Genomic DNA, 72,089 nt, shown 5'->3' on the forward strand with positions numbered 1-72,089 from the left:
AAATCTGTGCGTCCTGAATTTTCATGAGGAATTCCATGACACGAGCCAATTTGTGAGGCTCCCAAAAGGTTTAAGTACAAGAGCAAAGTGCACCATTTGGGGAGGCAATTATTTAACACTAGGAGAGGCTTTGTTATGGTGCATTTCTTAGTGTCAATATATGACAGCACTTGCTGCCTAAATTACTCTTTGTGGGTCAATTGGTCACTTGGGGAGTGTCAGTAGGAGAAATCAGGGTGCAGTTAAGGGATGTCCAGTGCACCTATTAACCCTTCTAACAGCATAGGGGCTACATGTGCATCTTTAACCCTTCGAGTTATGGAAGGGCCAGGTGGTGTATGGAAGATCTCCCCAGCAGTGAAGCAGCAACTCTAACCACACAATGATGCCCTGTGACCGTCTACCACCCATGAACTTCTTCATGACTGATGGATCAATACAGGCTTTGCTTCATTGTTCTTGAACTGTACAGTTTAGTGTCATAGCAACCCAGGCATTCATCGGCATGTGCGCAGCAAGAGACCTTAAAGCAGCAGCCAAAGCTGACAGATTTTTATTTTATTTTTTCCACCTTTTATATGTGCATCACAATCCACACAATGATAAGTAATTAGCTAAGTTAGGAAGCATATGAGTAGCTCTATGGCTGATAATTAACACCTCAAACATTAACCGTGGCCCCCTGCAGACGCACTTAACAGAACGCCCTCCTACTGTCTGTGCGTTCTTCCTACCAACATATTAGATTGAAAGCTCTTCGGATCGGGGACTCCTTTTCCTAAGTGTTACTTTTATGTCCCCTTTGTGCTATTTATATTATTTATCATTTATATGATGTCACGTATATTACTGGTGTGAAGCGCTATGTACATTAATGGCGCTGTATAAATAAAGACATACAAGTTGCCGATCGATCGGCAAAGATTCGGATTGGGGGTTCACTAAATGGCTGTCAGTGCAGCAGAAGAGGACCAACTATGCAAAGTACTGAGGGGAAAATCATGTGACCAGGCAGTCACTAGATACAATTTGTGCACTGCTAGAGTGAGGGCAGGGTTCAAATAGGGGCGTGCCAGAGCCTGTTTCAGAAGAGGAAGGGGATGTGACTTTGTAAATGGTTGCTATAGAAACAACAAATGCTTGTTACTTTATAATACATTAAAAATGTCACTCAGAGTTGTTTTTTAAAAAAATGCTACAAGTATTTTGTCGTAGTACAGAACAGATTAAAAAAAAGAAACACATGTAGGATATTTCCTTGTCTGCAGCTTTAAAGCAGATTTATTCTTCTCCTTGCTCACAGGAATTCACTAACTACTTCCCCATTAACACTTCTACAGAGCTGGACAATTCAAGGCTTTTACCACCTCTCTGCCAGGGGGCATGCTAAAGATTGCATGGGGAAGGAGATGCATTAATAACTCTTCTTCAGCGGCACAAACTTGTGGATAACTAGGTTATCAAGTGCATTAGGTGTTGCGATGCAAACATGTTGCAGGCTTAAATGGAAACACACTGCAGGCTAAAATGGAAACAGTTGTCCTGTAACAGCTGCTTTGTAACATAGTGTGTCTAAGAGGTTATCAAATCAAATGCGACACTGCTGTATGTCAAGCACAATAAAAATATCACTCGATTGAAACAATGGTTACTGCACACATACAATGCACACATACAATGCACACATACAATGCACACATACAATGCACACATACAATGTACACTCCATGTGTTAGTAGTTGGTTAAAGGGAGTAGAGGAGACCTCATCCTTGCAAGCCCAGAGATGTCTCTGATTCAATTGAATAATAGCCCTCTGTGTAAAAAGCAAAAGGATATCTGAGCCAGGAGGTCACTCCAGAGGTGAATAGAAAAGTCCCCAAATAGCATGCACTCGCGAATCTGATGGAGTAGTTGTGGTTAAAGTCCTTGTAGGGTGTATGGAGGTACCTAGTGTAGGGATGCAACTATACACTAGCATTGCTGAGGTGAAAGTCCTAGACTGAGAGGTAATGAGGTACCAGTACGGCTTATGAATGGTTAAAGTAAATGTAATATGGGCCTATGGACTATGATAAAATAAAGGGAACACAGTGTATACCGACGCTGCCCAAGTGTGAAAGGTTTGGAGAGGTAACTAGGGTTGGCAGAGAGGAACCGCAATAATCAAATTACCCCTAGTGCACCCTATATTTGCTTTCTGAGGCAGAGCGAGTGTCCCCCTCTTGCCACCCTTAATGTATTATCAACACTAAAAAACACACAACCTCTTAAAGGAGCAGCACCTTTAATAAAACCAAAATGTATTTCCCAATCAGGGGGTCCCCGGAGCGGAACCACGTTAATTCCAGCTCCGGGAACCCCCTGCATCTCGAGATACTTACATGCAATGATGCTGCCGGTATCTCTGTGTCAGGAAGCAGGGCTCACGCAACACCTCCTTACCTGCCTCGGAGGTCGTTGCTGCCGCCCCTCGCTCCCCGCTGACGTGTCCTCAGCGTGGGACTTGGCAATCTCGCCCCGACGCCGGTTCTTGCGTCCGCCATCTTGTCGGGGCGCGCGCAGGAGGATCTTTCACAGCGCGCGCCTCCGGCAGTAATTTATTCACTCCTCCGGCCTTCTAGCCACGCTCCCCGTATACAGCTGCAGCCCCGCTCCTGCTCTCACACTCCATGGCTGATCACAGGCAAGGATCACAGCCTGCACCAGTCGCAAGGCGCTCCACGGCACCCCCCGCTCCGCCTTTTTCCCTGATTGGTCCCTCCACGTATATTACCCCTGCTCTCCCTGGGAATCATTGCTCTGCATAGCTTCTGCTAGTTGGGCTGGTATTCGTGTGTGCTCTTGTTCTTCGTATTCTTCAGGTTTGACCCGGCTTGGCTTTCTACTCCTCCTCTGGCTCTGGACCCCGGCTTACTCCTCACGACGCAGTCTCTCTCCGCTCTTCGGCTCGCGCCTCTACCTCCCAGACCTCTGGCACCCACGACCCCCGGCTACGGCAATCACCACGATTCTTCTACCTCCGGACACGGCAAGTACCTTTGGTTCCCTTACTAAAGACTCCTGGCCTGGCAACTACTACCACACTCCGGACACGCCTCTCTGCTGCGGGTGCGGGGTATTATACTTTGCACTTCAGTTGTGGGACGGGTCTGGTCTGCGGGCAGCACTACCGTGACACTCTGAAGTTTAAAACCCCCATGTCACACGGATCAATTGGAATCCAGAGGGGATGATGTTACTATTGGATGTGACAGCTGCCATATTGGGTGCTCAGCCAGAGTTTCTACCTTCTCAGGTAAGTATCGCGGGAAACAGAGGGTCCCCAGGGCTGAAATCAATGTGGTCCAGTGGCGTTAAATGTGAATGATTCATATCTTCCATATAACCAGTATCTCGTGAATGCAGGTCCTCATATGGCCACTAGAGGGAGGTACAGACATGGAATTCCAGAGCCCGTTATTCTAGAAACCTATTCCAGCTTCACCTTGCAGAGCCAGAATAACCAATCTGACACTGAAGAGACCCAAAAGGTAGAAACAGCTGTCTGTGAGTAGGGTTACTGGCTCCGCACTTCTGTAACCCATGCTGTGCTGAAAAGCTGTGTAATGCGGCAGGCATAAGCTTATAGGGCTCAGTGTCAAAATGGACATGATGTTAAAAGTTGACAGTGAGTGCTCATTTGCATGTAATTACCCAGAATCCCTGGCTGCAGTGAAAGCATTGTATGCTAAGAGATAATGGGGAAGGGCAGGGTTGCAGACCTGTCTGAGACGTGAATGTGCTCACAAGGGGTATTTGTCGAGCCCGGTACAATTTTATCAGGGACAGCAATTGCCCCCATGTGAAATGCACCCATTACCCCCAGATTCACCAAGCGAAGGCATGGCAATAATTACATTTTGGGGGGATACAGTATGTATGATACTTAAAAAAGGGGATACAAATCTTAGAAATCTGACTCAAAATCGTAGATAAACTTTCTGCGTCTGCCGGTCAGCGTTTCAGAAAGTGATTACTATGCACTTACTTCTGCGTTAGCGCACCGTGCATCAGCGAATGCTCCTAGCAACAGAAAGCTATTTACATCACGGAAAGGGAGCGTGTCTATAGCTTAAAAAAACAAACCTATCCCTTAGTTACATTGACACCTATTTTTCTGCCAGTTTTGCCTCGGCGATGGCGGTACTGGGTCAATAGTCTACAATTAGATTAGTACTGATCTTGGTAAACAGCTGAATTGTCAGGCACTGCCTACCCATTTTCAGACCAGCCTTTGATTTAAATGTAAACTACATATTTAACAGAATATACACACACACACACACACACACACACACACACACACACACACACACACACACACACACACACACACACACACACACACACACACTCACTCCACCCTCCTCAACACACACACACACAAACACACACACCTTATGTGGCGCTGCCGTCTGCCCGGGCTCTTGATGACACTGTCTTTTAGGGTAAACAAAGCGAGCACGTACTATATCACAATATTGTAACATTCAGGCTTCTGCCGGCTTAATTCCGTCCCAGCGGGGGACTGCAACTTTAACTGAAATACATTTGTGGTACTCAGGCTTGTGCCAGTAAGATTAATTCCAAGCAGTGGGACTGCAACCCTTTGACATACATTTCAGTTACATCCCAGCAGGGGACTGCAACACGCATAGAAATACACTGTAAGAGATGTGTACATATAGGTACATGTAATGGAGACCGTTTAGGGTGAAATGATATCTTGGCTTTATTGAGCCTGTTCCTTTATCCAGGCAAAACCATACAAAAACAACAAAATAACAAACCCCTATCCCTTTCTAAGGGTTAACTTACTTCCCCAGGCCCTATCTGCAGGTCTGGAGGGATATTCCCATTACCAGCCTATCGCCCCAAAGTCTCAGGAGGTACCTTAAGCAGGTGGCCCTCCATGTCAGTCTCTGGCAGGTTCCTGGGTCCTCTGTATCCAGGAAATATAGGTCTCTGGGTGTCTGGATGTCTTGTTCTCAGCACAGCCTTTGTGCTCAACACACTGCTCTCCTTCTGTCAGCCCAAATGTGTGCAAAGGAATCTCTCTCCTGTGTCTCACATGAGGCTTTTTACAGAGCTCTCATTAGTCCAGGTGGAGACTAGTTAATTGATTGGCTGCAATTAACTATCTCTCTGCTGGAATCTCAGAGCTCTGGGGCTGCTTTATTTAAACAGGGATAAGTCCCTGTTACACACACCAAAAATAAACCCTGCTCAATCAGCGCGCTTACTTAAGGAGAGATTTCCCTCTCTAGGGTTGGGGGCGAAAGGCAGGGAGAGGGGGGCAAAGGGCAGGGGGAGGGGGGCAAAGAGGAGGGGGAGGGGGCGGGGGGCGAAGGGCAGGGGGCGAAGGGCAGGGGGAGGGGTAGGGGCGAAGGGCAGGGGGAGGGGTAGGGGCGAATGGCAGGGGGAGGGGGCGAAGGGCAGGGGGTGAGGGGCGAAGGGCAGGGGTAGGTGAAGGGCAGGAATAGGTGAAGGGCAGGGGTAGGGGGGGAGAAGGGCAGGTGTTGGGGGGGTGAAGGGCAGGGGTAGGGGGGGCGAAGGGCAGGGGTAGGGGGGGTGAAGGGCAGGGGTAGGGTGAAGGGCAGGGAAGGGTAGGTGAAAGGCAGGGGTAGGGGGGATGAGGGGCAGGGGTAGGGGGGGTGAGGGGCAGGGGTAGGGGGGTGAAAGGCAGGGGTAGGGGGTGGTGAAGGGCAGGGGTAGGGGGGTGAAGGGTAGGGGTAGGGGGGGTGAAGGGCAAGGGTAGGGGGTGGTGAAGGGCAGGGGTAGGGGGTTGAAGGGTAGGGGTAGGGGGGGTGAAGGGCAGGGGTAGGGGGTGGTGAAGGGCAGGGGTAGGGGGGTGAAGGGTAGGGGGTGTGAAGGGTAGGGGGGCTGAAGGGCATGGGTAGGTGAAGGGCAGGGGTAGGGGTAGGTGAAGGGCAGGGGTAGGGGGGTAAAGGGCAGGGGTAGGGGGGGGTGAAGGGCAGGGGTAGGGGGGTGAAGGGCAGGGGTAGGGGGGTGAAGGGCAGGGGTAGGGGGGGGGTAGGTGAAGGGCAGGGGTGGGGTGAAGGGCAGGAGTGTGGTGAAGGGCAGGGGTGGGGTGAAGGGCAGGGGTAGGGGTGTGAAGGGCAGGGGTAGGGGGGGTGAAGGGCAGGGGTGGGGTGAAGGGCAGGGGTAGGGGTGAAGGGCAGGGGTAGGGGGGGTGAAGGGCAGGGGTAGGGGGCGGTGAAGGGCAGGGGCAGGGGGGGTTAAGGGCAGGGGTAGGGGGGTGAAGGGCAGGGGGCGAAGGGCAGGGGTAGGGGGTGGTGAAGGGCAGGGGTAGGGGGGTGAAGGGTAGGGGGGGTGAAGGTTAGGGGGGCTGAAGGGCAGGGGTAGGCGAAGGGCAGGGGTAGGTGAAGGGCAGGGGTAGGAGGGGTGAAGGGCAGGGGTAGGGGGGTGTGAAGGGCAGGGGTAGGGGGTGGTGAAGGGCAGGGGGTTGAAGGGTAGGGGTAGGGGGTGGTGAAGGGCAGGGGTAGGGGGGGTGAAGGGTAGGGGGGGGTGAAGGGTAGGAGGGCTGAAGGGCAGGGGTAGGTGAAGGGCAGGGGTAGGGGTAGGTGAAGGGCAGGGGTAGGGGGGGTGAAGGGCAGGGGTAGGGGGGGGTGAAGGGCAGGGGTAGGGGGGGGTGAAGGGCTGGGGTAGGGGGGGTGAAGGGCAGGGGTAGGGGGGGGTAGGTGAAGGGCAGGGGTTGGGTGAAGGGCAGGAGTGTGGTGAAGGGCAGGGGTGGGGTGAAGGGCAGGGGTAGGGGTGTGAAGGGCAGGGGTAGGGGGGGTGAAGGGCAGGGGTGGGGTGAAGGGCAGGGGTAGGGGTGAAGGGCAGGGGTAGGGGGGGTGAAGGGCAGGGGTAGGGGGCGGTGAAGGGCAGGGGCAGGGGGGGTTAAGGGCAGGGGTAGGGGGGGTGAAGGGCAGGGGTACGGGGGGTGAAGGGCAGGGGTAGGGGTGAAAGTGAGGCACAAATTGTTGGCAGGAGTAAAATGTCCCTCTCCACACACACACGACGGGAGTGAGAGGTGGTGGAGAGTGGGACTGGCGCAGATCCGAGGAGGCAGCTTGGCCCCCCAGCGGCCGGGGAGGTAGCGCCGGGGAGGTAAGGGAGTGCCGGGGAGGTAAGGGAGCGCCGGGGAGGTAAGGGAGCGCCGGGGAGGTAGCGCCGGGGAGGTAAGGTAGCGCCGGGGAGGTAAGGGAGAGCGCCGGGGAGGTAAGTGAGTGCCGGGGAGGTAGCGCCGGGGAGGTAAGTTGGCGCCGGGGAGGTAAGGGAGCGCCGGGAAGGTAGCGCCGGGGAGGTAAGTGAGCATTGGCGGCTGGGTTAGGAGGGCCGCGCCGCCCTGCACCGGTTCCCGGACGGAGGGGAAGCGCATGTGATGGGGTGTGTGTGTGTGTGTCCCTTTGGCCCGTCACTCCGCCTCAGGCCAATGAGAGGTGTGCGGGGGCGGGCGGGCCAAGGGAGCCATCTCATTGGCCTGAGGCCGAGTGACGGGCCAAAGGTCCAATGTGATTGTCCCTAGGGATAGGGAGACACATACAGACAGGGAGACACATACAGACACGCAAACACACATACGACGGTTTGAGAAATATATAGATAGATACACATACATACATACAATACAGTATGGAACCTTCATCAGGGCTGTATATGTAAATGTATATGTATATGTATATACATATACATATACATCCATACAGCCCTGATGAAGGTTCCATACTGAATCTAAACATTGATTATTGCTGTATGGAGGCGAATACAATCTTTTGATCACATTTGCTGCTGTGTCCCATTCATCGAACCTGATTTTGATTGAAGTATTTCTCTCTCTCTTCCTAAAGAACACAAAATATACATCTAATATAGATTTTTGAGCTAGAGAGCGAGAGAGATGTTTATAGAAGAAATAAAACATTTCACTATTTATTTCAGCCATTGACATCTACACACATTCATCATTTATTCAGTATAAATATATGTTTTGCTCATTATTGTTTGCATATGAAAATACTTTTATTATACATGAGTAATAAGTATTGCCATTGTCAATATTGTTCTTTATATTTTGTAATGTAATGTTCACGCTAATTAACCCCAATGCACAGGGCAATTCGCAGGTCTCTTCCATTTCATTGGAACGGATTCGCTCCACAGCCTAATAATTGGGATTGCGCACGTTCACCCTACATTTGGGCAAAGAATTAAAGGTGAGATCGCATTTATAAAGTCCATGATAAATTAGGGACCAGCGTCCTCATTAGTCTATTTAACTAAAAAGCCTGCGTCAGCATGTAGGTGGGAACGGAGTCGGACACGTGGTCTTGCCGATCTCGCTGCAACCAAGCCTTTGCCGACGGACCCTTCGCTGCGGCTGCTCCGCCACTGGACACTGAGCCGCCGGCCGTTTCACTACTAAGAGGGCCATTTTATTGTGAATTGGACATTAACAGTGGACAAGCAGTATAAGCTCTGAGTGCAGTGGCTGAAAGTTAGAGGGACAAGGAGGCGCGGATTGCCATTTCCATTCGGCTTCGTTGAAGATTGCCAGGCCTTGACGCCACGTCCGGTGACGTCACTACCGGTTCCGGCACACGACGGAGACGTCATTTCCGGTTCCTGCCAGCTAGGAGATACGGAGGAATACACGGCTTCCAGGACACTCTGTGGACCCACTACACGTGGCCAACAGCCTATACCAGTCTACTGCGATATACTATCTGCCGTCTTGTGAGTGTTATCTAGATTTTAACCGACCGGAGCGGCGTTCCAGATTTCTGTTCTACTATTTTATTTATTTAGTTTTATTAAATTAACTTTTATCATTAGCTTTGCTTTGTGTTGTCTGTCTTGGTGTGTCTGTTTGTCTTGTCCCCTAGTGTCAGCCAGTTTGCAATTTTATGTCTGTGTAATTTGTTTTAACTGTTTTGCACTAAGTATCTCTTTTTTTCATTTCATGTTCCACTTCCCATGCATGAAGTCCCATCTGAGCACCCAAAGATTTAGAGACTGCTGATCATCTTGGGACTTGAACTATTTCTACTGGATATCCAGGATTCCACCATTTGGACTCACTAGGCGCCGGTATCTCTTTTTGTTTTACATTAATGTAAGGGGTTTTTAGCGGTTCGGGTAGAGGGTTAAGGATAGGGGTTTGAGGGTATGGTGTAGGGGATAGCGTTAGTTTTAGGGGTTACAAGTAGGGTTTATTAGGGTAAGGGCTAAGGTTAGGGACTTACCTTACTGGCGGAGAGATGTCCGTGCGGCGAGGTGATAAGCGGCTAAACTCTGGTGGAGATTTGATCTCGGCAAAATGGCCATGATCAAAAGTCCTAGACCAGGTGTGAAAACTATAAAACCCTTGGAGTAAATAGTCCTCCTTCCGCCCTTACGTGTCAGAGGAACGTTTTAACAGTGGTACGGTATCAAGTTTATTATATGTGATACAATTTCTTTGCATTGGTAAATGTAACAAACATAGGGGACTGACCATTTTTTAAACCAAAATTTGACACCTACAGTATAATTATTTTTAAATCCTGATGATATGGAATTCTGGACTATAAGGGTCTTTTTGTTGATAGAGGGGGTCACAGTTGCTTGTAATGTAATGTAATAATTACATGTAATAAATGTAATAATTACATGTGGTGAATGGGTTAAATGTGTCTATATGTATATCAGGGTGACATACATGACTAATGGTCCTGCTCTCAGTTAAAAAAAACTGTTAGGCCGCGTGTATATTAAGCGCGACAGCGACAATGCAACGGAGCGGCGTCGCGAATTTTGGTAGCTAGCAATACTTCATTTTTCAAGGGCTGTCGCCTCATGTGACAGCCCCTGAACCAATCAAATGCCAGAACGCCCGCGCCGCCGCCGCCGCAAAGCGAAATATAACTTTCGCTTGCGGCGACGGGTGACGTGGGCACTTTACAATCAACAGCAGGGTTGGTCAATCTTCCAGAGTGTGAGATAGACTGTATTCTGTTGTGGTCTCTTTTTACAAGATACAAACAGATATATAATTGCGGAGAAAATACAAGTCACCCTTTTAATATAGAATTGCCTAGGAATGACAAGTCAGTTTTTGTAATCTGCTTGGTAATGCAACATGTGATGTGGAGCAAAACTGTCTGAAAACTGAACAAAGAGAGAGTGCCTTTCTTCAGAATCAGAGGTCTTGCATGACCGATTGATTGTCCCTGAACGTACTTTGTCTTTCAAAGAGCCCGGACTGCAATTATCGATAATCAGAGGGTCCCTAACACTGTGGGGCTTATGCAGAGAGGTACTTACAGGAAAGGCTTAAATCCGCCACAGGATTGGCAATTAATTTTTTCCTATGCAGGGTACCCCGGTAGCGCGGTGTGCATTAAATTGTTAATTAGGCGAGTTTCACTTGGCGTGAAACTCGCCATTCTGAGGCTCGCGTTATCTGGCCACAATACAGCCGACTTTAGTTGGCGAGCAAAATTTCACCCGAATGCGCCATATAGTAGCTCCGATTGGCGCGTACATGCGCATCGGAGCTACTGGAGTCGTGCGTGTTTTTGCAATGGCAAAATCACGCTTCTCGCCACCCGTCTGGCGAATTTGACTTGGCCCGCCAAGTTCTCGCCACTAGCTCTTTAAATGCGGACATTTTTGCCACAAACCTGGCGAGATTATCCTTACCGTTCCTCTCTGCATAAGCCCCTGTGTTTATAGTGAGTTTGTAAACATGGTAAGCTGAGTCTTGGGAGAGGTTTGATTTCATCTGGCTGCTCCTTTTTGTCTGATGCGTTCGACAAGAGATTGTACAGGCAACGCCGCCATCCCTTATACTAATTGTCTCTCTGATGAGGACAGTGTTGGTAAGGGGAGAGGAAACATTTGATTGCCAAAAATTTACAGGCCCCATAAGAAAGGGAATCGGCACTTTATTTCCTAAGAAATAAAAGCAGACAAGTACTTGCTTTTTGCATGGTTACATGTGCTTATATAACCTTATAAGATTGTTAAACTGCTTACAAGAATTGCACCTTTAGGAAAAAAAATAATTGTACATGCTAATTACAAGAACTAGATGAGTTCTAATTTAAAATTGATTCCTTTTTTTTTCTTTGTCTCTGTGTTGCCTATGAAAGCGTATTCATTAAGACCTCTTCTGCGTGTAACCAAATTAAATGTAATTAACTGGCTGTAATTATGAAGGCATTTAGCCAAACATGGCAGTCTCTATTTGAGGAATGCTTGTTGTGCTAATCTTTTCCTTGTGGGTTCGGTAGCACTTTGTCAATCCTTCTTAATAATGCTAAACTAGATAGTAAATAACATCGCCCCTGGCTGTTTCCTAATGTACCAGAAACCTGCGTCTAAATATTCATTGCCAAAGAGTCTTGTCTTCTAGACACATATTGGTTTTTATTTCATTCTTGAGCGCAAGTCCCTGACAGCAAATTACAGCAGGGTAACTAAGGGTACAATTCGAGACCTGTAGAGGAATGAACACATAAATAATTAGGTATTCTTTCTCATGTCACATTCTGTTTGCACTTGTGTTCAGAATCCAGCGGTTTTGTGAATCAACGCTAAGCAAAGTCTGCTTTGAAGAACCACAGTTTTGGTTTCAACATACTGAGGGGGAGAGGGGAGGGGTGGGGGGGGGGGTCCTTAATGAAGGTTTTTATATCTGGTGCAGCCCCACCAGGCTTATTATTGTGAGTAAAAAGAAGGGGGAGGAATTTGATACAACGTATTGATACCACTTGTGAGCACCTTTTCATGTCTCAGACTTGGCCTGCAACCTTGCCTACATTAGCATACACTGCTTCCACTGCAGCTAGGGATTCTGGGTAATGACATGCAAATGAGCACTCACCACACTCATTCTACTTCTTCTCCATTTTAAGTTGGACCCCTGGGGAAGGGCAGGGTTGCAGACCTGTCTGAGGCACGCGAATGTACCCACAAGGGGTATTTTTATTTAATATAGCCTGTACGGTGCAGGGTTTTTATCACTTTTTTACCCACCATAACTTATATAATGTCTGGATAGATTATATTATAATCCATACGCCATTTAAGGCCTACATCCCTTCTACATTTAAGGCCTACATCCCTATTCACATTCCCAGTTTGGGTTAAGCACCTTCAAACATTACAGACTCTCCAACATTTTGTGGGTATCAAGTACGTAGCACTCTTGTTCCTCTAATTGTGCTGGATGAGGTACTTCCAAGCAATCCCGATGGAAATCCCGTAATCTACAGCAGGGGTAGCCAACTCCAGTCCTAAGGAGATACCAACGGTCAAGTTTTCAGGCTATCCCTAATAACAGAACCACAAACTAAAACCATATGACAAGCGCTAATCTAAACCAATAAAGTGACCCTGTGCCCGACGCACAATAAATAGCGAATAAACAATAATCAAATATATATCCTGCCCCCATTGAGGAATGGCTGCCAAGGGGACTCTCATACACAAGGTCTCTCAAGGAACGTGCTACAAAATGATAAATACAGAAGGAAATGCAATCCCCGGCGCAAGAAAAACAATTCCCAATTGGGAATTGGTATTTATATTGTCTTTCTTGCGCCAGGGATTGCATTTCCTTCTGTATTCTTCAGGCTGTCCCTGCTTCAGCACAGGTGGGTCAATCAGTGGCTCAGTCGAAGCAGTGATATCCTGAAGACCTGATGATGGCCCTTGAGGACAGGAGTTAGCCACCCCTGATCTACACTTTACCTCACACCCTAAAACCTCTCTGTGTAAGAGGTACAGTTGAAGGGTATGACATTGACTCGATGAGACAGAATTTAAATGTCTCGATTTGATGGCAGCGAAAACAGACTTTACTAAACCATGGAATTAATTACATTGTAAGTTCTTTCGTGTCAGAAGTTTTATCAGTTGTTCCAAGTTTATTGTATTTGACGTGATTTCGGGGCATTAAAGAGGCAATCCAAGCTTGCAATTTATTTTTGTGATTGTTTTTAATTTTAACATAGGATTGAAGCTGAACCCCCTTAATTTCTGTGCTGGGGACCCCATGCTTCTGGAGATACTTACCTCCATATGGAGTGCCAATAGCAGCTTGTCTTCCAGGGTTCATGTAATGGTGATGAGTTTCAAAGCGCCCACGTCCTGTTGGCCAATAGGAAGCTGTGATGTCATCAGGTGCGGCTTCCTATTGGCCCGCGTGACGCTGGAGCATTAAACTTTTTTTCAGGATACCGGCACCCCTTTGTTGATCGGTATCTCGGGAAGCAGTGGGGTGCCGGAGCTGAAATTAATGGGTTTTCGTTTCAGAGACCCTCTGCTTCAACCCTATGTTAAAAAAAACCCAATAATTATAAAAGGGTAGGAATTTCTCCTTTAAGAAGGATGCAAAAGATGCATAGAAAAGCCCAAACATACCATTTTTTTTTATAGAAGCAACTTGAAAATGTAACTTCTCCTTAACCCCAAATAAGAGGGGAAACACTTGACACAGAGTGAGGCAGTCCTCGTTAGTGGCAATATGTTGCCATTTGCAGAAAATAATTCTGCTGGACTGCTTAATGGTATAATGCACCCAAGTGTCAGTAGTCTGCACATCACCCTCCATTGAAGAGTAGGTGAATATATAAGGCTATGTTCAAACAATCCAGGAGGAGCATATAAGGGGAAATCCTCCTGGATTGTTTGAACATTGTCATACTCCTTGGATCCCGTGAAACAGGTCCCACCAGAGGGTCAGAGCTGGGTTATTAAGATTAACACGTATTATTTTATATTATTATCACTATTTTTATTTGTATTTTTTTGATTAATTTTATTCATACCTCTATTATTATATTATTACTTTTAAGTTGTTTGCGCCTTTGTATTCACTTCTTCACAATGTATAAGGCTGACAGAGAGAAATATGTGTACGTTTTATTATATTCATACCAGGGAATTTGTGCACCCACAGTTTACCTCTATAGTAAGGTAACTATGATACTGGCTTTGGCCACATTTTAATAGCACTACACACAAAAGCATATGCTTTATTTAACCCATTCAGGTCTTTCTCACATATTTCACTAGTCCATGGGACAATAATTACATATATTCAGTGTAGGTACCTGCAAATTTGGTTATGCCTTGACGTAGCTTGCAGGCTTATAACGCTTTGGCCAAAGGGTTTAACTAAATAACCCTTATTCATGAGATCACTATTTTATTATAGCCTAATTGGTAGGAGCGCAGGAACTGTTTTTGGACTGCTTAATGCTGAGTATCTTTGTTCTCTTCCAGACACCCACACACCTTCCACCTTAAAGAAAACAGTTCCCCAATCTGAGTTCTCATTACACTGTATTCCACCCTGCTGACCTCAGTCAGGGAAGGGGTTAACCGTTTCTTTATCAGCGGGGTATAATAATAATGGCTTTTTTTTATTGTATAGCACTGAGAGTATATGCAGTGCTGTACATAGGGTTTTTGCAGGCACAAGTCCTTGCAGAGCTTGCAATCTATGCTTTTGGTACCCGAGGCACAGGGAGATAAGGTGATTTACCCAAGGTCACAAGGAGCTGATACTGGGGATTGAACCAGGTCCCCCTGCTTCACACTCTGTCCTTATCTTCAGTGTCAGTGTCTTTCCCCTTCAGCCCTTAGGTACGGCAGACAATGGAAGGAAGTGTTTGCTCAGCCTCCAAGTTGATGTTCAGAGATGCCAAGGAATTGATTTTGATCTTTTGCACACACACAATATATATATATATCTTATACTATATTAGTGAAAGCACTGTATGTTTGCCTGCCTGCCTGCCTGCCTGGATGTCCGGTGTCCCTAGCGGCAATCTCATTGGTCCCTTGGGCCGCCCACCCCCGCACACCTCTCATTGGCCTCACACACTCACACCACCCCCTTGGCCCGCCCCCCACACCTCGCATTGGCCTGAGGCGGAGTGACGGGCCAAAGGTCCACAAAAAAAAAAAAACACACACACACACACACACACACACACCCTCTCTGTCCTCTCCCCCCCCCCCATCACACTCACCTCCCTCCCACTCCATTCCCTCCCGCTCCACTCCCTCCCCGGCGGCGCCCGGAAGCCGCTCCACTCCCTCCCGCTCCACTCACCTCCCTCTCACTCCATTCCCTCCCGCTCCACTCACCTCCCACTCCATTCCCTCCCAGTCCCTCCCCGGCGGGGGGACACGCACCCACCTAAGAGGCGCCCGGAAGCCGCTCCACTCCCTCCCGCTCCACTCACCTCCCTCTCACTCCATTCCCTCCCGCTCCACTCACCTCCCACTCCATTCCCTCCCAGCCCCTCCCCGGCGGGGGGACACGCGCCCACCTAAGAGGCGCCCGGAAGCCGCTCCATTCCCTCCCGCTCCACTCCCTCCCTGGCGGGGGTTGGCACACGCGGCACCTAAGAGGCGGCCGGAAGCCGCTCCACTCCCTCCCGCACTCACCTCCCTCCCGCTCTACTCCCTCCCGCACTCACCTCCCTCCCCGGCGGGGGGACACGCGGCACCTAAGATGGCGGCGCCCCGAAGGAGAGGTGACGTGTGTGTGTCACTGTGTGTGTGTGTCACTGTGTGTGTGTGTCACTGTGTGTGTGTGTCACTGTGTGTGTGTGTGTGTGTCACTGTGTGTGTGTGTGTGTGTGTGTGTGTGTGTGTGTGTGTCACTGTGTGTGTGTGTGTGTGTCTCACTGTGTGTGTGTCTCACTGTGTGTGTGTCTGTGACACTGTGTGTGTGTCTCTCACTGTGTGTGTGTCTCTCACTGTGTGTGTCACTGTGTGTGTGTGTGTCTGTGTCACATGGGGGGGGCAGGAGGGGAGAGAGAGGGGGGGAGCGGAGAAACATACAGGGGGAGTGGAGAGGAGAGACCCGGAAATTTTAACCAACCCACCCCCCTCCTGTCCACTCTCCCCCCCTCCTCCTCCCATCCGCTCTCCCCCCCCTCCTCCTCCCGTCCGCTCTCCCCCCCCTCCTCCTCCTCCCGTCCGCTCTCCCCCCCCTCCTCCTCCTCCCGTCCGCTCTCCCCCCCCCTCCTCCTCCTCCCGTCCGCTCTCCCCCCCTCCTTCTCCCGTCCGCTCTCCCCCCCCTCCTTCTCCCGTCCGCTCTCCCCCCTCCTCCCGTCCGCTCTCCCCCCCCCTCCTCCTCCCGTCCGCTCTCCCCCCCTCCTCCTCCTCCCGTCCACTCTCCCCCCCCTCCTCCTCCTCCCGTCCGCTCTCCCCCCCCTCCTCCTCCTCCCGTCCGCTCTCCCCCCCTCCTCCTCCTCCCGTCCGCTGTCCCTCCCGTCCGCTCTCCCCCCCCTCCTCCTCCTCCCGTCCGCTCTCCGTCCGCCCTCCCGTCCGCTCTCCGTCCGCCCTCCCGCCCGCTCTCCGTCCGCTCTCCGTCCGCCCTTCCGTCCGTCCGCCCTCCCGTCCGCTCTCCGTCCGCCCTCCCGTCCGCTCTCCGTCCGCCCTCCCGTCCGCTCTCCGTCCGCCCTCCCGTCCGCCCTCCCGCCAGCTCTCCGTCCGCCCTCCCGTCCGCTCTCCCGTCCGCCCTCCCGTCCGCTCTCCGTCCGCTCTTCGTCCGCCCTCCCGTCCGCCCTCCCGTCCGCTATCAGTCCGCTCTCCGTCCGCCCTCCCGTCCGCCCTCCCGTCCGCTCTCCCTCTCCTTCCGTCCGCTCTCCCTCTCCTTCCGTCCGCTCTCCCCCTCCTCCTAGCGGGAAATTTAACTCACGGGCAACGCCGGGTCTCTCAGCTACACACACACACACACACACACACACACACACACACACACACACACACACACACACACATGTAGGCACACACACACACACACACACACACACACACATGTAGGCACACACACACACACATGTAGGCACACACACATGTAGGCACACACACACACGTCGACAGACACACACACATGTCTACAGACACACACACATGTAGACACACACACATGTAGACACACACACATGTAGACACACACACATGTAGACAGACACACACACACACACACACACACATGTAGACAGACACACACACGTAGACAGACACACACACATACACGTAGACACACACACACACCTATACATACACACACCTATACACACACACACACACACACACACACACACACACACACATACACACAGACACACGTATACACACAGACACACGTAGATACACAGACACACGTAGACACACAGACACATGTAGACACACAGACACGTAGACACACGTACACACGTACACACGTACACACGTACACACGTACACACGTACACACACAGACACACGTACACACACAGACACACGTACACACACAGACACACGTACACACACAGACACACGTACACACACAGACACACGTACACACACATACACGTATACACACATACACGTATACACACACACACCTATACACACACACACCTATACACACACACACCTATACACACAGACACACGTATACACACAGACACACGTATACACACAGACACACGTATATACACACACACGTATACACACGTATATACACACACGTATACACACGTACACACACACACGTATACACACACACACGTAGGCGCACGCATACACACACACGTAGACACACGTATACACACACACATGTAGACACAAGTACAAACACACACGTGTACACACACGTATTCACACACGTATACACACAGGCACACACACACGTACACACACACACACGTACACACACACACACACACACACACACGTACACACACACACACACACACACACACGTATACACACACACACACACACACACATAGACACACACACACACGTAGACACACACACACGTAGACACACACGCACGTAGACACACACACATGTACACGTAGACACGTACACACACATATGTACACGTATACTCACACACATGTACACGTACACACACACATGGAGACATACACACACACACACATGTAGACATACACACACACGTATACACACACACGTATACATACACATAATGTATACACACACACACACATGTATACACACACGTGTATACACACACGTATACACACACACACACACACGTGTATACACACACATGTATACACACACACACACACACACGTGTATACACACACACACTATCCCCAGCACCACCACATCAGCACACCGCTATCCCATGCCCCCCCAGCACACTGGCATTCTCGGCTCCCCGCCATTCTCAGCCCCCATCAACACCATCAGCACCCACACATCGCCACCTTTGCACCTCCCCCATCGGCACACCCACATCCGCACCCCCACATCAGCACCAAACCCTCCCAAATCAGCACACCAATACAATCACCATCAGTACAGCCACAGCAGCACTACCACCGCACATGGGCCGCGTTGACCACTCCTCACCCAAATGCCACACCCACACCACAAACATCCCGGGCAACGCCGGGGCTCTCAGCTAGTATATATATATATATATATATATATTTTTTTTTTTAACGATTAACCCTTTCACTTCCTGATGTGAGAGGGAGAAGTTACCTTCTGGTAATCCAACCTCTTACAGCTCCAAAAGTGATCTCAGAATTATTATTATTTTTTAATCGCAGCTGATAATTAGATAGCAAGCTCTTGGGGACAGTGAACGCTCTCTTCCCTCTGCTCTCATCCCTGTTTTAGTAACAAAGACGTGCATACTGCTGGGATTCACTTAGCCTCAACATCCTGTGCTATTTTCTGAGCTCCGTTATAGTTACCGCAGGGTTTAATGCTACGTTAGTTATGTCAGAGCTGAAGGTGGAGTCACTCACACCCATACCCTGAAATAGGTCTGTTACAGGGTAAGTGTAAGACCGCAGGTAAGCATAGGGTTGCCAGGTGGCTTCTCCAAAAATACTGGACACAATGGTGCGACGTGCTTGAGAGACGCTCAAACATACACCTCCCCTCTCCATGCTGTTTCCTCCTCTCCTTGGCTCCACCCCCAGGCACCTGACACCTCCACTTTCCCTGCTGTAACTGATCTGATTCTGGAGAAATAAATAGGTGCACTCACAGGATTTATGCAACTGCCTCAGGTGCACAGCGATCGTCGCCCGCTGGGGAGACCTATAATACAGGTCTGATCTGACACATTTCTCCCTGCACCAAGTTATAAAGTGAGTGGATTTCTCTCCTTCCTCAGGCTGGATACTGTTTGCACATTTGCATTTACACCTAATGGAAGAAGAGCATTGTGTGTCAGAGTTCAGCTGTCTGTCTGGTGGAACATGTTACATGTTTTAGGGGGGGGGGGGTTGCCAGAAAAGTCTGAAAAATATCTTAGCACTCAGCCATGTAACGCCGTCTCTGCCATTTAAACCATTTCGCCCCCCCCCGCCCCGAATTTATGGTTAGCTTAACCCTTTCACTGCATGAGAGTTCTGCAAAGCAGTGGCTTCTACCCCCAAGCCCCCCAAAATGACTGACTAGAAAACCTCAGAATATACCACGCAAAAGATGGAGGACCAAGAAGATCATTGGGAAGGTCTTCATCCAGCAGTGGGGAGACAAGGGCTGAAGATTATGATATATATATATACACACATCTTAGGCTGGGGCCATAGAGGCTTCAGGAGAGCGGATGCGCGCTAACGCTGAGGCTCGCCTGCTTAAGTCAGCGCGATTCCACGGACTTGCAGGCGAGCCAGCGTGCGCGAAGGGAGCCGGGGGGAGGTGGTTGGAGGCGGGGCAGTGACGTCGCTGGCCAATTGCCCGCGACGCACTGACGTCAACGTCATGGCGCCGACGTCACGGCGCCGTCGTCACGGCGCCGTCGTCACGGCACCGTGACGTTGACGCTGCTTCAGCCTTAGCCTTAGGCCGAGTCCATAGAAGGACAGGCCGCGCTGAGCTGTGCGGACGCTCCGCGCTGAGCCCCTGCATCCTCAATGAGGATGCCTTGAGAGGGGGCTCACGCGAGCGTCCGCAGGCGTGCGGAGGCTTTGGAATTTTCAGCCAACAGCCAAGCTGTTTTTCAGCGCACTGTCTGCTGAAAACATCCAATCAGCCTGAAGCAGCATCAAAGTTTCGGCGCCGTGACGTCGGCGCCGTGACGTTGACGTCAGTGCGTCGCGGGCGATTGGGCCAGCGACGTCACTGCCCCGCATCCAACCACCTCCCCCCGGCTCCCTTCAAGCACGCTGGCTTGCCTGCAAGTCCGTGCAATCGCGTTGACTAATGCAGGCGAGCCTCAGCGTTAGCGCGCCTCTGCTCTGATCAAGCCTCTATGGCCCCGGCCTTAGACTAGAATAAAAATAAAAAATATAAATACATAAACACACACACATAACCGATATTATATTAGTGAACGGCTACAGTTGAATAAAGAAGTGCGAAATTGACTCTTCAAGCAAAAATTGGAGACATTCAAATTTTGTAGAATAGTCATTGACTACTATTACCTGCTAAAAATTCTCCTCTCCAACACGTGGAGAGATTCATGTGAGCACACTAGAGATACCTGGGAAATATGCTGATCTGAATATTTCAATGAGCTTAGTTGCGTGAAGCTTTTTAGGTTTTTTAGAAAATCAGCAAAAAAAGGTCGCAAATGCAATTGGTGGTTTTGCACATCGGTATTGTTGAGCAGTGGGGATTGGGGAATAAGTACAGACATAAGGATATCATATTTGTATCAAAGGCAGGACAATTTCATCCACTAGTACTTTCCTTAACACACTCTTCCTCAATGTTCACTCATTGGTCAATACAGGGGGTTCTCAACTCCTCAAGATCCAACAGGTCAGATTTTCAGGATATCCCTGCTTCAGCACAGGTTGCTCAATCAGTGGCTCAGTCGAAGACTACACCACCTGTGCTGAACCAGGGATAGTCTGTAAACCTGACCTGTAGTGGGGTTCTTGAGGACTGGAGTTGAGAGCCACCTGGGTCAATATGTGATTTTGTTCCCAGCGACTTTAGTTAGGGCAATTTGGAAAATCTCTTTTTATGATCTATTGATTTCCATTGGGTTATTTTCTCATTTTCTGGTCTCCATTTATTATTTTGATTCCCTTCTCCCTTTCTCCGTGGAGTGAATGGGTTAACAAAGGTTTGATAAAACACCTCTAATTTAATTTATCTCTCTGGTGTCACAATGGAAATCTCCAACACACCTCCCTGTGCTAAGTTATCTACATACAGTAGTTGAATCAATCACACACTTGAGTTGACAAAGCAGTGATGTGGGCCAGGCTGATGAGGGGATGTTCAGACTCTGCTGTGTGTGCCTGCAGCTCACAGCCTGGTCGTGCACCAGGAGAATAGCACATTTGCTTTTCAGATCACACACAGAGCAACAAAGGCTAATATATATTAGCATCAGCAACAGCAACTAATCACACCAACCTTAGCTAGTGTGAATCCAATGCAGAAACTACAGAAGCTCAGTGTAGCAACAAGAGAAAGCTGCACTTGTGTTCCACAGGGGAGAAAGGAATAACATGACAAAGACCCAATTAAACATCTACCTGGATCATCAGTGAAGAAAGAAGAGTCTCCTGTTGCATTGATTTGTTTTACTCTTACATGACTGTTCACAAGATACAATGTGGGAGTGAATACTGCTTACAGGTGCTATGAAAGGACACGTATTCACTTCATGGGTTTAGCTTATTTACCAACCACAATGACCTGAAAGGGATCATTCTGCTCCAGGTAGACACAGAAGAGCTGCTGAGCTGTCTGGCAGGTGGACAGTGCACCCGAAGACACAACACAGAAGGGATCTTGTAGAGACTGCAGGACAGATCTGACTTACTGGGGCAAACTCCAAACGTGATCTTAGACGAGTTAAGTGTAACCAATGATGTGGTGAAGTTATATGGAGATGCAGATAAGGAAAAAGCACGGACAGGTAAGAGAAGCTTTGGTTTGTATGCAGAATTTTCCATGCTCTTCTATTTCAGCTCCATCATATTGCAAATTAAGTGATCGAAGTGGTGCACTTTTAACTGACTTGGGAATTAGGAGTGCAAACAAATGCTAACTTGTTTATCTGTTTTATCCTGTAATTGTGTGGCAGACCTAGATTACAGGTGTGTTATTACAATAGGTGCATTCACAGACAGTACAAGGTGACAGTTTGCTGCGTTGCCCCCATGACCCCAAAATTAAGCACAATGTGATGGAAGGATCCTGATGCCTGGATTATTTTAAGAAGAGTAACAGGAAGCATTTTGGATACTTATTAGCAGGGTCAGTGCTGAGAGTTACACAGCTGTCAGTGGTATGAATTCCTCTCTATCCAAAACATCCACACCTGCACCCAAACCTTTATGCCCATACCCCATAGTCTTGGGTAATGCCAACAGGTCAACGTGTGATTTATTTCCAGTGAGGTTTGGGAGGAACAGAAGGAGATCTTTTTATGTTCCATTGACTTGCATTGGGTTAGGGAACTTTTTTCATGGAGAAAGTGGAAGAATTTTTTTTTTTCGCAATGTATGGGAAGGTCCCTCATACATATGGAGAACTGGTCAGTGATCAATATACTATCCATCCCTCTCTGTGTTCTTTTTCTGATCCATTTATTTATATTTCCATCCTCCCACATCTCTCTCCCCCTCATATATCTCATCCATATGTTTGATTCTTCTCTCTAAAGACCCCTCTTATTTACTTATTTCTCTCTCCCCTACAGTATAGCATTCCTGTATTTAGCTCACACTTTCACTTACATTGTATATTTAGCTAGTTATTTGGGTAGTTACACATTTCTGGCATTTGTAACACATACTTAGCAGTAGCTACTGTATCCCACATATCCATCTCAGCATCTATATTGTGAATCTGTATTATAAAGTGTCACGTACACATTATGTAACAGCCTGGAATACTGTAGCCTAGTCTAAATCTCACACAGCTCTGTCCATGCTCAGCTCTTAACTGATAGTGATGTGCTAAGCCTAAAATAGATAGAGGCTCGCATCTTTCACCTCCATAACCACATTAATTCCACGGGGGAATGCAATGCATTGCAGTATCCTACAGCACCAAGGTGGTTAGATACTCACTTGGATCTTTTTTTGAATAGTTGAAAATATAGAAAAAGAAGAAATAACTAATGCAGTAGTTTTCAACCTTCTTTTGGTTAAGGAAACCTATACTTATATTGTGAAATTCTGAAGAACCCCAACTCTAATAGAGTCTGAGATCCAATGCATTGTAAGGAACCCCAACCATCTCTAATAGCAAGTCTGAGATCAGATGCATTGTAAGGAACCCCAACCCTCTCTAATAGTGTGTCTGAGATCAGATGCTTTGTAAGGAACCCCAACTCTCTCTAATAGCGTGTCTGAGATCAGATGCATTGTAAGGAACCCCAACCCTCTCTAATAGCGCGTCTGAGATCAGATGCATTGTAAGGAACCCCAACCCTCTCTAATAGCGTCTGAGATCTGATGCATTGTAAGGAACCCCAACTCTCTCTAATAGCGCGTCTGAGATCAGATGCATTCTAAATTCTTCTGTATTTGGTACAATTTTCAAATGACCTGAAAATCGCAGGGAACCCTTCCGAGATGTCCGAGATATCCGGTGGAACCCCTGTTGAAAAACATTGACCTAATGATAATCTGTCAGCACATATTTGGCTGTTTTTTTAAACACCCTAAACAATCTATTCATTTTTATGAAACCACTATTTATTAAACATATCTGCTCATAGAAACAACTTTGTTCAAAAAAGCCCCTAAAATAATAACTGATTATTGCAATATTGACAACATACTTATTAATTTGATCATGTCACTGTTTATGTTTAATTTACTTACATTCATCTTTCCACAATTTCTACCTGAACACAAATATATATAAAGTTCTCAGTTTTTTCCTACAGTATTTAGTTTAGAATGAAATAAAGACAAGAAAAGCACTCCGCGTCTTTAGACTTCTGAGTTAGGGAAATTTGAAGATTTTGGATCCAACAAATAACAATTGAATAGAAAAGTACTGATTTGACTTATTGCATATGAGACTAGATTTTGTGCCCGGCTTCGCCCTGGGAATGTAATATAGAATACATGGCCCCGCCCCCCCTCCCCCCCCCTGCTGCCGGAACATCTCCCCGCCCCCCCCCCTCACCCCGCACTGCTGCTCGATGTAGTGCGGGGTGAGATTTGTCTCGGTCTGTGTGTGTATATGTGTGTGTGCCTCCCACCGCTACCGGAACATGTCTTTGTCCCCCCCCCCGGCGGTCTCTCTACGCCGCTGTGGCATGTCCCCTCGCTGCCGGCACATCTCCCCGGCCCCCCCTCCATTGGTACATCTCCCCTCGCTGCCGGCAAATGTTTCCCCCCTGCCCCTGCTTCTCCCCCCGCTAGCTAGCACATCTCCACCGCACACCTCACATCACACACACAGCCCCGATCCAGGCAAGGATACGCCCCCTCCCTTAGTAGCCACGCCCCCACCCCCGCTTTAGCCAAGGGAAATTTAGAATGTCCATAATTTGGGAGGTGAGTCATATTGGAAGCTCAAAATAGTTGCGTTGACCTACAAATCCACCGCAGAATGTACAGTCCACGTTTCGTTGTGCTACGTGGTGCCATTTGTGGGATATCGATGCTTCGGACATACAAACAAACGGAAAACGGAATCCAACTTAGATTTATAGTATACAGTAGATTACTGGGGCTGAAAATGAATGAGACTGACTTAAAATACATAAGACTTAATAAAAATCAGTGAGAGTTGGCAGGTCTGGACATGCAGGTTAGAATCACTAGTTTACACCCCTTAAAATTCTTAGTCCTTGAATGTAAAGGGGGTGGGGATGGGGGGGGGGGGCGGAGGGAGGTGGGGTGTGGTGGAGAGGCGTCCCATGGCTGTGCAAGAGTTAACAAGAAACACAAACCGTCACAATGTTTTTTTTAAGGTTAATAATTGATGGTGCGTTGGATGGTACAACTGGACTTTCTCTGAGAGCAAAACAAATAGCATGAACCTGATGAAGCTGGGTCATCAGATGAGTGCTAAATAATGTGCTTTTGACATATAAAGGAGAAGCCTTGAGAGGGGATGCTGGCACAATGTGTATCACAAAGTCCTTAATGCACGTAACTCCTGAAAAGATCCAGCCAGATCCCTGTTATCTAAATCCAGCATTTGAACAGTAACTTAGTAACATGGAAACTCAGGGACTCTTGGAACCTGCTGTTCTTTTTGAGTCAGACCCTCCAGCACCAAGGAATGTTCTGCTCCATCTAAACCGTCCACCCCTTCACTGCCAGAGACAGGAGGAGAGGTGCCACAGCAGAGGGAGGAGATGAAGATGTGCTCTATGTCACCTATTAGTACATGGCACTAGGAGAGGTGTGTGTGTATGTGTGTGTGTATATATATATATATATACTAGCTGATATACCCGGCGTTGCCCGGGCGTGGAAGGGCAGGGAGCATGGAGTGGAAGGGTGGGGGGGGGAGGGGCATCGAAGGGCGGGGGGGGGGAGGTCGAAGGGTGGGGGGGAGGGGCTTCGAAGGGTGGGGGAGGGGCGTCGAAGGGCGGGGGGTTGGGGCAAGGGGCGTAGAAGGGTGGGGAGGGCAAAGGGAGGGGGGCAAACGGCAGGGTAGGGAGGGGGGCAAACGGCAGGGTGGGGCGGGGGGGGGCAAACGGCAGGGAGGGGCGAGGGGGGGGCAAACGGCAGGGAGTGGTGGGGGGGGTCAAACTGCAGGGAGGGGCGGGGGGGCAAAAGGCAGGGAGGGGCAGGGGGGGCAAAGGGCAGGGAGGGGCGGGGGGGGGCAAAGGGCAGGGGAGGGAGGGGAGGGCAGGGAGCAAAGGGCAGGGGGAGAGGGGAGGGGAGGGCAGAGGGAGGGAGGGCAAAGGGCAGGGGGCAAAGGGCATGTGGGTAGGGGGGCGGGGGGCAAAGGGCAGGGGGGGCAGGGGGCAAAGGGCTGCGGAGGCAGGGGGCAAAGGGCTGGGGGGACCGGGGGCAAAGGGCTGGGGGAGGGAGGGCAGGGGGCAAAGGCCAGGGGGAGGGAGGGCAGGGGGCAAAGGGCAGGGGGAGGGAGGGCAGGGGGCAAAGGCCAGGGGGAGGGAGGGCAGGGGGCAAAGGTCAGGGGGAGGGAGGGCAGGGGGCAAAGGGCAGGTGGGTAGGGGGGGCAGGGGGCAAAGGGCAGGGGGCAAAGGGATGGGGGGGCAGGGGGCAAAGGGCTGGGGGAGGGAGGGCAGGGGGAAAAGGCCAGGGGGCAAAGGGCAGGGGGAGGGGGGTTAAAGGGCAGGGGGAGGGAGGGCAGTGGGCAATGGGAAGGGAGGGCAGTGGGCAAGGGGCAGGGGGGTAGGGAGGGTAGGGGGGGGCAAAGGGCAGGCGGAGTCAGGGACGCGTTAAATAACCCATTCCCCTGCTTGTACTCACCTTGCACACGGCTGCGCTCCTCTTCCTCCGGGTCACGGCCGCCCTCCTCCTCCACCTCGGGCTCCTCCGCGGCGAGCCTGACACGCTCCGGTGAGGAGGCGCTGTGCCTCTCGCGGGGAGAGGCGGAGACAGTCGGAGGAGCGCCCTCGGGGACGGGGAGCGGCCTATGTGAGGGGAGAGCCGCAGAGAGCGTGCTGAGTGTGTGTGTGGGGGGGTGAGCGGGGGGGGTGAGCGGGGGGGGTGAGCGGGGGGAGGGTTGAGCGGGGGGTGAGCGGGTGAGGGAGAGCGCCGGGTGAGGGAGTGGCCTATGGGTGATGAGAGCCGTTGGGAGCGCTCTAGGGCATGGTCAGTTGGGGGAGCGGTCTATGTGAGGGGAGAGCCGCAGAGAGCGAGGGGGGGTGGTGTGTGTGTGTGTGTGTGTATTTTGGGCCGTCACTCCGCCTCAGGCCAATGAGAGGTGTGCGGGGGCGGGCGGCCCAAGGGACCAATGAGATTTCCCCTAGGGACACAGGCCATGCAGACAAACATACAGTGCTTTCACAAATATATAGTATATATATATATATATATATATATATATATATATCAAATGGAAATATTACTGTATGCTCATTTGCATGTCTTAGACAGGTCTGCAACTCCGCGTTTCACCATTATCACCCAGCACACAGCACTTCCACTGCAGCAAGGGATTCTGGGGAATGACATGCAAATGAGCAGTTTGTATATATATAAAAAAAATATAAATATATATCACATTTTTAGTTATGGTGGTGAAAAAGGCTACCACATACCTCCACCGTATAGCATTGCTAAGCCAGTACAACCAACCTCACACTCAATTGAGATTTAGCCCTCAAGGTTCTAACATATACCTCTCCTATTTAGGATAGCAGCATCCACCAAGTTCTATTATTATCGTTTCATCTCTGCTTTTTATTTATATGTTTAACCACATGTGGTATTTACTTGTCAGATTTCTTATTAAATATACATTCATTAACTGCATATCCAGGATTGTGCGCTCATCATTTTCTTGTTTCACATGTGTGTTATAGGAATTGGTTATTCCTTGGGGAGCAGCCTGTCCTCCCTGCACTAAGGCTAAGGCCCCGGTCTCTCCGCTGTAACGCGCGCCCGCGCTTTTGGCTGCGCGTTCAGCCGATTCCCCGGTCTGCAGCTCACTGCAGGAGCAGAGACCGGGGGGGGCGTGGCGGAGGAGTGACGGGGGCGCGGCCATGACATCACCCGGCAGGTTTGCCCTCATTGGCTGAACCGCCGGGGGGCGTGCCTAGCCGCTCGACGCGAGTCCTGCTCTCAATTCTATTGAGAGCAGGAGTAGCTCTCGAGCGAGCGCTGCGGCCCCCCCTCGCAGCGGGCCCGGCGCCATTGCGGGGAGGGCTCTCGTGCGCGCAGCGTCCGCCACAGCAAACACTGTAGTAGGCAGCGGGGGCAAGTTATATGTAGGATATTGCCTGGATTGCTTTTAACTCCTTTTCTCTTCCACACCTAGTTTTGCACAGGGTTCTATTATTATACATTACACTACGGTCAAAGTGCCTTAAAAAAGTACCTGTTTTAGCACAAGAGTATATAGTACTTTTAAACCCGTTGGTAAATTAATTTATACAGTATTGTTAGAAAGGTTTCTGCGGTGCTTACGGTTTCCTCAATGGTGCTAGTCCTATTGATCACAGAAAGAGTACTTTGTGGGTTGTGATACTTTTGAATGGACTAACATTCCACATTGAATGGACTAACAGTGTACAAGGTTCTCTTGTGCGTCAGCTTTCCAGACTGCAGAGGTCTGTCCATAAACTCACATCCGATCAATAGACCTCAGCAGCAGCGTGGAAAGCTTTGGCACAAGACGGCCTTGTACAATGTATATGGCGAACCATTAAACAAATATAATTCACAGTCCATAATGTTTTTATATTTATGGTTTAAAAACTGAAAAATAGTAGGTTTTCTAAAACATTTATATATATATATATATATATATATATATATATATTGTGACAAACGCCCCTCTTTTGTAGTGCTGACGTCTGTCTGGGTTCTTCCTGACACAGTCTTCTAGGGTTATTTAATACAAAAACAGGATCATGCAAAGTATTAAGCTGCTTAACTCAGGCTTCTGCCTGCTTTATTTTCATCCAAGTAAGGTACTGCAGCTTTAACATGTGTAGGTTAGAGGTACTCAGATACTTTCATTCAGCAGTTCACTCATTTCATTGTTACAGTATTTCCCACACTGTTATTTCAAGTAAAAAGAAACCAAATTATATAAACAAAATCCTATCCCTTTCAGGGATCTAACTACACATCAAAATCAGTCTCTCTAACAGCTGCTGGCCAACTAAACTGGTTCCCCAGCTTAAAACAATGCTCTCTCATTTAGGGTCACAAGATACAGCACAGTCTTTTAGCAACAGCAGTAACCATTTGTTTATCTTATCTGTTTGGGGTGTCCAGGCAAATCCTCTGGTACTGTGATACGTGGAGAGGCCGTCAACCTCGATACTGGATGCAGGAGAGTAGCGACACCCCCAGCCCCCAGGCTCCAAGGAGAGAGAGTGAAATGCAAAACCTCTCTGCTCTAAATACCTGTGCATGTGATTAGAAGAGCAGGTGAGGGAGAACTAGAGCCATTGTAATCTGTGGTCTGGATTTTCCATCCAGCTGCCTGAGTTAATGTGAAGCTGTGGAACGGATCATTTTTAGCTATTCCTGCACTTTCTGCTCTAAAATGGGGCAGAAAGCTGCCTAACATCTTTGGACTATGTCACATATCCCCCTCCCCAGCTCACACCTACTGGGGTGAGCGGCCATGGACCTCACTGGGGTGAGCGTCCTACCTGAAATACTTGAGCTAACTCCTCAGTACAACATTAAGTATTCACATGATACGAATATGAACTTCATTATAAATTTACCAACCGAAAAGGGCATTTTTTTTTTTTTCCATATTGTAAGCTACCAATATTTTTTCTCTTATACTACAGCCTTGTAATCTTAAGGGCCATCAACCCTGTATATTAATTTGTAGTTTAGCTACATTTTCAACACAGAGAACCAATATAACATTGTAATATTGACAAAATGCTTATTTGCATAGTTAAGTGTCCGTGACATAGTCCACACGTGTAATAAAAAAAAAAAATCGGTCAGTTCCCCCAAACATTTTTTTTTTTTTTTTTTGACTTCCAGTCTATTGCATCCTTTGACTTTATTTCATAGCCCGCTGCAACCTGCAAATGACTGGACTGTTTCTTTAGCTTCTGATGAGACCCTTGGACCAGATTCTCCTTGGCTCCACAGTGTGGTCCAGATTGGTGAGATATGGAACTATTCAGGCGCCGTGTTAACCTTCGTTGTTTTTCCTTTTCAATCTTTGATTTCCCTTTTGTGGCCATTACCAGGCCTTTGGGTTTTGGAGACCTAGTTGCCTCTGTACAAACGTAGTCCATATTAACCATGTCATCAGGATCTGTCAACAAGTTTGTGTTTTCAGGAACTGCCACCCACTTGGCTAAAACATCTTCTGTGTTGTCCTGGGTGTGTCCACTAGTTTGATAATCTTCTGGACAACGTAAATGAAATTGAGGATCTGGATTTTTGAATTCCAGATCAGGGAGTATATTCTCAGGAGGGTGCCTATCTGTTTCTGGAATAACAGCAGCACAATCAAAGTCAATTCTTTCTCCTTCCTCTTTGTCATCAGTGAGGGCATTGAGTTTACTTTCCCTGGTCTCCTTTTGTGACCGTGTCTCTTTTAGCCTTGGAATCTCTTTCTCCAACTTCATCTTTATAGCAAATCGTAATATTGCAACAGCATTGAAGATACACGTATAGGAACGTACCGCTTGCTTGGTTAGGAGGTAGGATTGATAGCCCGACTGAACCACTTTAGCCGCTTCTCCCATGTCCGTCATCTGTTTCAGAGCGAGGTTTAACTCTGTTTCATTTTCTCTATTCTTGACCTGCAGCTGCAGGTGCTCCTCCCGGGTCTTGTCCAGCTCCAGCTGCAGCCGGGCCCCCTCATTTGCCGTGTGGTCCAGCTGCTTGTAGATATCGGCCATCTCGCTTTTATAGCGCAGTGTCAGGCAAACCACCTGACGGACGGACACCTCCTCTCTCTTGGCGCACTGTATCTCGCGCTCAGCCATCTGCTTCTGCAGCTCTCCAACCTGATCGTGCCAGACCTCCCTCAGGGTCTTCACCTCTTTCTGGTGCTTGCTCTGGGTTTGCATCAGCGCCTCCATTTTTTGGAGCTCTGCAGATTGTGTCGCCTGGATCGCCGCTGATTCTGTATTCTGCAGTGCTTCCTGCATTTCTAACTTTTCCTGGATCAATTGCTTCTCCACTTTTTCTGCTTGGTGAAGCTTCTCATCACCTTCACTGATCTGGTCAGTCAAGTCTGAATTTTTCTGTGTCAGACTTACATTCTCTCTTTTTACAGTCTCTAAATTACTCAGGGTATTCTCATAGGTTTCCTTCAATGTACACAGCTCTGTGCTGCGAGCGTAGACCTCATGGCGTGAGAGTTCCAGCTCTGCTTTAAGCGCGCTAGCCTCTTGCCGAGAAACCCCCAACTCTGTGATGAAGTTTTGCACATCTTTCTGGGACATCTCATAGCATAGTTTCCAGTCAGTTCTTGTTTTCTTTGATTCGCTTGGCTCTCTGCCTATGATGGTAGCAGTAGCCTTTGTCATCTCTAGGCGTGTCGTCATTCCTGGGACGATTGCGCCAGGCCCTATGGGCTGTTGCTCATCTCGGCGCCTTTCTGACGCATGTCCTGACAGTGCAGGTTCAAGTGGCTCGGTCACTTCCCCTGTGACTTGAGGAACAGTTTTCTTTCTTTTTGCTTTATTAGCTCCAGAGATATCAGTGGTCCTGGGCACACACTCACTGTTATCAGCTTCCACATCTTGCTTGCACTCACAGGGCGTTGCTTGCTTTTGCAGCTGTTTGTCTTTGAAAATTTTGGGGCACACATCTTCCATGTGACCTACTTCACGACAGGCCCAGCATACTAAATTCATCTGTGGGTACGGCTCTCCTCCAGGGTCGTGATCATAGTATGGCCTGAAGGGACACTGTTTTGTATGGTTACGTACATTACACAACAAACATTTCACGTCGGCCATTTTAGAAACCCGGCAGGGACAATTGCTAGCTGCAATTTCACTCACTTCAGCAACTTACATACAGCACTTGCTAGCTGCAAATTCACTCACTTCAGCAAAAGGCATTAGCTTTACAAACAGCACTTGCTAGATGCAAAAAATTTTTTTTTTCTTCAGCAAAACATTTTGGTTTTCTGTTTGGGTTCAGGGTGCTATTGCATCCACACTTCGCACATTCTCTGTGTATGCTAGAAGCACAACTGATATACACAGTGGAACAGACTTCACTCATAGCATCTGTATTTTACTTCAGCTGGGCGGCCATTTTAAACCCCCGCATTTATTTGCAAACCCACAGACTTTAGTGTCTGCCCGCATTCTCCACCATATGTGACAAACGCCCCTCTTTTGTAGTGCTGACGTCTGTCTGGGTTCTTCCTGACACAGTCTTCTAGGGTTATTTAATACAAAAACAGGATCATGCAAAGTATTAAGCTGCTTAACTCAGGCTTCTGCCTGCTTTATTTTCATCCAAGTAAGGTACTGCAGCTTTAACATGTGTAGGTTAGAGGTACTCAGATACTTTCATTCAGCAGTTCACTTATTTCATTGTTACAGTATTTCCCACACTGTTATTTCAAGTAAAAAGAAACCAAATTATATAAACAAAATCCTATCCCTTTCAGGGATCTAACTACACATCAAAATCAGTCTCTCTAACAGCTGCTGGCCAACTAAACTGGTTCCCCAGCTTAAAACAATGCTCTCTCATTTAGGGTCACAAGATACAGCACAGTCTTTTAGCAACAGCAGTAACCATTTGTTTATCTTATCTGTTTGGGGTGTCCAGGCAAATCCTCTGGTACTGTGATACGTGGAGAGGCCGTCAACCTCGATACTGGATGCAGGAGAGTAGCGACACCCCCAGCCCCCAGGCTCCAAGGAGAGAGAGTGAAATGCAAAACCTCTCTGCTCTAAATACCTGTGCATGTGATTAGAAGAGCAGGTGAGGGAGAACTAGAGCCATTGTAATCTGTGGTCTGGATTTTCCATCCAGCTGCCTGAGTTAATGTGAAGCTGTGGAACGGATCATTTTTAGCTATTCCTGCACTTTCTGCTCTAAAATGGGGCAGAAAGCTGCCTAACATCTTTGGACTATGTCACAATATATATATATATATATATATATATATATACACAGTGGTTGACAAATCACCAAAAAATCTACTCGCCACACAAAAAAAATCTACTCGCCACCTAGTACCAAACATGTGCTGCTTGGGCCAATATTTACTCGCCCGGGGGTTAAATCCACTCGCCCGGGGCGAGCAAATGTATAGGTTTGTCGAACACTGTATATATATATATATATATATATATATATATATATATATATATATTCTCATTCTCTCTCTCTCTCTCTCTCTCTCATTCTCTCTCTCGCTCTCTCATTCTCTCTTTCGCTCTCTCATTCTCTCTCTCGCTCTCTCTCATTCTCTCTCTCCCTCTCTCATTCTCTCTCTCCCTCTCATTCTCTCTCTCTCTCTCTCTCTCTATTACTCACTCACTCACTCTCACTCACTCTCACTCTCATTCTCACTCACTCTCTTTCTGTTTTTAAACCATAAATACAAAACTTTATACTGTATGTCGTGTGACCGTGTGTGTGTGTGTGTGTGTGTGTGTGTGTGTCTGTCTGTGTATTATAAACAGTGCTTAATTGATATCGTACACACTAATAAACATAAATAGTTGTATATATCTATATATTGAATCAAAGGATAAGTTAAAGATAAATGATATCTTGTGTAAACATAACCATATTATCTATTCTAGACAATATAAACAATATTATTAGGGACAATTAATGCTGCACGCAGTCATATAAATGTAAATTAACCCTGTGATTATGCCAATTGTTAAGACGTGTACTTTAAAAACATGTAAACAGAACATATATTAAACTACATATATTAAACATGTAAAAAAACAATATATTAAACTAATAAAACAATGTAAAATGTCCAAAATTGAGGAATAGGATTCACATCACAAATATTAACACATTAGAATCACAGTATAATTATACAATTTATATATACACACAGTTATTTCACAAATATTATTTATATTATAAACAAACACCACATGTAAATACATTAATATTATATAAATAAATGGTACTGTATATCATTCACAGCCACAAAATATAATTAGTATGACATAATCAACACACAATTATTGTTGTTATTATTATTAATATTTAAATATTTAATTCATTTTCACCAAATAGTTTATTTCATGGGTCATTGTAATGGTAGCAATCAAAGCCCACTATTTAGTCGTTAGCCTTCATTGTATAGTCAATTAGAATATGACTATACTTTATCATTATTCAATATGAATTATTAAGCCCAATATCTATTGGAAGTACTGGGCTCCACAAGTGAATTAATAAATTAATATATTATCTAAGATAGTTAGAATTAATCAATTCAACTATCCAGTTAGTATTAATCAATTCAATTATCCAGTTAGTATTAATCAATTCAATTATCCAGTTAGTATTAATCAATTCAATTATCCAGTTAGTATTAATCAATTCAATTATCCAGTTAGTATTATCACATATATGTATATATATATATATATATATAAATAAATAAGGACCATACAATCCCTAATTGATGAGGAATAATACATTAAATGGAATATAGATTCAACTTTCCATAAGTGAGGGGAACACCATGTGATATGAATACACTTAAACACCCATAAAAAATATATACAAGGATTATTGAATAATTGCATTATATGAAAAATAATAAAAAAAACTGTCCAACAAATGGTGTCAAAGTTCAAAGGTAAATATGAATGGGTATAAAACCCACAGATAATATCCTCCGGAGATCCAGGCTGCTTTCATCGAGGATTTAACCACTTCCTGTAATGGAACAAACACCGGATGGTAATAGGCATGTATGAGATAAATCTCAAACTCCATCACTGCAGCCGTGATGGTATACGTGTCCGCCGTACTCCGCTCGTCCTCCGGCGACTGGCAACACTTGTATTGGGTTGGGACTCCTTGCAATGCATCTGATCTCAGACGCGCTATTAGAGAAGGTTGGGGTTCCTTGCAATGCATCTGATCTTCAACACACTATTAGAGAGGGTGATGGGACTCCTTACAATGCATCTGATCTCAGACGCGCTATTAGAGAGGGTTGGGGTTCCTTACAATGCATCTGATCTCAGACACGCTATTAGAGAAGGTTGGGGTTTCTTTGCATCTGATCTCAGACGCGCTATTAGAGAGGGTTGGGGATCCTTACAATGCATCTGATCTCAGATGCACTATTAGAGAGGGTTGGGGATCCTTACAATGCATCTGATCTCAGACGCGCTATTAGAGAGGGTTGGGGATCCTTACAATGCATCTGATCTCAGACGCGCTATTAGAGAGGGTTGGGGTTCCTTACAATGCATCTGATCTCAGACGCGCTATAAGAGAGGGTTGGGGTTCCTTACAATGCATCTGATCTCAGACGCGCTATTAGAGAGGGTTGGGGTTCCTTGCAATGCATCTGATCTTCAACACACTATTAGAGAGGGTGATGGGGTTCCTTACAATGCATCTGAGCTCAGATGTGCTATTAGAGGGGGTTGGGGTTCCTTACAATGCATCTGATTTCAGACGCTATTAGAGAGGATTGAGGTCCCTCAGAATTTCCCAATATAATTATATTGTTCCTTCACCAAAAAAAAGGTTTTAAAAAACACCGCCTTATGGATACTTACTTGAATGGGCTTCAAGGTGTCTTCCTGTGCCAGGAGTCTTGCGGCATAGCATTATGTAGTAGACATGGGCCTGAGGTTTCTGGTTTCTACAGAAATTAAGATAAATGTTTCTTTTAATCTGAAACCCCTACAAAAGGCAGTGTATTTAATGAAGTAATTCCCCCCTCCCTATGTCCGCATGCGGCTTGGAGCACTGCTTGAATAAGTTCCCATACCGGGACATGAACCTTACTATCACTCAGCCACTGATTGAGCCACCCGTGCTGAAGCAGGGATATCCTAAAATTCTGACCTGTTTGGGGAAGTGGGGGGTCTTGAGGCTTGATATTGGTCACCCCTGAACTACACCATATGAAAGACTGAGCCACTGATTGAGCCACCTCTGCTGAAGCAGGAATATCCTGAAAACCTGACCTGTTGGCGGCCCTTGAGGACTGGAGTTTCCCAGCCCTGATGTAGATGCGATAATTAGATAATGTTGAAATAATACATAGTTCACTTTCCCTCTGCCGGGGCCACCATGCTTACCAAGGCACGAGAAGTGTGCTCCCAGGATCCCGCGGGCGCCTGTAACTAAACTCCCCAGACAGTTTCATTTTACCTGCTATAAAAAAGAGAGGGTGGGGGGGGGGGGGATAAATAAAACGCAGTCCTAGAAGCTGACAACATTTCGATTTGCAGACATTCTTATCTACGCCTTGGATTATGCTGAGACACAGGTGTCATGGTCCTCATGACTTATCTCAAGTTAATATGGCACCTTATCTCATGCTGACACTCATGGAGATGCTCAGCCACTTCAGAGCATTTTCATGGACCAGCTGAATGTCCAGCACTGAGCTGCATTGCAGAGAATGGACAATACAACCTGGTGCCAGCTCACCTTGCCCTTAATGCCGACTGGCGCCAACTACTTACAAACAGCGGAGAAGGTGTGCTGGTATTTCTTCCTGTTTTCCAACCTATCCGTCTACCGCCCTAGTCTGTAATGTTGCCTTTTGGACATAATACCCATAGAAAAAAAATATATACCATTGGAGAACAGATCAACTATTTCATTGTCAATAGCTAATTCACAGCTTTGAGAACAGGGATTTATACGTAAATACTGGAGACTGATTTCCAGTCTCTTATTTTCCAGTGTGATGGCATACACCTTGAAAGTGAGGTTCAAAGAGGTGTTACCCCTTGTTGAGCTGGATCATATCCTCCTGCCTTTATGTTCAGTGTCAATTAACTTTGACCAATGCTCAGAACCAGACTCGTGATGACCTGAGACCTTTGGCTAACACCATAATTCATCTTGCCAATTCGAAGTAGAGCACATTGGATGTTGTAACTATAATTGTTTAAGTATAAGGTGCTGACAAATTCCATAGCGCTGTACAATGCGGCCTCTGGAATGAGAACACTGTACGTAAACAATACACAATTGTGAACCAGAGTCAGAGCTTGGGGACAAGATTACTGTTGCTGGCGCTACAACTCTTCACACACACTGCAAACAATAAAATACAATCATGGTTGCTAATGGGCTCTCCTAGTGTTGGGTGAGAAAAATAACATGATAGTAACTTGACAACAAAGCTATGGCTTTCTGTCCATGTCAACAGGACTCCACACATGGGAGGTTAAGCACCAAGCTCAATAAACTGCTGTAATGTTCTGTAACTGGTTTGAAGGGGTTTATGTGTCATGCGTCATTTATTGCCAAGGAATGCACCTCTGATCCACTCTTCAATACGATGGTGTCTGTGTCTTATTGATAACACCAGCTCAGACAGGGAATACCAGTCGGGGTGCGGGGCGGGGGGATGGTTTAGGGGTCTTGAAACACAAGTAAAAGGAGTAAAGTATGTAAAGTATGTCAGGGAGAAAAATATAGATCCATCTCATCAAAATATGTGCATTAACTCAGGGGTGTGCAAACTTTTCCCCCTGCACCCTGCTGCCTGCTCTCCCCCCCTGGTCGCACCCCCTACTGCCCCCCCCCCACTATCTTGGCTCCGGAGTAAAATGACGCTGCAGTGTCATGTGACGGCATGGCGACACGACATCACGTGACCCGCGGCGTCATTTGTAGCTGGGTTGCCATGGTGACGCATCACCCGAAGCCAAGGTAAGGGAAGTCACAAAGGCCTCGCGCGGTCCCCCGCATTTCATTTAAATGCCTTTGGGGAAGCGCAGGCCTTTGTAACCGCCACGCCCCCCCTGTTTGCGCACCCCTGCATTAACTGACTCCTCCTGTTGCTAAATCTGCTTGAAACATGGTCTTCCAACTGTGTTCAGATCCAACACTCACCATATGGTGTCAATGTACTAAGCGTCGCAAACAGATTTTTAGGTGCAAAATTGGAGCGTGTCAAACGCAATGTATATTTTGTGCACGTATGTAATAACCTCAATGGACTGCACTTGGCACACAGATGTAAATGTACAAAAAAAAAAATATATCATAAAATCAATTAAAAGTGCGTCAAAATCTTCAAGCCAAGTTCAACTTGGTGTAAACCCGAAAAAGACTGTGAATAGTTTTAGCGCAGAATAAGGCTGCGTCCATACTCTAGCCTCGCGTGCTGAGGCGCGCTCACGCTGTGAGCTCGCTTGTGTGGCGGGAGGCGGTACTTTGGGCCACTTCCCCCCCCCCAAGCACCATATTGTCCCCTTGGGCCATCCCCCCCCCCCCCCCGAGCAGCAACTCACCCCGCTGGCAGGCAATCTCTCCCCCATTCACTCACCTCGTCTTCATTGGCTGCTTCACGAGAGCGGACTCAGTGCTCAAACTAAAATCCGACTGTCGGATGAAAGTCAGCACGCTTCCACTCGCCTGAGGAAGCGTGCGCGAGCCCCTGCTAAAGCCACTCTCATTGCGGCTGCAGGGGCTCACTGACAAGCATGATCGCGGCTCAGCGGCTAAGCGCTGACCATGCCCGCGGCCTTAAGTTACTATGTATCAGCCACTCCAAAAATTGTACATAGTACAGGTATTTTAGTATATAGGGTGACAAAATGTATTATTTTCACAGTAAGGCTATTACAAATAATATTACACTAATAATTATCAGTTACCAATGCTAGTCATAAATACAATATACAGGCATACCCCGCTTTAAGGACACTCACTTTAAGTACACTCGCGAGTAAGTACATATCGCCCAATAGGTAAACGGCAGCTCACGCATGCACCTGTCATCACGTCCTGAACAGCAATACCGGCTCCCTACCTGTACCGAAGCTGTGCACAAGCTGGGAGACTATAGAGCCTGTTACACATGCGTTATTTACATCAGTTATACACGTATATGACGATTGCAGTACTGTACATGCATCGATAAGTGGGGAAAAGGTAGTGCTTCACTTTAAGTACATTTTCACTTTACATACATGCTCCGGTCCCATTGCGTACGTTAATGCGGGGTATGCCTGTACACATAATTGTGTTTGCATTTAAATGATAACACTCAGGTATTTAACATGAGGACATGTAAAAATTCATTTCAAACTAATTCTGCCTCATACAGTACGTGTGAAGTGATCATACAAACCTTTCAAAAAAAGTGCGTTGTGTGTATTACTTTTTGGCACTGAAATGGTGACCCCCAAAATGTCAGTGCACAGACCCCTGTATCTGCCTTTTCTTTGTTCCCTTGATTTTGTTAGTCGCAGCTGACTCACGTCTCTCACCGACTGCCCACTCTGTTTCACTTCATCTCACTAAGAATGTTCACCGAAGCGTCTTTTCACATCAGCGAGTATTAATAATTTGTAATTGCAGGACTCTTTTATTATCAGAGCACTTCACAGTTATACGTTATGCAGTCAGTCCTCTGGTTAACACCTTTGCTGGTGTTCAGGCCTGCGTTGCAGACCACTCTATCAGTGAAGCGTAGGAGGAGAGTGAAAAGACCGTCATACTGTCTTTTCGGTTACCTTAAAGCCTAGAAGTAGCCAGATCCACCCTCACTGGTGGAATTACCTCAATCCCCAGAACGGTATAGTATGGTCCCCGTTTTCTTTTCAGCAGAATTGAATGCCGATAAAGGGGGAGCTGTATCAACGTACAGAAAGTGCGACTAGAAGTTTGTTCTGACGCGCTTGCGTCAAATGTAATAAAGTGTTTCCTTTTTGAGGCAAACACAAGATGCAAAAGTGATGCAGAGTTTGCTACATTTTTACTCACTGTAACTTTTTTTTTGTGTCTGGTTGTAGACACTTCCAGCTTCAATGCATGGCCAGGACCAACCTCACATTAGAAGGCCCAATAGATCAAAACAGCTGTCTGTGTGTAGGGTTGCAGGCCATACACTTCTGTAACCCAGGCGGTGTTGAGAAGCTGTGCAATGTGGCAGGCATAAACTTATAGGGGACCATGCAAAAATAGACATAAAGCAAAAGGTGACACTGTTCTCATTTGCATGTCATTACCCAGAATCCCTGGCTGCAGTGGATGCTAAGAGATAATGGGGAAAGGCGGGGCTTTGGATGTGAATGTGCTACCAAGTGGGATTTTTATTTGCTGCCACATCTCATTATAATATATGCATTATGCAACTCCTCCTACGGTCACTCCCCAAAATCGCATGGTGACGCACTCAGCGCACAGCTTGGAACCAAAACCTTGGAACGTTGATGCAACGAGACGCAAGAAGAAAATGATGCCATTTGCGTCCATATCGCTTCATATTTGCCTTGAGACCACCCCAAAAAGATCCCGTTTATTAATGTAACAGATACAGTAGTTGTTCATCGGTGACTGTGTCCGACCATGATGCACTTTGCAGAACTTCACAGCGCAGAAGGAAGGGTTCCCTTAACCCAGAGGTTCTTAACTTCAGTCCTCATAGATGCCCCAACAGGTCAGGTTTTCAGGATATCCCTGCTTCAGCACAGGTGACTCAATCTGTGGCTCGGTCAAAGACTGAGCCACTGATTGAGCCACCTGTGATGAAGCAAGGAGCCTCCAATTGAGCCACCTCTGCTGAGGCCAAGTCCGCAGACAGTTTTCCAGAGGCCCAGGACTAGAGTTAGGATTGGGGCCCCCACCCTCCCCGTGTTGACGTTCTTGCGAGCTCCCCCGTTTCAGACCTTACGAGCCCCCCTCTATTTCCCTCCCTCTCCCCATGTTTGTTTCTCCCCTGCATCTCACCTCTCACTGTTCCCCCCTCCATACATGTATTTCTCTCCCCTGCGTCTCACTCTTACTCTCTCCCTCCCTCACCCCATCGCTCCTCTCACTCTCCCACCACCAATTACCCCACTCTCTCAATCCCCCTCCTCACACAATCCTCCCCACAAAATACATACCAAAATACCCCACCCTTCCTAATACATACAAAAAAAATCCTCACCCCCCCCCCCCACAAACCTCCCAACTCCCCAAATAAATATATAAAAAAAAACAATACATACAAAGGTTTTCAGGCTATCCCTGCTTCAGCACGAAATCCGCCATGGGTACGTTACTGGTACCCGCGTGTTCGCAGCAAGGAACTGTGTATAGTGACTGGGGAATTCGTAGAAAGGGGTCTGGGTGGCGAGTGGTAGAGAGGGATAAACGCCTGTCCTACCGCCGGCAACTTGTTTGAAGTTGAATTATTTATTGAAGCTTACAGTAGTTGCAAATCCCTTTTTTCTTGTGTTGGGGTCTGAACCCGTCTCCTGCAAATACTCTATTGTGCACCAGTGTGTACAGTACAAGCCATGGGCTCTTCACCTGGCAGCCCCGGGGGCCAAATCTGGCCCTTGAGTGGCCCTTGGACTTCCTGCTTATGTTCATTTTATTGCAGTTGCTCAGGCAGCCAAGTGCAGTTTTTTTTAAATACTAAAATTCACTTGTAATCGAAGGCAGGAGTGCTCAACAGGTCAGGTTTTCAGGGTATCCCAGCTTCAGCACAGGTGGCTCAACCAGTGGCTCAGTCAAAGACTACACCACCTATGCTGAAGCAGGGACTGATTGGGCCACCTGTGCTGAATCTGGGATATCCTGAAAACCTGACCTTTTGGAGAGGGCTTGAGGACTGGAGTTGAGCGTCACCTGGTCTAAGGTAATATAAATATAGATGGTGCAGGTGTAAATTCTTGAAATGCTTGCACATTCTTTAAGTATAATCAGCAAGTCTTTAAATGCATTGTAATACTCTTGTGGCCCTTTTGGAAAATAAGTAGTAGAGCCCTGGTATAAACCATAGGCTGAGCTGAAAGGGCATGGACATAGTTATAAATAATGTGTCATCCAGAGCTTTAAATTAAGGAACTACTGCAGAAAACCTGAATTTGACTCTGTGACATGGGGAGTTATTGTGGGAACCTAACATAAAGGCTTGGGGAGGAGAGGAGCAGCGTGTGAGATAAATAAGCTTGGCAGCATTAAGAACAGGCTGGAATAGTCCCTAGCACACTGAGCGTAATTAGCCTGCTGTATTCGTAATGCCCGGTAACGTTGCTATGTTACTGCTGCCGATGAGGAATGTATCAGTGAAATCATTTTTAGAAATATTTTGTGCTGGTGGAATAATACAAGACGAATTGCTGCGTTCCTTTCCACTAAACCGGGCCAAAAATTGTAAACAAGACTTCAATGCACAGACAGTCCTGGGTTATCCAACGGAATCCGTTCTGGAAGTAGCGTCGGATAGTGAAACCGTTGTAAAGTGAGCCCCATGTTAATCAGTGGTGGTGACGCAACGGCCCTCAGGTTGCATTGTAAAGCGTTGGATATGCCATTCATTGTAAAGTGAAACGTTGGATAACGAGGACTACCTGTACTGTCCACTTCTGTCAATTTACCAGTGCGCTCGAAAAAAAGGTATAATCTACTTGAAAAAAAGTCTCCCCAACCCAGCACGAGCCAATGGACGATGAAGAGACACCATCCATTGGTTTTCCTCCCTAATCTCCCTGATAACCTTTTTCACATGTTGGCTAATACCGTAAGATACACATACCTTCAACAAGATACAAACAAACGTTCTGGGGACCAAGCACCAAGCTCACACAGGTGATGGGATCTTGCCTATCAGGAAACATACACAACACAATGATTGTTAGCCAAAATGTTACCAATTGCCTTTCATACTGCACTGTGGTGTATTGTATGGTATATGGGTTTCCTATAAACTCATAACAATAATATGATTCATAGTGCACCATCCACACGTACTGTATACTTTAGTGAATTCACTCACAAATGTATACTGCTCTGCACACAAACATACACACAGATATAAAACACTGAAGCAGGAGTCCCCAGTGTGCATTGGTGATTAGTGTTGAGTATGGTGTTGCTAGTAAAAGGCAGATGCTGGATTTTGAGGACGCATATGGATTTGCGAGTTAGTTTCCTCCCTATAATCACACAACAAGAGCAGGGCAGGGAATTATTCAAGCAGCAAGAGCAGATTGCTATGATGCACTGAGTGATATAGCCAGCCCTTAATGCAACAGTGCCTCTTATCGAGATTTCACTGGTCAATAGAAAGGGATGAAAACGTTATTTACAATATATGTTTAAAACCCCACCATCATCATCTGTAATGTTATCCCCTTTAATGAAATCGTATTTATTCATTAGTTTGCCTTGTTTCTTTATAGCAGAATTAGCCAAATATACAGTAAAGTGAAAACTCTCACCCGCCTTCTGTCCTTTGAATTTTTTTAAAATAATTTTTAGTAACATTTAAACCATAAAGTATAAACGTGCAATGGTACTGTAGATGCGACAGCATGTAACACGTGCTGTTTTTACAAGGCTCGGACCTAAGGAAATTCCAAACTTGTTGTGGCCAAAGCAGTGTCCAAAAAATCCCCAAAATGGGCAATTTTAAGACTCCCGATTTGTTAAAGAAAAATATTCTCAATGAACTGAATGGGACAAACCTGGCTTTTCCAGGAGACCTTAATAAATAACCCTTTTTCATTGTAAAGAAATTGCCCTGATGGTGTGTGTTTTTGTACACATGAAAGCAACACTCTCACTTAGTAAGTGTGTAATAACTACACAAGACTTCCCTTTCAAAGTGGGGGAAAAAAAATATTTTCTCTGGTTACCAGAGATTTTGCCCGGCTGAATTCTACTTTTTTTTAAAACAATGTTATTACAGCTACTGCCAATTTCACAAACCTAAAATGAGCAGAGACCAGGGATTGAAGAGTGACGGAAGAGTACTACTACCTTTTATTTACAAACCATCAATTTTGTACAGAAAAAATATGTACAAAATTGGGTCCAAAAATGTCTCCGTATAAAACAGAATGAAGCTCTCCTGAATCGATCACAGTACCACTGCTTTCTGTAACAGAACTGCAACATGTAACCCTTGTGTATGTTCTCTCTCTTTCAGTACCAGAAATGTTGCTGAATGCGTCTCTCTTGCCATCCTGAAACTTTGTCGAGAAGGAGAAAGGATCCAGTATCTCTCCAAATGGCTTTTCTCCTGGAAGCCAATGCACGGGATGCCAATCTGACGTCATTTAAAAACTGTACTGACAATGGGACAGGGATTGAGACTCCTAGATCTGAAGTGCGCACCATCCTCATCCCATTTATCTACCTTCTGGTGTGTGCTGTTGGGCTCAGTGGCAACACCTTGGTTATTTATGTGGTCCTCCGTTATGCCAAGATGAAGACAGTCACCAACATTTACATCCTCAATCTGGCTGTGGCTGACGTTCTATATATGTTGGGTTTGCCTTTCATTGCCACCCAAAATGCCACCTTTTCCTGGCCCTTTGGCACTTTTCTCTGCAGGTTGGTGATGACTGTGGATGGCATCAACCAATTTACCAGCATCTTCTGCCTTACTGTGATGAGCATCGATCGTTACTTGGCTGTGGTTCACCCAATCAAGTCAACCAAGTGGAGGAGACCAAGGGTGGCAAAGCTAATCAGCGCCATGGTGTGGACTTTCTCCTTTCTGGTTGTGCTTCCGGTGATCATCTTTTCAGACATCCAGAAAGATTTAAACACCTGCAACATCAGTTGGCCAGAGCCAGTAGATATCTGGTCTGCTGCATTTATCATCTACACATCAGTGCTGGGTTTCTTTGGCCCTCTGCTGGTGATTTGCCTCTGCTACCTTTTAATTGTCATTAAAGTGAAGTCCTCTGGTCTTCGTGTCATCTCCACTAGGCGTAGAAGATCAGAACGGAAAGTCACGAGAATGGTTGTCATTATAGTGGCAGTGTTCGTTCTCTGCTGGCTGCCGTTCTACATACTTAACATCGTGAACTTAACCTTTATAGTGCCAGAAGAGCCGGCCTACGTCGGCGTGTATTTCTTTGTGGTTGTCCTTTCCTACGCCAACAGCTGTGCTAACCCCATCCTGTACGGGTTCCTCTCTGACAATTTCAAGCAAAGCTTTCAGAAAGTGTTGTGCCTTCGCAAAAGCAATGGCATCAAAGACCTGACTGAGAATAGGCAAGAGAAGAGCAGTCGCCTGCAGGAGACCATGCTGGCTTCACAGAATTCCGAGCTCAATGGGCACATGCAAACAAGCAAGGTCTGAAATCCGACCCTCTCTTCAGAAATATGTAAATAGACAAAGAGTACTCCAGGCAAAATAAATACAGCTTTCATGAAATGGAAATTGGAATTTGCAATCCGAGGGGAATCAGGATGGAATCCGTTAGAAGATGAAAGCTTTTATGTATGATCTTGAATGAGTAACATTTAAAGGAACCGGGAATACAAAATGTACATTTCCATCAGTTCTGGTTACATTTTTCCAGACCCAACTGCTTCTTTAACTTTTTGTCTTGCTACCTCTGCCTTATAGCAGGGATGGCCAACGCCAGTCATCAAGAGCCTCCCAACAGGTCAGTGAGATGGAGCCACCTGTGCTTAAACAGGGATATCCTCAAAATCTGACCTCTTCTGAGCTCTGGAGTTGTCCACCCTGCATTATAGTGACAATCATAGGACAATATATGGTTGACTTAAAAATGTGTGTTATACAGTAGGCAATTTTTGTGCAGTTCTTCCTGTTTATGGTTGCAGATCTGTACCTGGTACGCCGTCTCATTAGAGTTTCTGTGAAGTCACATACAGCATTGTAAAGTAAATACATTTTGCCTTTCAGAGGCCAGCGATACATTACACAGATGTGCATTGTGCCAACAAAGCCGGAACCAGAATAATGTGGTCATTCCTGTTTTAAGTTTGGGTCACCATCTCACTTCTAACCCCCCTGAGATGTCAACCCATTGCATGTTTTTGGGATGAAGCCGGGAGGTTTAATAACCTAAGGTGCAGTAGCTGGGACGTCCTTGACAACGCGTGGAGGAAACAGTCCCGTTTTTAATGTTAACCATCTCAATTTCAAAACTTAGATTTGGGGGGATGTCAGGGTGACCAGAAGCCCCCTAATCACAGCACTTTCACCCTGTCACCATCAGAGGGCCCAGCAAAGCCTCCTGTACTCTGTCACAAACATTTGATTCTTGTGTCACTGATTGGATCAGAAAGTAACAAAGGGAAACCTGCAACAATGTTACAATTTTCTGGGTTATACTGCTGTGCAAGGACAGCAGGCACCAGTGGGTTAATAGGTAATACAAGCCTTAAAGGTCACGCATTAACCTACCTCCTGTGTGCCTCATTGTGTTCTCAGACAGAGCTCCAGGGAAGTGGCCAAAAACTGACCTGAGATAATGGATACATGATGAAGTCTCTTTAATGGCTCGTTCAACAAATAGTCCTCTGTAGCCCAGTGTGGCCTTTGACCTAATTCTCAGCTGGATACGCGGCTAAATGAAAAGCTTGCCTACTATTTTCTCCATCGTTCTGTTCTTTTTGAAGAAAATGTACAATTTGAGATACTACTGAACAATTCAGATGTCACTTTGTAACCTCTCCCAGTAGCAGACGGGGCAGCGTTGACAAGTGAAACATCAAATGAAAGCTTTGCCAAAAAACCTTTAGACTCCATACTACCTACTATTCTGAAACCTGAAGCCTTCTCCGTCAATCCGTCCTGTGTGTAAGGATTAAGCAAAAGAAAAATGTGATGATATGTAATATATGCCATTACAAAATGTGCTCTGGGTAACTTCCCCCCCAACTTCTCTAATGAACCCCTAAATCACAAGAACACACACACGGGGTACAGTGAGCACCTCGATACACTGACGCTAAAGGACGTGTCTTGGAAATCATGAGCGCTGATACACTGTCCCCAGCATATTATAGAATGGTGATCAATGCAGGATTTTGTTTTTACTACAGTAAGCCAAGATACTTTACCAGTAGCGCTCAAGCTTGTATTATTATGTATATAAATATAAAACACTGTTTTTGGGGGGGTTACAGATCGCTAAGATTGTGTATTTCTACTAAGAGACATTTTCAACAATCCAGAGCTCCAGGGGTTGGGTAACCTTCAAATAAAGATGCTACAATGGTATTGTGGACACATGATCACTAGGATATTCCTTCCGCTGCCGGAGAGATTTGCAATGAGTTAAGCATCCCATTGCAGTTCCCTCTGGTAACCAAGGGGTTCATTATTGGGCTTCAATGTAGTGTCACAAGGGCCTTTATTATTGTTTAATGTTGAGTTAACAGGAAACCACCAATCCCAATGTCTGTATATATAACAACCATTGTAAAAGATTTTAGTGACATGAAATGAAGCGTGATGTATATATTATTTATTGGTGTGGAAGGTCAACCTGAATGGATAGTTTGGAGAACTCTAATAAATGGAATTATTTTGTATTGTATTTTTCCTGTGTTTTTTACATTAGCACATATCACTATTGTGAACAATTTAGCTTTTTTGAGCATCTCCAACCAAATGGAGATATCTGCTAGACATTAACAGTTCCAATTTAGCCTTCCACCTCCACATTATCTGCAGCACATTGCTACAAATGTTTACGTTTCTGAGAATTACAACCAAAAGGGAAGTAAAGATAATTATGCCCCTCTATAAAGCCACACCTTGTATATGGAGAACAGTTTTGGGCACCACTCCATAAAAAAGACATTATGGAACTAGAAAAAGTACAGAGAAGGCCACCAAATGAATAAAGGCTAGCTAAATTAGATTAGTTTACATTGGAGAAGAGGCATCTAAGAGGAGATATGATATATATCTATATCTATATCTATCTATCTATATATATATATATATATATATATATATATATATATATATATATATATAGGAAAAAGAGAGGAGAGAGCGCACGCACTGATGTGTAAAACCGTACATTTATTGTTGGGAAGGAAGGGGAGGGGGAAGAAAATCACTCACAAGGGTAAATGAAATAAAAGCAGTTTGTGAATATATCACCACCAGTCCGGTATGTCCGTACATACATACATATAGGGCTTGACAAATTACCCAAAAAGCTACTCGCCGAACCTAAAAAGCTACTCCCACCAGCTCCGCCCCCACTTTAAAAAAGGGAATAAATTCCTAATAAGAACTAATAACAACATTCGTTTTGACATAAGTTTATTTATTGTATTACATTTATACTTTACTACAATTACTCCTTGTTACGTGTGTGTCTGTGTGTGTAAATGTCGGATAACCTCACTAATCTAGAAAAAAAGCCAGATGTGAATGACTAGTTTCCTGAACCCCTTAACCAGTGTCTGGACGTCCCCGCTTCACAATTTCTAAAGCAGCAATCCCTCCTGGGATCTTACCATTCCCGCAATGTTATATATTGGAGGGGAGGTGTTCCCTACCTGTCTTCTGGGTTGGGGGGGATTCCGATGTCTCCTGTGTGAAGCTTGAGAGTCAGATCTCAAGAAAGCAGTATAAGTTATTTCGGTGTAGGTATAGGGAAGTTAAGATATACAGGGTAAATAAGATATCCAGATCCAGAGTGTGAGACACAGAGAGAGAGAGACAGAGAGAGAGAGAGACACACAGAGAGAGAGAGAGAGAGAGACACACAGATAGAGAGAGACACACACAGAGAGAGAGACACACAGATAGAGAGAGACACACAGATAGAGAGAGACACACAGATAGAGAGAGACACACAGATAGAGAGAGACACACACAGAGAGAGACACACACACAGAGAGACACACACACAGACTGAGAGACTGAGAGACTGAGAGACTGAGAGACTGAGAGACTGAGAGACTGAGAGACTGAGAGACTGAGAGACTGAGAGACTGAGAGACTGAGAGACTGAGAGACTGAGAGACTGAGAGACTGAGAGACTGAGAGACTGAGTGTGAAGCAGGGGAACCTGGTTCAATTCTCTTTATCTCCAAGTCACTTTATCTCCCTGTGCCTCAGGCACCCAAAAATATATTGTAAGCTCTGAAAAGTGCAACGTAAAACTACCAGCGCTATACAAGAACATATTATTATATAGTCAGACGGGGCAGTTGGCACTCCCATAACTGAAAAAATAGTTTGCTGGTGCATGTCCCATAAGGATAATATGATAATACGATACCGTGTAATCCGGAAATCAAGAGACTGCACACAGCAGCGTAGTATAGAAAAAAGTGTATTGGTGAAAGTGGTACATCAAACACCAACGTTTCGGTCCGAGGGCGAGCAATCGCGACAGGGGATACCCTGTGACTATCCTTTGAGATCTCGCACGACGCGAGCAGAACTCTCACGTGACGCGGAAGTGTTTGATGTGTACGGAGGTACCGGCGGAGAGGGACGCGGAACAGCCGAGTACTGTACTTTTGAGTGACACGGCAAGCCCTGAGTGTACGGAGATACCGTTAAAGAGGAATACGGGACGTTTTTCTTGAAGCGGTTAGAGATAGTTGCAGTACACAGACGCTGTGCGGAGTGTTCTCCCTGCGGATATTTTGGGGTTTTAAGTTCAAATCTGTTTTTGTACATGAGTACACTTCTTCTCTCTCTTTCCTTATCTTTTTGCTAATATCCATTGTGGGAGCTCAGCTGAGCCTAGCAGTTCAGAGGAAGCTTCTATAGGTGAGGAGGATCTTTTCTGACCGAGCCCAGCACCTGCATCTTCATCGAGGATCCTAGCTGAGCCTGGCGGAGTGGATTCTCTCTAACATCATATCCAGCTAAGATTGCTTATTCTGCCTGGTTTGAATTGTTATCTTGAAAGTGTATCTTTTCCCAGCAGGGATTATCTATCTATATTATACAGAGTACACCATGTTCTGTTTTTGTCTCTCTCTCTCTTGTGCGCTATAGGTCTTTTCCCAGTACTATATTGACTTTTCTCTCTGGGTGAGAATTTGGACCAGCTGCAGGGAGAGATTAATTCATTTAGTTTAGATAGTGATTTTTATCGGTGTACACATTGTTTTTGTTTAGTGTTTATCATATTGCGCAATTCTGTTTCTTGACATCCTTGAGAAAGGTCTATCTCTTTGGTCGGAAACGTTGGATAAATAAAGTGTTAATCACTTTAATATAACTTTGGGGTGCTACTTTTTTTTTTTTTTTTTTAATACTAATCCTCTGATCACACATAGAAGGCACAGTCTTGAAAAATATCAATATTTGATGCCAAAGGGCCATGCACCTACTCTGCCATTTAGACGACACGGCGCTACATCTGTGAAGCTCTGGAAAACCTCGGTCCTTATTGCAAGGAGCTTTCTGGATATAACAGTTCTTCAATATCCCTTTAGATAGGAGTTTTTAGAATATCATACTTCGTCCCGGATCCCAGGGACAAGGATCTTTCTGAGTGTCTTAGTCATCTTTATCCTATATTCACCTAGCCTATCTATATAGGGTAGACATCATAGAACTGTGATACTTTTATAGCTACGTCACTTCTATTAAAATACTACACATTGGGTTCAGGCTAAAGATGAGCGCTCGTAACACTTACATAGTAGCAACAAGAACTAACACGGGAACGAAACTCTAGAATTATCTGGAAAGGGCTGGGCTAGGCCTTTTATACACTCTAGTTAACTCCTCCCTTCCTGTGATGTCACACCTCTAAGGGGTTTGAAATGGTCCAAAACGAGTTTCTGTTAACATTAGCCATAGTGAAATGACCCCATTGCTAGCCATACCCAGTGGGGTGGGTTACAGGAGGAACGGCAAATAGACTTCACCGTGATGTTTCCATATGGGCTCCATATTTACAAAGCTGTTCTATATTATCCCATTAACCTTAACCCCTTCCCTGTCAGGGAACAGAGAAGGGACGAAACTACCAGTCCTTGAAATGGGGGTGCTTCCCTTAAAAAACCCACACAGTGGACACTGCAGTTGGTCTCCTTTGGGAAAATGCATCATCCCATTAAGCAATTAGTGGGCGTAAGATGATCCCGTGTGATCTTCCATGATCCTCTTTGATCCTCTTTGATCCCCTTTGGCATTTCTGAGTTGATAGCACTCCTAATGACCCTGCTTTAGGAAGAGAGGGCGAGCAGGTGAAAACGCCTGCTGTCATTTGTTATACTGTCACATAACAGGAAAGGGAGAGCTAACGGACTTCACTTTCTTCTCTTTCCCCAGTTCATATAGACGCATAAACCTCTTACCTATTTCTACCCGTTTCCCCGTGGTTGCCAACTGGAGCCAGGTTGGCGAGGAAGGAAGACCCAGTGTTATCTTTGTGATTCTCTTTGCTCAGGAGGATGAAACTGTAAATTAAACAGAATTATTGCAGGGAGGTACGGAGTACAAACATTGAATTAACCCCATCCCATTAAGGCCTCCCTCAGGGATGGTGTTATACAATTTATACAACTGTGGCCTGGACCCCATTCATTTCAGCTCCGGGGACCCCCTGCTTTCAGAGACACTTACCTCCGTAGCCAGTGGCAAGTTGAAAAAATAAAAGCCGCCCATAGGCACTTACCTGGTGCCCCCTTCATCCTCCAGCGCTGCGCCGTCCCGTTGCCATGGCAACGCAACGCAGTGTGATGTCACTTTGCAGGCCACACATGCGTGATCGACGCTTCCTGCCCATGCATGCGCTATCCGTGCTTGCCGCCCCCAAATTTTGCCACTTTAGGCCCGAGTCTATTGGGCGTAATGGGAAATCCTCCACTGTCCGTAGCGGTGCCAGTATCTCTGCAGCCAGGGAACTGGTGTGCCTAACATAATGGCAGCGTTTAAATTTCCTGTGTCACACGGGCCAATAGGAAGTCGTGACGTCATTCAGTGCGGCTTCCTATTGGCTCACGTGCAGTGCCGTCTTAACACATGGGCACGCTGGGCAGTTGCCCGGGGCCCCACGAGCATAGGGGCCCCATGCTAATCTATGCACAGACCAGAATGTAACACTAATTTCCCGATCACCCGCCTCAACATTCAAATCTCCCGTTAAGTCGGTAGAAGGAGGAAAATGACGACTTGTAGCGGAGAGTTGGCGGGGCCCAGTGCACTGCTTTACCCGGGGGCCTATAATGCTGTTAAGACGGCCCTGCACACGTGACCTGGACAGTTAAACTTCACACAGATATCGGCAGCTTACACAGGTAAGTATCTCTGGAAGCAGCTGGTCCCCAGAGCTGGAATGAATGGGGTTCAGCTCTGTAGATCCCCTGCTTCAAACCTATAACAAAAAAAGCAGGAAATGCCACATTGATTGCCGCTTTAACTGCACTCTGCTTGTGCTTGGGGCAGGCAGACAGGAACCCTAAGGCCAGGCCCCCGCTGGAGGCTGCTGCATGCGCCTCATGACGTCACGTAGCGTCCCATTGCCATAGCAACCGAGCCATGTTCACTGCAGTTGGAAGGGGAATTGTAGGGGAATTGCCGGAGACGCCACCGCACCCTGCCGCCACCCGGAGGTTCACAGGCTAAACCCGTAGCCCGCAGGTAAGTGCCCAAAACCCGGAGTCCACAGCTCAAACCCAGAGAGATGGCAACCCGGGGTCTGCCTAATGCAGGGAGGAAGTATCATGATGCTGATCAAGGTAGCAAAGCATGTGCACTTATATATGTGCCAGGACTGCTCATTTGGCAAGTGAGACAGAGAGGTAATTACAGTGACATCTAAAGAGAGAGGCACACAGGCATCAATGGGGTGATTTATTAAAGCACAACGAGCCTGCTGTTAAAAGGGCAGCACTAAGATTATCACAGATAAAATCCCACTGTTTTCAATGGGGCTGGGGTTTAGTGTGTTTCTTTTTGTTTTCACCAGTTTTGTCACTGGGAGATTTTGATAAATAACCTGTGTACAGGAAATAGAAATCCCACATGTGAGCATATTCACACGTCTCAGACAGGTCTGCAACCCTGCCATTCCCCATTATCTCTTGGCACACAGTGCTACCACTGCAGCCAGGGATTCTGGGAAATGACAAGCAAATGAGCACTCACAGGGTCACCTTTTTGCTTCATGTCCATTATAACACGGACCCCTCTAAACTAATGCCTGCCGCATTACACAGCTTTGCAGCACAGCCTGGGTTACAGAAGTGCAAAGCCAGTAACCCTACTCACAGGCAACTGTTTCTACCTTTTGGGTCTCATCAGTGTGAGGCTGGTTATGCTGGCTCTGCAACGCGAATAACTTGAGAATAGAGGAGGAGGAAAAAGTCAGGACAGCGTCTCGATGTAAAAAACAAAGAGGAGGCTATTTATCAACGTCTTTAGGGTACAAAACACCACCGCCCTTCACAATGTGGGGACCATCTTTGTCCAAGGAAAAAACGGAAAATGTCGATCGCGCATGTGCGTCCAGCACTGATAAAAACGGGGACAACGGTCAAAAAAGCTGGGACCCGGGACAAACTGCTAAAGCAGGACGTCTGGTCACCCTACCTCACAAAGGCAAATGGGATTAGCACCTCTAATAAATAGGGGGGGCTTCCTTTTTCACCGATTAACCCTTTCGCTGCCAGAGGGAATGGCAACGCAATGCTTTGAAGGACCCTCTGTTAAAAGCCTCACGTGCCCCTGTTTCGAACTCATGAATAATATTAGTAACTTTCATATAGCGCTTTTCTCCCACTGGGACACAAAGCGCGTCACAATGACAGCATAGCGCGCGGTGCGCATCACGCAGGAATGTTACAGGCACAGCCCCGGCTGCAGGCCGGCTTCTTCTTTTGCGGGGCTCGGTGCAGAGTTTTTCGCGTGCCTCTCACTTGGTCCGGCGCCGCTTCTCCTCCTCAGGTGACGGTGGGTCATGACGTCACGGCGCCGTGCGGCATCACATTGTCATGGCAACGCGGCACCAGGGGATGGCGTGCCACCAGGTGACATCACGTTGTCATGGCAATGCGACGCCACTGGACATCGTAGCGCCATACGAGGGTAAAAAAAATTAAAACAGGGGGAAATGCTTCTTCAATTTACCTAATCTTGGGGGACCCCAGAAATTGAACTGCCCCATTCTCACCAGCTGGAGCTCCCTATGCTTCAGAAAATAGTTCAAATGTGTTTTTGTGTTTGGGGGGGGGGGGGGGGGGGGGATCAAAATGCATTTGTCGCTGCAGATAAAATTAATATGTGGAAGGTCTTTTCGTTATTAAAAGTCACAGCGTCTCAAATTCTGGTTTTTTTTGGGCTGCAAGATTTTGTGAAAAGAGCGATATATTTAACAAGTGCTGACTATCCCAAAATTCTGCAAAGGATTCGATTTAAAAAATAATGGGTGATAAACCCATTTGACGTTGGTTAGATTTACGTACTGTGCCAGTTCTCTGCCGTTTTCAAGTTGTACAACACAATCAGAAGCCTTGTATATTTTGCATTTCACTGTAAAGTTAAACCTAATTGGTTAATCAAAAACCTGTAAACTTTAAAGATTTGTGTTATTAGGTTACTAAATTGTGGTTTGAACAAAGTTAATACGATATCAATAAAATCTAGGTGATTTCAGATGTCAAAAAAAAGGCACAGTGTTTCCCAACGCCAGTCCTCAGGGAACGCCAACAGGTCAGGTCTTAAGGATATCCCTGCTCCAGCACAGGGGGGTCAGTCAAAATGATTGAGCCGGTGATTGACCCACCTGTGCTGGAGCAGGGATATCCTTAAGACCTGACCTGTTGGGGTTCCCGGAGGACTGGAGTTGGGGTTCCCGGAGGACTGGAGTTGGGGTTCCCAGAGGACTGGAGTTGGGGTTCCCGGAGGACTGGAGTTGGGGTTCCCGGAGGACTGGAGTTGGGGTTCCCGGAGGACTGAAGTTAGGGTTCCCGGAGGACTGGAGTTGGGGTTCCCAGAGGACTGGAGTTGGGGTTCCCGGAGGACTGAAGTTAGGGTTCCCGGAGGACTGGAGTTGGGGTTCCCGGAGGACTGGAGTTGGGGTTCCCGGAGGACTGGAGTTGGGGTTCCCGGAGGACTGGAGTTGGGGCTCCCGGAGGACTGGAGTTGGGAAACACTGAACTAGCAGCTTCCCAAATTTCGGCCAGGAATCAAAATAGAAAAAAGTAAAGCAGGAAGCGCACTGAGATGCAATAGGATTTAATCAGTTAAAAAAAAACACGAGTTGGGATACGCAAACACAATATTTTAAAATAAATACACAAGAATAAATAACTTACAACTATTCTGGGTGGGGGCAGGTAAACCAACACCTGTTGTTCAGCAAACCTCTCCAGCAGTGAAAGAGTTAAGTGAAGGTTGGCTGCAGAAAAAGAAAAATTTTTCGGAGTTGGCACAGGGGAGGGGTGACTCTCCCCCCATGTGCTGGTTTTCATTAGAAACCCGAGTTTGTTTCACATGAATCCAGCCAAAGTAGCGATATATTCCACATGCGCCGAGACAAAACGAACGCAGCCTTGGACAGGATGTATTTTGTTAATCTCCTTCCAGGGAGTGACGAACGGAGCCTGATCAGCAGGGAACAGGTTACTGCGCTGGGACAATTTAATATGCTGCCGTGTAAAGCAAATCGGGAGTATAATTAAATCCGGATTTCCATGTTTCTCATGAGAACGGGCAAGTGGAAAAAAAACAAACACAAATGCTGAATGTGACGTGGAAAACCCTCACATTGGGACACACCCAACATGACCCACACAACAAGAGGTCACACTGCGCGGATGTAGGGTATGGAAACACAACACAACATTAAGGGCGTCACTTTTAGTTTCACCATTCTTATTTAACCAGATTTCCTCTGATGCTTTGGGGCAGGGGTCTCCGCCAACAGCCCAGCTTTTAGGAACATCCCTGCTTCAGCATACGTGGCTCATTAAGTAGAGCCACTGATTGAGGCACCTGTGTTGAAGCAGGGATATCCATAAAACCTGGCCATGAGGGCTGGGTTTGAGACCCCCTGTTTTAGTGCCTTAGTCTATATCCGCCAAACTGGTCATTTGGGACTTTTTCATCCAGAAATCCGCATGAACTTCAAAGGGGATTTTGGCCAAAAGAAAGTCTCCATTGGATATAGAATTACCCCCTTAATGTTTTTACAGGTTTTTTATTTTTAAAAGCAGCAATCCTTTTTGGGGGGGGGGGGGGGGGTGTAAGATTAAAGCAGGGGGTCTCTGGAGCTGAACTGTGTTAATTTCAGCTCCGGGGACCCCTGCTTCCCGAGATACTTACCTGCGTGGGGGGGGGGGGGGGGGGGGGGCGGTGCCAGTTGCAGCTCCAGCTGGGCTGTGTGGGGCTATTGAAATGGCAGTTTAAATGTCCCACGTCACTCCTTGAGAAAGTGCCATAGGGGACGTGGGAGGAGAGTTTTCTTTGTTTGTTCATGGGTTTTTTTTTGTAGCCGAATAAATTTTTTTAACTTTATTTGGCTGGTGAGTGTCCCTATTTTTTGGAGCGGCGGTCACCTCGATCTACCTTTTGTACTATGGGCCAATAGGAAGTCTTGACGTCATCCCTTGAGGCTTCCTTGCTGGCTCGTGTGACCGGGAACTTAAACCTGCGGCACTGCTACCGGCCTCACATGGGGAGGTAAATATCTCGAGAAGCAGGGGGTCCCCAGAGCTGAAATTAATGCGGTCCAGCTCCCAAGACCCCCTGCTTCCAACCTATTTTTTTTTTTATTTTTTTAAACTACTTGTTCGGTTGCTTTAAATAATGTGAGATCTGATGCACGTGCAGAATGACAGAATATGACAGTATTTCCAATAGAGAAGAGACCCCCCCCCCCCAAAAAAAATATGTTCTGCTCCCACCCATAATTATCTAGTGCAAACAGCACTCAAATTGGCTTTCTACACAGGCCCATGCTCTGCAGAGTTGCGATTTTAACCCCTTCGCTGCCAGGTGGGGCTAATTAATGATTTTATTTATTTCTTCAGATCTGACCGGATTTACCCCAGGGCTGTCTGCTTATTTTCACAGGGGGGGAATGGCTGACTACCAGCATGCACTGCTGCCTAAAAAGAATGTGTAAATAGATTTATTGGGTGAAAACCTGCATAAAACAGGGACTGATAAGGACATTCCAGCAGTGACTTGTAATCCCCCATCTGGCTTCTGCGTTCACAGGCTGAGGGGGTGGGTTCTATTATTTACCTCAGGGGTGACCGGCTTCAGTCCTCCAGAGCCACCAACAGGTCAGGTTTTCAGGATATCCCTGCTTCAGCACAGGGGGCTCAAGACTGAGCCACTGATTGCGCCACCTGTGCTGAAGCAGGGATATCCTGAAAACCTGACCCATTGTCTACCGCTGCCCTAACCTACACTAAATAAAAATAGCACTTGTGAGCACACTCGCATGTCTCAGACAGTTCTGCAACCCTGCCCTGCCCCATTATCCCTTAGCATACAATGCAGCCAGGGAGGAAAAGAAATGGGCTATTTGTCTTTGAATTAATCTGGGGCTGTTATATTCCCCCCGTTGCGCAGGTGGGGGACTTTATTACAGAACTAACTTCTCGGTCCACTTTACACGTCCTGGACAAGAACACACGCGTGCCCTCGCATTCCCAGCGCAGTGTTAATAATACAGATATCACAGAGGCCCCTGCTGTGTCACAGCTCTTCAACTTAATTAGGTGATAAGATTGTTAAGATTAGATCCCCATGTGTATACACACTGTGACATTATCAGCCCACAATTGTTTATATAAAAGCTCAGAAATGTTTGTACATTGTATGTTAAAGCTGCACCGCAGGATGCGTTTCTTGCTTTGTTTATTTTTCTAGGTCTCCGCAGCCGAATTGCGTTTCATTTCAGCACCAGGGACCCCCTTCTTCCCGAGATACTTACCTCCGTGGGGGGTACCGGTATTTCTGTCGGTAGCAGCACCGACGGGACTTGTTGGGTCTATAAAAATGGCGGCTTTAAATGGCCCACGTCATTGCCTTTGCAGCTTCCTATTGCCCAGCGTGACCAGGGACATTTAAATATGAAGGAGATGCCCCCTATGTGGGGAGTGAGTATCTCAGGAAGCAGGGGGGAGATGAAAGTAACGAAGCTCAGCTCCGGAGACCCCCGGCTTCAAACCCGTAGGCAACCGACGGGGCTGCTTTAATTTGTCAAATAAACTAACATTCTTATTTCGGCCCCGACTTTGTCTTCTTGTTGTGCTTCATGCTTCATGCTTCATATCTCTGCTGGTTTTCTATTTGGGAGAAATAATCACTTCAGGGACTCTTGGCCAACGTTAGATACATTTGTTTCTGTGCTTTCACATTTTATCAATGAAAAATGTCCTATCGCTTCTAACTGGATTTTACTTAACATCTGGTGTTGTTTTATTGTCTATAGCAGGGGCGCTCAACTCCAGTTCTTAAGCCCCCCAACAGGTCAGGTTTTCAGGATATCCCTGCTTCAGCACAGGTGGCTCAGTCAATGACTGCACCACCTGTGCTGAAGCAGGTATATTCTGGAAACCTGATCAAATTAAAAGAACAGTCATCTTGCGCACTATTCCATTTAGCTATAAAATCATCGTCACTAAGGTCCATTGATGGATTTTTTTGGACTCTCAGTCCTCTAGGAATTATTTTATATTCCACACATTTCCTTAGAAATAGTAGATCTAGCCACTTTTTGGTATCGCGTATTAATGTGCGCTCCAATTTAATACATGTGGCATTAATCTTATCTTGATCCTCTTTAAATGAGAGGTTAGCATCCTTAAAATACGTGTCTAAATTCAAATTCCTGTTTGTCCTATTCTGAAAAACATTAGAACTAGCCATTATCCAAGTGCTAGAAACAAACTGAAATATACAGGTGCAGCCTTGATAAAAAGAGAACCAGTGTATGTGAAAAAAACTTATCTAAAATGGCGTTCTATATATTCAGGTGTAGTGAATAAACCAACAGTGTGGTCTAAAATCAACTCTTATAAAAAACAATAGTGATACTTATACAAACACATATAACGAATGCCGCTGTAACCCGGTGTAGGACTGCTCTCTCAATCCTCGTGACAAGTGGAAGGTATGGATCATCAGGAAGCGCAAACATGTGAAAACAAAGACATATTCTGATGGTGCAGTATAGTGAAAAATCGTGGGTACTATATTAGTAAAGTCTGTGATCTGAATACTCACAAACGTGAGAGGAACAGGGACACGTAAAGGTATCTTTAGATGGTGGGCCGCAGATGGTGTCGGTCTGATAAGCACGCTGTCCTCAGACAGGTAAGTCACTCCAATGAGCCTCTAGTATACAATAAAACTGGACATAGTGTAGACTGTACAAGGTAACTTATAAAAGTAGATAAAATCCAATAAACTCACATGGTACAAGGTTTAGACAAGCATTTAGATCTCACGCAGTGGATCTCTGCAACCGGATGAGTAGTCTCTCAGCTGTTCCTCTGTGCTGGCGTGCGTGTCACGGATGCGTCTCACCGAAAACCGGAAGTGACGACATCCGCTTCTAGAGGTTCCGGTTTGGGTCAGCAACGTCACTCTACGCGTTTCACCTTCTCGGTTTCATCAGGAGTGTCATTGAATGGTAGGTAAGGAGCATATATACTCTTAGATTTACTCCCATAGGTGGGAAGTTAATAGGATAATGATGTTAATTGAAACTGAGATGGCCAGATCTTGATGGTGGGCGTATTACTGAATCGTAAGCACCAATTAGGTGCGGTGCACAATACATAAACTAGACAATTACAAATCTTAGTCTAAATAATAGTGATGCATATTTATTAAGGTTAAAAACATATTAAAAAGATTTACAAAATACATAAGCCTTCCTCAAGGGCAACTGGTAAAAGACCATACAGGCTAGGATACATAGAGGGAGTAGTTAAATCAATATTCTACCTGTTGGTGGCCCTTGGGGACTGGAGTTGAGAATTTGAACCGGACTGTCCTGTATTTGGACACTCAATCCAGTCAAAAATTTGAGGTAATACTGGCGATGTATTTGTATATAAGTATTACCTCTCTGGACATGTATGTGTATACCGGTATTACCGCTCTGGGCGTGTATGTGTATACCGGTATTACCGCTCTGGGCGTGTATGTGTATACCGGTATTACCTCTCTGGACATGTATGTGTATACCGGTATTACCTCTCTGGACGTGTATGTGTATACCGGTATTACCGCTCTGGACATGTATGTGTATACCGATATTACCTCTCTGGACATGTTTGTGTATACCGGTATTACCGCTCTGGACGTGTATGTGTATACCGGTATTACCTCTCTGGACATGTATGTGTATACCGGTATTACCTCTCTGGACATGTATGTGTATACTGGTATTACCTCTCTGGACATGTATGTGCATACCGGTATTACTGCTCTGGACATGTATGTGTATACCGGTATTACCTCTCTCGGCGTGTATGTGTATACTGGTATTACCTATCTGGGCGTGTATGTGTATACCAGTATTACCTCTCTGGACATGTATGTGTATACCGGTATTACCTCTCTGGACATGTATGTGTATACTGGTATTACCTCTCTGGGCGTGTATGTGTATACTGGTATTACCTCTCTGGGCGTGTATGTGTATACCGGTATTACCTCCCTGGGCATGTATGTGTATACTGGTATTACCTCTCTGGACATGTATGTGCATACCGGTATTAGGATTTCCCCCTAGCAGGACTGTTGCTGGGGGTCTGGGCAGCTTTCTCCATCCTGATTGCTACTGGGTAATGCAGCCAACCAGGCGGAGGTGTCAGGAGCCTGGAGGTGGGGCCAGGGAGAGGAGGAAACAGCATGGAGCATGTCCAGCATTTTTGGATGTCCCCTAACCACCCTAATGAGAAGCCAAAGGGCTTTAGTATTGATAAATTCCTGTCTTATAGTATTTATCTGCTGCCTGGACTGTGCTTTCCTCTTTTAGCCTGTCCCATTTCATTGTATGGCTTGACTCTAATGAGGTGTGCATGGAACTCAGCACATGTCTTTCACTGTTTCACAACAATTTGAAAAACCCTTTTACCATTGATAGATGGAGCACAATAGACGTGCTCACAATGTGTTTCTTCCTTCCTAGAAACGGAGTTTCAGCGTGTGCTACTTTGCTCAAGAAATGATGACTGATTCTTCTGAAAGCTTTCTTCTGCAAACATCATTAAGCCAACAATAGGCTTCTTTACCGAACCACAGGTGTTTTCTGTTTAAATCTCTCGTCTTTAGAAAACTAAAAATAAGAAACTCTCTGTAAACACATACCACATCCGCCTCCAAGATATTTATTTTGTGATAACATGTCAACTTACAATGATTGTATGAGATGGTAAAAACGGAAACGGCTTCTATTTAGATTAATGAGTGTTTACATCAGGCGTAGCCAACTCCAGTCCTCAAGGGCCACCAACAGGTCAGGTTTTCAGGATATCCCTGCTTCAGCACAGGCGCGCAATCAGTGGCTCAGTTTCAACTGAGCCACTGATTGAGCCACCTGTGCTGAAGCAGGGATATCCTGAAAAACTGTTGGTGGCCTTTGAGGACTGGAGTTGGCCGTCCCTGGTTTAGAGGTTATATAGATATTGATGCATTACACCTGAAAGCATATTTATCGCCGTTACTTTACATGACTCTGCTAAGGGTAGATCAGCATGCAGATTACATTGAATATAAAGCAGAATTTGTTTCCCCAAACAGATTATTAATAGCGGTGCATGTCTGTTATCGTATGTGAGCAATTTGCCCAGTGCTTGAAAACCCTTTAACAAAAAACAATAAAACAGACTTATTTTAAATCAATGCGAAAATCAACATTAACCAGATGTGGTCATTGGCATCTGGCAACCCTATGTGACACCCTTTTATCCCATGGTTTTTATGACACATTAAAATGGATTGGATTGTATCTGTCCTTTTATTACTTAAATCTCTGATGCAATTCCTCACTTCTTATTTCTTTTTAGATTGAAGCTGTATTTATCCTTTCCAATGATTTTTAGCATTAAACATTTTTTCCTACCTGTTGCTAGGGTGGCCAGGCGGCTTCTCCAAAAATACTGGACACAAAGGTGAAAAGTGTGACGCTCTCGACACGCACACGCACACGCACACGCACACGCACACGCACACACACACACTCTCCTGGGTCTCCTTGTAACCAGAACGAGCCCAGTTCCCATATACAAGTTGAGAATAAGATACACCAGCTGTTCTGAATCCCAGCCTTACCTATCTATGGGGAACAGCTATAACTTTCCCCACTGACCGCTCCCCGGGGACCTGTTTCCGTCTCTGTGCTTGGGGGTCCACACTCCTTAAACCAGGTCGAGATCAGCATGTTCCTTTCCATGTAACGGCTTGGGGTGTGTCTTAAAAAATACAGTTCACCAAAATTAGTCCACAAAGAAACTAATTCTGTGCAGTCTATGGGGCTGATGTATGGAACGTCTCCCGGCTGCCAAAGTTCAGCAAACAAACTGCGCCAAATCTATCAAGGCAAAAATCCCAATGTTTCCAATAGGATTTTTTTCGTTAACAAATTTGATGCATTTTGTCCCCCCACTTTTGCCACGAGGAGACTTTGACACCTATGCCCCTATGTATCCAGACAAGTTTGGAGTAAACCTAGGGCATTTTCATCCTGTATCTATGTTTCAAAGCATTTTGTTCCTGTTGCCCCCAAACTTGCACCTTGGGGGGCCTCAGTAGCAGGAATTGGGGGGCAGGGGAGTTACATGGTGCACAGATTATAATGAGATGTATCACATTCTGCGTCTCTGCCCCAGCTTGCACCTTGGGGAGAGTCAGTAGGAGGAGTTGGGGGGAGTTACATGGTGCACAGATTATAATGAGATGTATCACATTCTGCGTCTTTGCCCCAGTTTGCACCTTGGGGAGAGTCAGTAGGAGGGGTTGGGGGGAGTTACATGGGGCACAGATTATAATGAGATTTATCAGTCTGTGTCTCCCTGGGCCATTCCTTTTGTCCTTTATTTACCCCCTAAATCTTCAACATCTGAAGCTGTGTAAGTAACACCCTGCATCAAATGTAGGAAAAGGTTCTTGCATACGCCGCAGCTCTGCTCCAAAAAACAGCTGTGTGTCTAACCACACTTTTCTCTACGTTGATACATAGACCCCTGTGAGTTTGAACCTTTTTGCTTCCAGAAAAGGACAGCTCTCGGTTCCACTGGCAGTGAAAGGGTTACTGTTTTATACCCACGTCATGATCCTCGCAATCTCAACATCAGTGAATTTCTCCCGGGGAGATGACGTGCCACGCTGCCACCAAATGACTTGACATGATGCCACCAAATGACTTGCCACGCAAAAAGAATCCGTATTGGATTTAAAGGGCACGTGTTTATTTGTTCTCTCCCACTGTGAAAGCAGAGCTAAAAATAAGACTAAAGTTCACTGGGAGTCAAACATTTAACTGCAATAGTGCCGACCGGGGCACTACCCCGCGGAAACTCTTATTGGCATCAATGGGAGTTTCTGTGCGATAGTGCCCCAGTCGGCACCATTGCAGTTGGATGTATAACACTCTGTGGCTTGCACGCAAGTCAGGTGTACAACAAGTGACAGGCATCACAGGGGATGGTGTCCGTAAAACAAGCGATACGTCCTACGATAATTATTTCATTCCAAATAACAATATCCCCGGTGTGCCAGAGCGCAGAAATGTTTTAATGCCATAATGACATATTACACCGTTCCACTTTAAGTGGTATAAATCAGCAATTCTGCTTTAAACACAGTTGTAATCACAGACCATTTGTAAAAGCCGACAGGTAGGAGGCACCATGGGAAAACTGGTGAATTCTTAGATAACACAGAAATATCAACAAATAATGTATTAGTGATACATTGATGTGACTAACCATGGGGGCTCAACTCCAGTCCTCAAGACCCCCAACGGGTCAGGTTTTAAGGATATCCCAGCTTCAGCATAGGTGGCTCAATCAGTGGCTCAGTTGAAGACTGAGCCACCTGTGCTGAAGCAAAGACTGATTGAGCCACATGTGCTGAAACAGGGACTGATTGAGCCACCTGTGCTGAAGAAAGTATCCTTAAAACCTGACCTGTTGGGGGGGTCTTGAAAACTGGAGTTGAGAACCCCTGAATTAACCCCATATGTTTGAAGGACGTGAACTCCCTTCTCTGCTAGAGATGCCAGTAACACGTTGCAAAGAAAAAAGGGTTAATAGCCAGCGTCTTATTCCAAATGCTTGGGGGTTTTCTTGGAAAGAACAACAGTAAATTGCACATTTTTTTTTTTACATTTTCTTGCTGTGCCAAGTTTTGTATAAATAATGGAAAAAAAAATTAATTGGCATTCAAAAAAGATTTGCTTAATATCGCTACAATATGGCAATGAGAGAGAAGCTACTAAATCCACCAGATTCACTGGGTTCTCACCGTCATGTGCCATGAGATTCCCATGTGGTACCTGCATGTCTAATTGATTTGAGACAGATATCCGGTGATCTGCCCTCCTGACCCTGGGATTATCTCTCTTCCAATTTGTAGTGAAAAAGAAAAGTGTGTTTTCTTTTAATAACTGATCTACTTTCCATTGTGACATTCCCCTGGTGTGCTCCAATGTATACTGGAGAGCTACAGTACCAAAGTCAAATATATTATTTTATGACATCTTAAAATGGATGGAAAATATTGTTTGGGCCGCACACAAAAACACTCTTATTTAAAACAACATGCACTGGTGCTCTCCTGGGAGCGTCATGGTGCACAGCTAAAAGTGATGTAGGCGTTCAGAGCTTAGTCTCAACCCATATTTAGTTAATTGCAAAAGCATCAATGAGACAATGTTTTGCTGTACTCGGGATGATAAACCATGTATAGGAGGAAATTCTGTTTCCACGATTACTTGTAATAAACCTAATATGATATGAGAAGTTCGATGTATGTACAGAGGCAGCCGCCGGTATTAGACCACTAGCCTGGGAAAATCTGTGGCTATCTCGCAGTGACTCGTGAGAGGTCCAGAACAGGCTATAATGGCCCATCGGATGAACGCAGCGGCGGTCCCTGCATTTGAATGGGACTTGCAGCCTGGTGGAATTCGCACAGCGTGAGTCCCATTAAAATGCAGGGACCCCCCGCTGTGTTAATCCGATGGGCCATTAGTCTGGCTGCAGAAATCTCGCAGCGTTAGGCTACGTCCCCAGTGTTGACTACTGCACGCGCGCCTGGTGTCCTGGCAGCGCGTGCACAGCTAAAAGCCACGATCTGTGGTCTGTAGGGAGCGATGGGAAGTGCGGGGCGGGCGCAGCCATGACAGGGGGGTGGGGGTGCGGCCATTGGTCTACACTACCTGCGCTCCTATTGGTCCAAACTATCTGCCCTGCCATTGGCTCCCTGGACACCACGTGACTGCGTCGCCGCACAGGAAGACAAAAGTCTTGTCATCCCTGCTGGCTCATGCGCCATCGTGCTTCGTGAGTGCCCACAACAGAAAGCACTGGGGGCTGCCTGATAAGAGGCGTGTATCTGGTGCGCGGCGCGCACACCGTCGTGTGACCACTGGGGACCCGACCTAACTGCGAGATAGCCACAGATTTTCCAAGGCAAGTGGTCCAATACCTGTGGCTGCATCTGTACTCACCAGAGAAGCAGTAGCCCTTGAAACCCCAATCTTCATATAAAGCCAATGAAAGAGCATCGGTTTGCTAGCAGTTGGAAGATCTCCCTTATTTATTTTCAGACCCTTCTTCAGGGTTTTTGACCGTCTTCACGTTCTTGCAACAAAGAACCTTCTTGTATGCTTCTGTGAAGCTGTGAGACAAAACTCCGTACAGAATGGGATAGACACAACATTTCAGGTAAGGAATGAGGCAGACAAAGTAATAGACCTCCTCACTGAGGCCCCAGATAACACCGGTCACGGACATCATTTCCAAGACATGCATTGGGATCCAGAAGAGGACAAATACAAGAGAGAGAACAAGTAGCATTATCATGCTCTCCTTGCACACACCACCAGGCTGCTCTGAGCCTTTCACCCGCACCGCGGTGAGAATGAGACAGACACAGTTTAGTGCCAATGGCAAAGCGAAGGACATGGCAAACCGACAGGATATGAAGATCACAGACCAAATGGTTGTGGGCTCAGGCCAAAGAATCCTACAGACAAGAAAGTCATCTAATTCAGCATATATAAATATGGGAATGCCTAGCAATATAAACAACACCCAAACACAGATACTGATCACAGTGGCCACCTTAGGTCCAAGCCGGTTACTGGAAAAGACAGGGAAATACACCATCACACAGTCATTGATGGACATGATGGTGAGGAAGTAGATACTTGAGAAGGTAACCACGTTGGTTAGAGCCCAGAATAGCTTGCACATGAATGTCCCCAGAGGCCAGTATGAGAATGCTATTTCCGTGGCAAAGAATAGCAAGCAGAACATGTAGAGCAGGTCTCCCAAGGCAAGGCTGAACACGTAGATGTTGGCGACTGTCCGCATTTTGCGATATCTCAAAACCACGTAGATGACGAAGGCATTTCCAACGAGGCCCACTGCGCACACCACAAAGTAAAGTATGCAAAACATGCTAACGTCTTTGGGACTGGAATACACCCCGTCCACAGTGTAGTTTATGAGGAAGGAGAAGTTTCCGTCATCCAGTTCCAGGGGATCGAGAGTAAAGGAATCCATTCTTCCTTTTGGGTTTGTCCCAACGCAACAAAGGAATTCGTGTTCTGGAAAAAAGGATTGCAGTAACAGATAGCTTTAAACATTCATGTATATTATGAGGCAACCGGGTTAGGATTAACAATACAAATAGGTTGAAGCCTTATAGAATCTTAGCATACCTATTTACTACTGTAGAAGGGAGCAATTCTAACAGACTTTGGATTTAACAATCTTGGATAGGAAGGATATCAACCTCCCGTCTCTCGGGGGAATTGCTCATTACTACAAACAATCCATGCACGTGAGGATATATATACATACCCCATTAACATACAGTACACTACATTGTGAGGGATATATATTCACTATAGGTTGTTCATAGCTTACCGATTTTCTGTCAAGATTGGTATTACTCACCAAGTTCATAGCACAATACAGGCGCTTAGCTTTAGGTTTTAATGGTAGTTTATGTTTTCTTTGTCGGTACTACTAATAACATGTATTTATTTTCACTGTTAGAGGTGAGTGCTTCCTTGGGGATTCTCTCTCTCGTGTGGTCCATCTTGCGTATGAAGACAGATGTTCTAGGCTGGGGACTACACTTCTTCAAGCTTGCAACCCATTTCAAATTGCCTTTATATTTCTTTTTTTATCTTCATTAGGAAGGAAATATTAATATATATTTTAGATAAATGACCCTGTGCGTGATAGTAACGTCTTATTAAAAGGCACACGTAATAAAAGCCATGTTTCCGTTACAAGCATAGACACTTTATCGTGTGTTAAAATAATAGACCATTGAAAATTAAGCGGAGTCTTATAAATAAAACGGGGGGAATAAGAGGGGTCGCCTTATTTCTTTCCATGGACTTGTTTTAAAGCAGCAGTTCTCGCCCTGGCCTTTTTATTTAAGTCTCGGACATTTGGTCACGGCCGTTTTGCCGTGATCAACTCTCTGCCGGTATTTAGCCGCCACTCAACTCGCCGCAGGGACATCTCTCTACCGGCTGCTTTGCCGCCAAAGTAAGCCCCTAACCTTACCCTAAAAACCCCTAATACAAACACTACCCTGTACCCTAAACCCCATACCCTAAACCCCGTACCCTAATCCCTCACCCTATAAACACCTAATACTAACCCCTAAAACAAACTCTACCCATTACCCCAAGCCCCGTGCCCTGTACCCTAAACCGCTTACCCTAATCCCCCACCCTAAAAACCTTAACCCTTTACCCTAAGACCCTTTTTCCTAAAACCCCTAACCAAACTCCTTACCCTAATCCCCTAACTCTAACCCAAAGCCCTTACCCTAAGTCTCTTACCCTAGCACCCTTACCCTAACCCCCTACCCTAAAAACCTTAACCCCTTACTCTAAGACCTTTTATCCTAATTCTCTACCCTAAAAACCTAACCGCTTACCCTAAAACACCTATCCTTAACTCCCTACCTTAACCGCTAAAACCCCATTATATTAACTTACCTTATTGGACCAACAGCCAAAACGCCGGCAGAGAAGGGTTCGCCGCGTGACAGCCGCGACTAAATGTCTGATTCCGCTTTTACTTCCGAGGGGTGCGGGGGGAGGGGGGGGAGCAGAGGGTCCCTGAAACATGTTAATTTCAGCTCCGGGGGTATGTCTGGTTGCCGAAATACATACAGTACCCGGTACAGGTAGCAAGTGTTCCTGGTATTTAAATCCCCTGTGTCACGCGAGCCAATAGGAAGCCACAATGAATGACGTTTAAAGATTTAACCGTCCATTTTGTTTCCCCTGCAGGGGACAGGAACGTGTTGCCTTCAGTGGTACAATAAGTATCTCTGGAACTATTTTCACCTCCAGGGACCCCCTGCTTCCCATTCTGGTAATAAATGGGGGGCGGTGGGAGTTATGGAAAAAAGTAGGGTTGACCAGTTTTGGGCTATCCCAGGGGTAGCCAACTCCAGTCCTCAAGGGCCACCAACAGGTCAGGTGTTAAGGAAATCCCTGCTTCATCACAAGAGGGTCAATCAATGTCTCCCTGCATCAGCACAGGTGGCTCAATCAGGGGCTCAGTCAAAGACTGAGCCACCTGTGCTGAAGCAGGGATATCCTGAACACCTGACCTGTTGATGGCCCTTGAGGAATGGAGTTGGCCACCCCTGGCCTGATTGTACAGGGATGGTTCACACAACCTGTGTTATGGGTGTCCTTTTCAGACTAAGTTGACTGCAAGCTCTGCTGCTCAGAAATCCATCTATTCACTTCAACCAGCGGGGGGGGGGGGGGATAGATATGTCAGATAGTTAACATTGTAGATAATGCTTGACATTACTTGTGGATGCAACTAGTATCTTCAGTTACTGTATCCGTACAGAGCAGGGGGATCAGTGGAGAGGGAGCAGGGAGCATTAAGAAGGTCACATTACAGGATGTGAAATCCAAGGAGGAGCAGATGAGATAAATGGGGCAGGAGTCAGATCTGACGTGATAAACGGGGAGAAGCTCAGAAAGAAGGTGCAGATCGAGAGCAACTGTTGTCAGATGCCAGTAACGGAGGGAGGGAAAGACAAACAGGAAAGGCCGATACAAAACAACATCGGATGACTAATGTTACAGTATGTTCACATCTTAACGGACATGTTAATTGATAACCTAAACCATGTTGTGTATCCTACTTGGGTGGGGCGGGCCCAAATAAAATCCAGATAAAAATAAAGAACTCTGTACTGCATATTGGGAACTCATTTGGGAGGCTTTGTATTAATGCCACTCTGAACCTATTTCTGATACTAGTGCCATCAATTGTGACATCAATGCTTATGTTTTAGGCATCAGAATAAGAGTGCAAGCTCTCCAGCACAGGAGATTATCAGGTCATTAAAAAAGTGATTACGACAACATTCTTTTATCTAGCTTTCCTGCCTCACACCTCTCTCACCCTAAAATCCATTCACAATGCTGCTGCTCAAATCATCTCCTTCTCTTCCAGATGTGTATCTTCTGACCTGCAGAAATCTCGCTGCTGGCCTCCTATTCACTTCTGTATATAAAAAAAAACAGACAAAATGCTCCTCCTTTCCCGTAAGGCTCTGCACCTCAATATATCTCCACTCTGATATCTCCTTACACGCCTCGTACTGTACACTCATCCTAATGAGATCTCATCTCTGCACTTTTTACATCTGCGACCCTCTTAACACCTTTAACCCTAATCTCTCCCCATCCACGCAACTCTCTTCCACTCAATATTCGTCAAGCACATGCACTTAGCGTGTTCAAAGCCCAGATGAGAATTCATCTCTTCAAAGAAGCATCTCATTAAATGATCTACACCTCTTCTACCAATTCCAGGTGGACTTGACCTCCCTTACTGCACCATTAATAACGCCCTTATACTCCTACTGTGTCTGTACGTGTCCCAATGTACCACTCAGATTGTAAAGCGGTTCCTCCATTTACCTTATGTTTATATTTGAATTATCCCCACTATCTTATTTTCCGTGTATTATAATTTTGCGAAGCATTGCGTACACTATCGGTGCTATAATTATAAATACAATTAGAAATACATACATGCAATGGATGTCTGTTAATTCCAACTCTTGAGTACACTGTCGACCTTACCGTGTCGGGCCTCAGCTGGACCTGTGATTGTCTCGCAGAATCATTTTATGATGGCCCAAACTGTCTGAGCTCTTGAAATGGGGGTGGGGTGTGGGGGGGCAGTTACCAGTCACCCTAATAACAAATAAGAGGAATGGCAGGTGAGAGTCTTACTTACATGGATCCAAAGATGCTGCGGAGAAAACACACTCTGATCTCTGCCTGAGCAGGAATCCCTCAGTTAAGTGTCTGTCAGCCAGCCAACCTCACTGCACCTCCACTCCTGAAGAAGGCAAAGTGGGGTCACTACACTTTCTGTTGCCTCCGCTGCTCTGCTCACAGAAATCCCATCTCTTTTCATATTTAGGAAACTTTCCCAGTAACACACTTCCCACACTGAGGTGTGCCCCTCCTCGTTCCAGAGGCTCCAGGGGCTGGGAGGGGGGGGAAGGGAAGAAGCTTGCTCATTGGATTGAAGTTATATGAGGGTCTCCTGCTCCAAATCCCATGTAATAGCAAAAACAGCCGCGTTAACCCTGGCGCTGCCAACTCCCCAAACGCGATAACTTAACCCCTTCAGCTGCAAGAGAAAATATATGTGACATGTAATATATTCCCTAGCCAGAGAAACCCAGAGCAATAATCTGGGGATTGAGAATAGTTATTCCTTTCCCCCTCCCATATTATTATTAAAAGCGCCAACATTTTCCGTAGTGCGGTACAAAGAGGGGGAAAGAGTGATATAAATGGCATAAACAGAATGACAATACCAAATAAGGACAAACAAGCGCAAACGGATACTTAGATTGTAAGCTCTCCGAGGCAGGGATTTCCTTTCCTATTGTGTGATCTTATTTGCTGTGCTTATTGTATTATTATAATTCCCTGTGCTGTCGTCTCTTCTGTAAAGCGCTGAGTACACTGTGGACTCTATATAAAAGATATACATACATACAAAAGGTAATAAGGGCGCTGCGCGTGTGAGTTTACATTTATGCTATTATAATTATTGCAATTTATTATTATTATAATATAATATATTATTATTATTTCTTTCTGCCAGTTTGGCGGAGGTTTTTACTTAGTTAGGCAAAAAATTAAATTGCTGTAAAATCTGTCTGTGAATTAACCCCAGTTAACCCTTTAGTGTACGCCAATGGGGGGCAATTGAAGGGTCACCAACAGGTCAGGTTTTCAGGATATCCCTGCTTCAGCACAGGTGGCTCAGTCCAAGACTGAGCCACCTATGCTAAAGCAGGGATATCCTGAAAACCTGACCTGTTGGTGGCCTTTGGGGACTGGAGTTGCCCACCCTCTTGCACAGTTCTGATGAGAGACTAGAATCTGGCCCATTTCCAAACTTTTCAAGAATCCTTAGAGCCATAAACAGACGCTGCCCTAAAATATAACTCATACCTCGGATTTACAAAACACGAGGGTTTTTTTTTGTTGCAGTGACCAGCTTTGTTAATGCATTTTATTAGTTCATCTACTATATATTTTGTCCAGTTTTGTATATCTGTCTTAAAAGTCGATAGGAACCGGTGCTTCAAAGGTTAATTGTATCCTTGTAATCAATTAAAGCATCCCAAGCAGCAACTTCAGTGAGTGTTGCGTAGTTAATCAGCATCCCATAGCAAGGGTTACGGAACGAGTACCTAGTGCTAGCTAGCACATATTTATAGTACACACTGTGTCCCATTCAAAGCTGACATAAAGCATCATTATTGAAATAAGTCACTCAGTAAGGTCCATGCTTTTCTCCATGAGGTCCAGGATGCAGGTTTCCAACAGCGTGCTGATTCTGCCCATGAAATGGACAAGCAAAAATAGGAGCGGGGGCAGAGCACTGCCAACAAAATTGGAGGTGGCCAATATAGAAACATATGAAATGATTTATTAATTAAACGGAACATAACAGACCCCTAGATAGCAACACAAAGCGCCTACGCGTTTCGAGCAACACACCCTTTTTTCGTCTCGCTAACAAAACTGACCGATCCTAGGCAGTGTATAGTTTCCTGAGCTAGTGGGGGGAACATACGCTTAATAAGGCCCCAAACTGCCCCTCGGTGTATGCAGGCAGCAGGGGGGGTAGAGCAGTCACTCACTGCGGGAGCTTCCAAAGTCACGCCCCACAGTGCCTTGCTGCTGTGGATGCAAAGCATTGTGGGAAACGACTTTGGAAGCGCAATTAATAGCTATACCCAGTGGTGGGATTCTGCCGGTTCGCACCGGTTCGCGCGAAACTGTTACAAAAATTTCACAAGTTCGCTGAACCGGTACTTAATTCTCTTACCTGCA

General features: G+C 46.3%; 2 protein-coding genes across 3 annotated transcripts; one reads left to right on the forward strand and one right to left on the reverse strand.

Moving 5' to 3' along the window:
• Nucleotides 1-21,235: 21,235 nt before the first annotated feature.
• Nucleotides 21,236-47,061, forward strand: SSTR5 (somatostatin receptor 5). Its single transcript, XM_075565787.1, has 2 exons — nt 21,236-21,917; nt 43,688-47,061. The coding sequence occupies exon 2, from the start codon at nt 43,706-43,708 to the stop codon at nt 44,849-44,851; it is 1,146 nt and encodes a 381-aa protein (XP_075421902.1). The 5' UTR covers nt 21,236-21,917; nt 43,688-43,705; the 3' UTR covers nt 44,852-47,061.
• Nucleotides 47,062-60,803: 13,742 nt separating this feature from the next.
• Nucleotides 60,804-70,190, reverse strand: LOC142463266 (somatostatin receptor type 5-like). 2 transcript variants are annotated; one of them, XR_012787399.1, is made up of 3 exons: nt 69,964-70,190; nt 62,423-66,266; nt 60,804-62,326 (listed from the first exon to the last, which is right to left on the reverse strand). XR_012787399.1 is itself a non-coding variant. In XM_075565788.1 (2 exons), the coding sequence occupies exon 2, from the start codon at nt 66,220-66,222 to the stop codon at nt 65,248-65,250; it is 975 nt and encodes a 324-aa protein (XP_075421903.1). In that variant the 5' UTR covers nt 66,223-66,266; nt 69,964-70,190; the 3' UTR covers nt 60,804-65,247. The 2 variants fall into 2 exon arrangements, 1 of the variants encoding a protein (XP_075421903.1); XM_075565788.1 differs by having other exon boundaries at nt 60,804-66,266.
• Nucleotides 70,191-72,089: the final 1,899 nt, after the last annotated feature.

Source organism: Ascaphus truei, chromosome 11, assembly GCF_040206685.1.
Source record: "Ascaphus truei isolate aAscTru1 chromosome 11, aAscTru1.hap1, whole genome shotgun sequence".
Lineage (NCBI taxonomy): Eukaryota > Metazoa > Chordata > Amphibia > Anura > Ascaphidae > Ascaphus > Ascaphus truei.

Coding starts and splice junctions, on each gene's coding strand:
- SSTR5 (XM_075565787.1), top strand. CDS start 43,706: ATGCGTCTCTCTTGCCATCCTGAAACTTTGTCGAGAAGGAGAAAGGAT.
- LOC142463266 (XM_075565788.1), bottom strand. CDS start 66,222: ATGGATTCCTTTACTCTCGATCCCCTGGAACTGGATGACGGAAACTTC.